Raw genomic sequence first — 72089 nt, forward strand, 5'->3', positions numbered from 1 at the left:
AAACAAAGGGGAAAACGCCTCTCACGAGGCAAAAAGGAAAAATAAAAAATAAATAAAAAGCCAAAAATCAATTATAAGACCAGCAGGCAACAACCGTGATAACACGTTGCAATTATTCACTCAAAATAACAAAAATAAAAATAATATTTTTATTTTTATAGAAGCCGACACTTAAAAAAGTATGGCTTAGAACTCTTCTTTAAAATAAATAGCTATTTTTCCAACTAGAAAAAACATTTAATATTTTTATAATAAAAATAAGATGTTTTTTTAGATGTTTATAATAATAATAATAATTTTTAGGAATCGGTTTACTAGTCACTGGAACATTTAATGATTTGGTAGGTTGCCGTTGCTCCAATCGGACCTCGACCAGAGGTCAATCGGGAAGGAAGATACCTCGACAGGAAAGGGAAGACTGTAGGAACCCCTCCCTCCGAGATACGTGGCACGCATCTTACAGTGACACATGACACGCATTGTCATCCGGGTCACCCTCATCTGGATCTTCCTATAAAGCACACATGACGCGCTTTTTCCATTCGGACTGCCTCAAGGAAGAGCAAACGACGCTTACAAAGCATAGACATCCGGACGGCTTCCATAAATGCGTCCGCTCCACAATACATCTGGATAACCAACATGAGCTATCCGGATATGATTGTCTGTATCATTGACTAAAGTAAAGCGAGTCTTACACGCTATCACAACAACCAGCCCACGTCCCATCACCTGCAGAGTGAAATGACGAATTGAGGTGACAACAAGTCACTTCCCACGATCATTCTACATGATCACTTCCCACGATCTCTGACAGCCGCATCACCTACCACGGTTTCTGACAGCCGCCCGTAGGATGGTGATGACCCTGGTGCCATCTAATGTCATCATGACAAACATAAAATATCTCCCCACCATTAATGAGAGGAACAGTACTCCTGACACTATATATAAACCTTCACACGAAGAGGAAGATAATCTCCTGATACCTAGTAAAAGGTCAACTGATTTATATCTCCCTCTCTAACCATGGCTAACAAAACCATCGGAGGGTGCGTCCGGACACCCTGTCCGGATGCCTTTTGCAGGTATAACGACTGAATCAAGAACCTTTGTGGGTTGAGATCGCTTGTCCATCCATTCGGCAACTGCGTGGATCGTCAGGGACTCGAGATATCAACAAAGACTACTGGAAGAGAGAGTGTTTTTTGCATTCCTCAATCGGAGAAAGGAAACCGGTCTACCGGTACCTTGGCCAGTTGAGCCGATTGGCCCAGTGCCTCAATCGATTCAACGTTTTGACTTCGAAAACCTATTTTTTTCTGTTATTTTATTTTCTAACACTTAGACAATACCTTTAGGTAAATTAATATGTCAATTTTGAAACATTTTGCCTAAGCTATATTTAATAAAACTTAGATTTTAATGAAATTATAACTTTAAAGAATAAATCGAGTTTTCCAAATGTACATGAACTGATATGTAAAACCTAAGCGTACCTATGTATTCATCTTATATTTGTTTTATATTATTAAAGGTCTTTCAAATGTCTTGATCTTGTATCTATTAGGTCATTTGATGAATTTCTAAATTAATACATGAAATTCTTTATAAATCAAATCAATTAATAACTTAATTATAGTTTGTTATCATCAAAGTTTGATTAAGAGAACCATTGGGCTAACAAATTTAAAATGTACTAAACAAAAATGGACTAAAGTGTTTCTCCAAAAAACACTATAAGTAATTTTTTAATATTATAAATGATTTTTTAGATTTTTAAAAGTATTTCTTAAATTTTATCAAAGGCTTATCTATTTTTCAAAAACACCTTTTACATTAAAATACTTTTTAAAATTACTGTAAAACGCACCCTAAATAACATTAATTAAATTTGAATAAAAATGTTCTTTACCCGTAAAACCCCTAAAAATTCCCAAACCATCTTATTTCCATTCCCTTTTACCAAACACTTGGATGGCAGCTTCCCTTGTTTTGGATTATTACAAGGGTGGTGCCGTGGTGGTGCATGGAGCATGTTTTTAATGGAGTTTAATTTGGTGAATTGCGTGCAAAGCACGTTACGTTAGAAGCAGGCAGGAGAGACATTATATAATGATTTGATCTGGTGGAATAATTAAAATAATGCTTACTTTGAACAAACTTTGTCTTTATTAAAGGACATTGATGTTTGATTTAACCTTTACACCATATGCTTAAGCTTTATTCCATTCATTTCTTTTCCAAGTGGGCATCTCCCAAAGTCAAAACCTTCTTTTAAGTCTGGTGAAGGCTTAATGTGCCAAATGTTGTGTTTGGTATTTTCTAGAATACATAGAGATTGATGGTGGAAACATTATATAGTTTTTTTAATTCCTTGAATAAAATATTTACTTGAGGTAGGGTATAACTAAAATCGAAAAATCAATTCAAATCGGTCCAAATTCATGGTACTAGTTTAGTTTTTGATAATCATAAAAGTCTATTCGTATGAGAATTTAAAAACCGACTTATTTTCTCAGTATGATGTTTTGCGTTTTTGTCTTGAGAAGATGAATAGTAGGAGTAAAGAAAGATGATGGGTGATAGGGCATGGAAAATCACATGGGGGGTGAGGTAGGTATGATGGGACGTTTCAACTAATTTTTTATTCCTCTAACTCTCAGGACCACCACGTGCTAGCTTTCTCTCCACGTGAGAATTGGTTTGCCCAATTTCAATGATTGAAGAATTCAACAATCTCAGGCAGAGACTCATGCAAAGGCTTCGTTCTCCTGTGGTCCTACTATCATTCGAAAGCTACTTTGATAATTTTATCATTAATCAAATGATATCACGTGTAAGTATTATATAGGTTATATGGTTTCATATCTAAATACTATTTTTTTATAATATTATATATTGATCTCATCTATTTGTGTTCTCGTCTAATGGTCAAATATTGCACTACACATAACTAATGGTCAATTTAGGATTTTTTTTAAATAGTTTTTTTATTCTTAAGACTACGAAATTGTTTTTCAAATTCCAAATTAGTGATTTTTTTTTTTTTTTTAGAAAATAGTTTTGTAAGAACTAGCTTCTATTCTCCTTTCTCTATCCCCTAAAAGGGATAAGCTTTGAATTAAATGACTATAGACTTGTCGACCCTTCTTGAAACAGGTTACGAGATTCTTCGATTTCTAACCCATGGTTGTAGATTTGCGGTCTTGCCTCTCCTTCCTTTCATTTTCTAACTTATGACCAACAAACACCACTCAAGGGGGCTCCATATGTAAACATCTTAAGAAAACATATTAAATTTTAGTTAAATTTTTGAAGAGAAATTCAAATGAGAAATTGAGTCTCATTTTTTAAGATGGATATAAATATAGTAAATGCTCAAACAAGTGTTTGGCTAATAAGATATTTTAATTGTTTAGAGTTATTTTAGCTCTTTTTTTTTACTATTTAAAAAAAATAATTGTACAAATATAGAGAATGATTAAAAATAAAATATTACAAATAAAAATTAATTTAAAAAAAAATTGAAATACATAAAACATGTGGTTCATATTTTAAGTTTTCAAATGGACTTTTATTTTAAAAAACATTAGAAATATATTTTGAAAACTAATTTTCAAAAGTTTTTAAACAAGTTCATAAAGAGTGTTTGTTTTTTTAACATATTATTAAAAGTAATTTGCTTTCAGGTTTTAAGTTGTTTATTTATTTTTTTTTAAATTTTCATCACTTATTATAAATTTTGGATTGAATAAAAAAACCCAAAATATTTGACATTTTCTAAATAAAAAATAGCATGTTGATATATATATATATATATATATATATATATATATGTGTGTGTGTGTGTTACTTTTTAATGTTTTATAAAAATAAAATATTATAAAAACAAACAATTTAATATTATTAAACACTATTTAGTTTTAATTTTTATTTAAAATTAAGTAAAAAAACAAACACCACCTTAACATCCACACATATATAATGTCATTCTTCTCATCAACTATCAGACACAAAATGCTGAAAAATAATTCCTATATTTCTAAAATTGAAAAAAAAAATTCTAAATTCAAGCCTCAGTCAGGGATGAATGTATTTGTCATTGTTTAAGCTTATATGAAAGCATGGCGGATCCATAGTTATTAAGAGCAACATTAATAGCTTTAACTTTTTTTGTATCAAGGTATAAGTAATTAATGGATTTGAGCACTTTTAAATTTTAACATCATCTAGTTAAGAATCATTTTCAGAATTAATTCTTTAAATATTTATTTTTATAGCAAACACAGGGGGCACATTTTGGGTTGACCAAAACAAAAAGGAAAAGCATAGGAGGAATTATTAGTGGAGTTGTTCCTGCCAAAAGGTGGTGCATTTGTAGCATGCTGCACCATGACAACACAACTGTGGGGGGATTTTTTAATTTATTTTTTATTATTCCTTTTTTTCCCCACTTTTAAGAGAAGAGCAAACAATGAGAAAGAAAAAGGGAATGGGTAATAATCTATTTATAGACTTTGTTTGGTATACAAAAAGAGAAGAGAAAATAGGATAAAAATAAAAGTAAATCATAATATAATATAAAACAAATGAATCAAAATTATGGGAAGAGTGAGTTATGGTTTCTAATAGAATAAATCTTTTATTCTAGTTTAATTTCTAAGATACAACCTATTGATGGTGGGTTCACACCACTACTACAAAAATAATATATGATGTCACTATTTATGGTGTCGCATTTAAAATAATGACACCATTGAACTTAAAATTTATAAAGGTGACACATCATATAAAAAATCTTCAATTAGGATAGTTAGATGATGCTAATTTCAGATTTACGGTGTCATTTTTTGAAAGTGACACCATATGAAATAAAAAGTTTTAAATTTTATAACTTAATGGGCCCTTTTTAAAAATAGTGAGTAGGAACAATTTATGAAAAGTCCATTGTTTCCATATATACATTAACTAATATAAAAGATCTTATTGCTTAACCCTAACCATCGTTTTCTTCTCCTTCTTCTCACACCTATGGTCGGCACATCCATAATTGATATTCTTTGCTTCATAAAATCTCGGGTAAGTCAAAATCTCTTATCTACCATCTTCATTTTTTTTATTAATGCAAAAAACTTTGTTAGTATAATTGTTTTATATCTCTTGATTTAGTATATCTATGATGTGGGTTTTGTAAATGGTGTTTTTTATCGAGTTCCAGGGAAGTAAAAACTAGGTTTAACATTATAACATATTTTTTGTTTCATTGCTAATAAGCCCCAAAACAAATGAAAACAAGAAAAATGAATTATTTTTAAAAATTTTGTCTAATTGAGAATGAGAGATACACTAGTTTGTAGTAATTTTTCGCATGAAATAGTATTTTATTGAAGACTTGACTATATTTGATACTTTTTTCCACCGTGCTAGGAGCTTTTTGGTGAAGTCTAACAATAGAGATTGACATCTACTACAAGATGATACTCAATTAATCCAAAAGCACTTAAGTTATTTAGGGTTTTCTTCGGTTAACCTAAGAAAACATTCCCACTTTCTTTGTATTGAGTCACCTAAATAGAATAGAATATTGAGTATCAGAGTCGTAAAGGGTATTATAAATATGACTTTTTTTTTTTAGAGTCACCTACATGGAATGAATTATTGGTAGGTGAACAAAATATTGAGGTGATTGTAGTAGTTGAATTAGTAAATGGAAGATAAGTGTATGTTGCTTTGTTTGTTCTATAAAAACAATAATTTTAGTAGTTGAAATTTACATGCTTTGTTGTTTTATAAAAACAATAATTTTAGTATTTGAAATTTTAAAATGTGAATGAAATGCCTGAAAATATGTTTTGAAAAATAGGATAGTAATAAATGGAAAATAACTCATTTCCTAAAAATATTTTGATAAATTAAAATAATATGTGGTTAAAATATATTTTTGTGAAAGTATTTAAAAATGAATCAAAATATTAATAATTGTTATTTTGTTTGAAAATAATTTAGGAATATAAAATAATATTGGGGATAATTTTTGAGTTTAAATTGGGTTATAAATGGTTAATTTTTTTAGGACTGTCCTTTTTGAAAATAATCCAATGATAATTTTTTTAAATAAGAATGTTGAAAATAATTTTAAAAATAAAATTTTGTTGGCAATGATTTTTCTAAAAGTATTTTAGGCATAAATGGAAATTTCTTGAATGAAAATAAGAGAATTTATATATATATATATATATATATATAATAGACATAAAAATAGACTTCTTTGATATTTAATAAACAAGTGAATTTTTCTCTAAAAAAAGAATAAAATAAGAATTTCTCTATACAATAAAATAATTTATATATGAGATAGTTTTCAATAAGAAAGTTTTGAAAATAAATTTGGGATAAAATATTTTTTAGTAAGTTTTGTTTAGATAATTCAAGAATAAAGTGGTTTATTAACTTTTCTTAAAAAATAACATTCTTCTTTCTTTTTTGATTTGATCAATTTTTTTAGAAATAAAATTGTTAGATTCTATTTTTTGTAAATGTTTAAGAAATTCTAAAAAATTCTTTAAAAATGAAATGACCTTTCTACCACATTCCTTGTAATAAATAATTGTTTTTTTTTTATACATATTGTAAAGTAAAAAAAAAAGTCTTTGTTTAGTTAACCTAAGAAGACATTCCTACTTTTCTTTGTGTTGAGAGTCACCTAAATGGAATAAAATATTCAATATCATAGGAGAGTAAAAAGTATTGTAGAAATGATTTTGTTGAGAGAGTTATCTAAATGGAATGAGATATTGGTAGTGAATAAAATATTATGGTGATTATAATAGTTGACTTAGTGAGTGGAGGAGAAGTATATGCTTCTTTGTTTATTCTATAAAAATAATAATTTTAGTAGTTGAAAATGTGTATGAAATGATTGAAAATATTTTTTGAAAAATAAGAAAATAATAAATGGATAATAGCTCATTTCCTAAAAATCTTTTGATAAATTAAAATAACTTGTAGTTAAAATATATTCTTATGAAAGTATTTAAAAATGAACCAATATATTAATAATTGTTATTTTGTTTAAAAATAATTTAATAGTAAAAAAATAATACTGAGTTCAAATATGACTACTTTGTTATGAGATTCATTAAAGAAATAATTGTTGATTTTACAGTTATTGCATCAAAGGTTTTACTCGTTTAATGAATTGTACATAATTTCATACTTTCAATTATTGTGATATTAATGTTATTCTCATTTGATTTCAGTTTGATGACAAATAAAACATATTCTCAAGTAGAATTTGATGAAATTAGAGAAAAATAGATTACTTTTGTGTTATAACTAATCATGAATCATATTGATGTATCGTGATCATTCATGGTAAGTCCCTTAGTTGTTATATGATTGAATTTTCTATTGATATTGTATAACATTACTTATTCTTTACAAACTATTTTTATACCAAAATGAGAAAAAGGAAAAAGAAAAAGAAAACATTAGTACTTAGATTTGTTTATTGTTTATAACATCACATTTTTATTTTCAATAAGAACTCTAAAACTCATTAAACTATGAAATGCAGGTATACACTCTTGGGAGGACAATATGAAGAATAAAAAGAAAGGAGAAAGAGGCAACAAGATTTAGGTTTTTAGATATGACTCTTATGTCATACATTATAGGACATAAATGTTACTTTATTTGGAATTGAGAATTTTGGATTTTTGGATGCAACTCTTGTGCCATTTTATGGTTAGCCGGTTTTATGCATGTGAAATGCAAGTATACATGAATGTTGGGAAGCTTAACATTTCTAAATCATGTTTTAATGTGTATTCACTTTTCTTTTTTAGTTTTGGTGGGTTTGATGTGTTTGATATACTATCATTTTGTGAACATTTGATATACAAATATTATTGGATGATGTAATATGTTACAAATTAATTCATAAGCATTATGAAAATATAAGTTAAATGTAATATGATTATTATATTTATGGACAATTTACACAGGTTAGTCTTATTTATTAATAAGCATTACAAAAATCTACAAACTAATCAACAAAAAACAACCATATGTTCCATAATCATTTACAATGATGTGACACCATAAATTAAAGGTGATACATTTAACGTGACACCATAACTCAAAGATGATGCATTTAATATGACACTTTATATATCTCATACAACTCTATATCAAATTAAGCATCACTAAAAATATATGGTGTCTCTTCTGAATGTGTCACCATTTATCTGCTTTGGTGTCGCTTCCAAATACGTCACCAATTGATACCCTCTATGGTGTCAGTGGATAAGGTGACGCTATGTTGTAGTGACACCCTATGTTTATAGTGACTTATTATAAATGTCACCATATATCTTTTTCCTTGTAGTGCACTAGGATTGGAGGTGAGCCATTAGAATAGTGAAGTATCAAGATTTAAGGAGGAAGTGGAGTGGACTAAGAGGAGAGTAAGGAGGAGTCGGTGACATAGGTCTCTGATTGAGAATGGAGCATCAAGGAGGACTTCAGTGGGATCCTTGAAGATGTGCTCTTTGAGATCCTAAACCAAGAGTGGTCTAAGTTCTTCTCTTCTTGTCCTTACAAATGAGTCTTTGGATATTTTATATAGACGTCCAAGGTTGAACTTCTATTTATTCGTATCAATCAACTCTTATATTAATATTCTTATACTAGCAATGTCACATGACATTGGATGATGACAGATCTCTCAATAGCAACAAGTACCCCTCTTTTTAATATATTAAAAACAAGTTCAATGCATGTACAACCTATCTTGTCTTGATGAGTCTTTAACTCTATTCATCAATCCAAACTAAGGCCCCTAGCATGTTTTATGAACTCCATAGTGGGAATGTCAAGCCCACCATCAAGGTATGCTAGAACCATATAAAATCACTTGAGCCTTACTCCCGACTCTAGTAAACATAATAACATCAAGGTGCATATCCTAAGTATGATGTGTTTTAAGGAGAGTGAAGAACAAGTAGAGAGGCCCTTAAATACGGTGTTCAACACCCTTCTTGAGATGAAAGAGATATATGTTGATGCCATCCATATAAAGAATGAGATGATACCATCTTGTAGGGGAGTAAATCGAAGCTTTACCTTGTACGAGAGATCATATTTATGCTACCTTATAGAACTTTAGATTGACCAAACTTGTGAGACCACCTATTCTAGATTAAAGGGGTCAAAGTTTTCCCTTCTTATGTATGTAAAATAATGATGTCACACTTAGTATTTTTCCAATTGGAATGTGATGGTACACCCCTTTAGCATATGCTATAAACTAACATCCATTAATGTAGGGTTTATGTTATGGTGAATTCAGAATATTCCAACAAACACCAGAATTTATTTATTTATTTATTTTTACCATTTCTTTGTGCAAAACTAAATAGGCAATATCAACTAGCAGCAATAAATAAATAAACTCATGCGACATAAAAATAAATCAGACACCAGAATTTTTACATGGAAAACCCCCAATGCGAAGGGAAAAACCACGAGACCTAGTCCAGTTCAATCTTCCACTATCAACAATAATGAGTTACACCTGTCTTTTCTAGAATAATCTCTAAAGGTTGCCAAATACATCAAAACACACATATAGGCTTGGATTATACAATCTCTCTTGGTAAAAATAAAGAAAATTGGAGAAAGTATACCAAAAACGCCGTTTCTGTTCGTGGGCAGTAACATCAGTTCCCGAGCTCAAAATCTTATCCCACCGTTCAAATTGTAGCTACTTGAGTTTCAAACCTCTCCTCTAATTTTCAACTCGATCGGGTCATAGATGAAGTAGGATTGGCTCGTTAATGAAGTATGGGTAGTGAGATTCATATTTTTCTCTCTTCTTTTCTCTCTGTTTTTTTTCCCGATTCTTTTTTTTTTCAATGCAACCGATTTGGTCCCCAAGCATATAGGGGTCCACTCCCTCACATACAAGGGAACCCAACAAATCTCCCCCTCCTAACTATGTGAGGGGCTCTACCAAGCCCGTTTGCTTTCTACAAAATTGTAGCTTCTCTGTAGGTATTGGTTTTTGTTATCATATCTGATCCATTCTCATTAGTATGGATTTTCTTAAGGTAAAACAATTTCATCTCTAGTGCATCACAAATCCAATGATATCTCACATTAATATGCTTGAATCTAGAGTGAAAAGTTGGATTCTTATTAAGATGAATAGCACTCTAACTATCACAGTAGAGTAAACACCTTGTAAACCCAATTCTTGTAGGAATTTCTTCATCAACAGTAACTCTTTGCTAACTTCAGTGATAACAATATACTTAGTCTCTGTGGTCGACAAAACAACACATTTTTGCAACCTTGATTGCCATAACACTGCTCCCCTTGAAAAAGTGATCAAATAACAAGAAGTAGACTTTCTGGAATCAACATCCCTAGCCATATTTGCATCTGTGCATCCTACAAGCATAGGTTTGTTAGTCCCAAAACATAAACATGTCTTAGAAGTACCCCTCAGATACCTGAGAATCCATATCGTTGCAACCAAGTGTTCTTTGCCAGGATTAGAAAGGAACATGCTGACAACTCCAACAACATGAGCAATATTAGGTCTCGTGCACACCTTAGCATACATCAAGCTACCCATAGTTGATGCATAGGGCACCTTTCGCATTTCTTTTTTTTCTTTCTCACTTGAAAGAGTTTGTTTGGACCATAGCTTTAGATGACTTCCAAGGGAAGAACTCACTGGTTTTGCCTTGCCCATATTGAACTTGTCTAAAACCTTCTCAATATAGCTTTCTTGAGATAACCATAATTTTTCATTCGTTTTATCTCGAGAAATCTTTATACCAAGAATTTGACTTGCAGACCCCAAGTCATTCATTTCAAATGACTTGCTCAACTCTTTTTTCAATTTATCAATTTTACCAGTATCACGACCAACAATCAACATATCATCCACATATAGCAAGAGAATAATAAATTCTCCATCAGAGAATTTCTTCACAAACACATAATGGTTAGAAGCAGTTCTATCATACTCATGCTCAACCATGAAGGAATCAAACTTCTTGTATCACTGTCTCGGTGCCTACTTGAGACCATATAAGTTCTTCTTCAGTCGACACACTAAGTGTTCCTTGCCTTTGATTGTAAACCCTTTTGGATGCTCCATATATATTTCCTTCTCTAAGTCACCATGGAGGAAAGTAGTCTTCACATCAAGCTGTTCAATCTCCAGATTCATACTGGTAGCCAAGCCTAACACAACTCGGATCGAAGATATCTTAACCACAAGCGAGAAAATCTCTTCAAAGTCAATGTCTTTCTTCTGACTAAAACCCTTCACAACCAATCTTGCCTTGTACCTTGGTTGTGATCTATTTGGTTTAAACTTCCTTTTCAGTACCCATTTATTCTTCAATGCTCTCTTACCCTTAGGCAACTCCATCAATTCATAAGTGTTGTTCTTATGTAAGGATTTCATCTTTTCATCCATAGCTCTCAACCACTATTTTTTCTTGTCATGCAGCATAACCTCTTGATAAATAGAAAGCAACAAATACTCATCACTAGTATACCTTTGGAAGGTTGACACTCTCTAATAGATCTTCGTAACTGTGTTTTAGTAGGTAACTCTGAAGTAGCTTGTTCTTGTTGCTGTTTTAGGCCATCATTCTCAATTGTAAGATTTTCTTCTACATCATCAATTGCAGACTCATCATTTCCGTCAAATGTATCAACCTGTTCTTCTTGCACAACTTCCTTGTGTTCATTATGTCCCATAGAGTTAAGAGAGATTGGACCCAAATCAACCTGTTCTTCACTGAAAGACTTTGGCTTCTTAACCCGATCCAAATCTTCAATGATTTCATCTTCAAAAAAGACAACATCTTTGTTTCTAATAAATTTTTTGGTAGCTGAATCCCATAACCTATACCTAAACTCTTCATTTGAATAACCCAAGAAGATAATTTGTTTAGCCTTGTTGTCAAGCTTGGACCGCTCGTCTTTAGGAACATGAACAAATGCCCTGCAACCAAACATTCTCAAGTGCTTAAAGGAAACAAATTTTCTTGTCCAAACCCTTTTTGGAATATCACCCTCTAAGAGATATGATGGAGATAGATTAATCAAATCAACGATTGTCCTCATGGCCTCATCCTAAAAAAACTTAGGCAATTTTGCATGAGAGAGCATGCACCCGATTCTATTACAGATGGTTTTATTCATTCTCTTAACTACACCATTTTCCTGAGGGGTCTTAGGAATTGTCTTCTCAAGCCTGATGCCATGACTTTGATAGTATTGCTCAAATGGCCCCCTATATTCACCACCATTGTATGCTCTGACAGATTTTAACTGCTTGCCAGTTTGTCTCTTAACCTTCATATGAAAATCTTTTAATACATCAAGTACCTGGTCTTTGGATTTCAAAGCATATGCCTACACATTTCTTGAATGATCATCAATAAAAGTCACATAATAAAGTGCACCACCAAGAGTATTACTTTGCATAGTACAAACATCAGTGTGAACTAAATCAAGAATATCTAGTTTTCTATGTGAAGGAAATCTACGAAATACAACTTTACTTTGCTTTCCAAACAAACAATGTGTACAGGGTAATAGTGTTGTACCTTTAACTAGTAGAAGCTTCTTTCTAGCAAGAACCTAAAGTCCATTTTCACTTATGTGACCAAACCGCTTATGCTATAGCTCAATAGAGGCATTATTCTCAACAATGTTCATCTCTCCTTTGACTAGTTTTGTTTCTGTCTTGTAGAGAGTATTGTTTTTCTTCCTCCTAGCTAAAACAAGAGAACCCTTAGTAAACTTACACTTACCCTCTCCAAGATATGGTAGCCCTCATCATCAAGCTTCCTAACAAAGATCAAACTAAAGTGCATTTCAGGAACATGTCTAACATCTTTCAAAACCAATTTGCACCTGTGAAACCAAAGTTTGGTTAATCTTGATTTTGATGATAACAAAACAAGGTTTAGAACTAGTGATTATATTTCAAGTGTGATTAGGCAAGACGATTTCCAAAGTGGCAATCACAAAAACAAATCAAGCCAAGGAGAAATCATGAAGAAGAAGATCACCTCAAAGAGAAGTGTTTTTCAAGACCCAAGCTTCATAAGATCTCTTTATAAGGTTGTTGGTGCACTAGGATTTTCTCACATTACATTCTTTACTTATGCACCAAAATCATCCAAGAGTTATTTTGTATTAAATATTTTAAAAATTGGATGATTTCATGTTTTCAACTAAAACTTTGTGTCAAATGTTTTTCAAACTTATTTTAAAAGGTTTTTAAGTTGAAAAAATTGGTTGTTGAGCCAAAAACGGCTCAACCGGTTGAATCGATTGAGGAACTGGTTGATCGGTTGTGCTCGTTCGGTCGAGGACCGGTCAAGGGATGCCAAAAACTTTCTCTCTCTCCCAGTGGCCTTCTTTTCCCGATCGAGGTGATTCTCTTCCTGGTCGAGGACCGGTTGAGGTCCGATTGAGGTTCAACGGTCACCTGCCAAGCATTAAATGCTAATGGCTAGTCAACCAGTCGACCCCTAGCTCTACCGGTCGAACCCCCAAACGGCTAGTTTGACTTTTCTCTTCTATAAAAAGGTTCCAATCTTCATTGTTTAATAAGCTTAACCTTCCCAAACCTTTCTTGAATATATTTGAGCCTTGGAAGAGTGTTTTTTAGTGCACCATTGTTCTAAAATTTGCATATATTTAGTGCACCATTCAATCCTAATTTTCTTGTATCATTTGAGCTTAAAGTTTTTGTACTAGGATTTTGTGAGATCATTTATTTGTAAATCTTTGAGAGGAAGTTTCTCAAGTGTGGGGTATGACTTGAGGGATTGTTCAAGAGTGGGATATCTCTTGAGAAGTGTAAAGGGTGCTTGGAGCCAAAAGTCCAAAAGGGTGAATTGGAACCATAATCCAATTGTATTGCTTGAAGGCTTGGTTTAGAAGCCTTGAATTAGTAGAACCTCAAACTTGGGATTAAAGCTAGAGGAGAGTGGATGTAGGGGAGTTGCGCTGAACCACTATAAAATCTTGTGTTTGCATTCTCTCTTCCCTACTCTTTTAATTTATATGCAATTGTCTTTATATTGCTTATTATATACTTGCATATAATTGTCTCTTATATTCACATAGTTTAAATTTGCAAAAAGAGACCACCACCCTATTCATCCCCCCCTCCTCTAGGGTGATTACCATAGGTTGGATTAACCTAATTTTTCTAATAGCACCCAATGCTAGTTTCTAACTCTACATCTCCCAGGCCAACAATTTTACATTTTTCTTCATTTCCCATCCTAACCCAACCAAAACTGCCACTGGTGTAAAAAGAGAAGAAATCTCTACATGTAGTGATATGAAACGACGCTGCTATATCAACCACCCAAGTGGAACCTGGCATGCAAGGTTTACACATGCATCATCACAAACAATGATTGTATCACCATTAGATGCAACTACTGCAATGTCTTTATCATCTTTTTGTTCTTCACCTTTTCCTTTAAATTGTTATCTTCTGAATTTTCTACACTCTCTCTTAATGTGCCCTGGTTTGCCATTCTTGCCTCTTCATTAAACATGCTATCTTTTACCATGTTGACAGTTATCACACCATTTAGGGTTGAATTACTCAAGGATACCACCAAAGTTTTCCAACTGTCTGGTAAGGAACTCAACAAAAGTAAAGTTTATACCTTATCATCTTGCTCAAGCTTCATGGTAGACAATTCATTCAACAGTTCTTGAAAATTATTGAGATGCTCTGCAACACTATTACCATCCTTATACTTTAAATTCACAAGCCTTCTTATCATAAAGATTTTGTTCTGTGCAATCTTTCTCTCATAAAGACTCTCTAATTTCTGTCAAAGGTTATATGCATCAACTTCTTTAGCTACATGATGGAAGACACTCTGATCAACCCACTACCTAATCTGTCCAATGGTTTTCCCATTTAATTTATTCCACTCATCCTCAGTTGTAGTAACTGGCTTACCTCTATGTTCAATGGGGTCAAACAACTTTTTGCAATATAAAATATCCTCCATCCTAGTGTTCCAAATTGAATGATATTTTTGTTACTTGAGAGACAACTATAAAGATGTATTTAGGTCATGTTTGGATAACTGCTATAAGATAAAATAAGTTATCTCATTACTTATCTTATCCTTTGTTCAATAGAGATGTAGTATATACATATTTCATATATTATAAATATGTTTTTCATTAATTTTTTTGAATTACTTATTTTATAAAATAATGTTTTTTTTGTTAAAAAAATTAAATTTGTAGTTAAGAAAGAACGTAAAAAGATATTTATAAAATATATCATAAAATAATACTAATATATATAAAAAAATTCATATATTGAATAATATGATATAAAATCTTTTATTTATAAATTTTAAATATTTAATCATAAATATGATTAATAATAAAAAATTATTTACTAAATTTTAAATTATTGAATAATTTCTAAATATCAATAGATTTAAGAGAAATTTCATATTTTATAGCAAATATTAGAATGCAATATAGTTCTTATTTTAAACAAATATCAAACATTGAAAAATATATATTTTTTTTCATTTTCATTTGATAGAAAATTGAGCTAAAAAATGGAAAAAATTTAAAAAATATCAATACCATGTTTTTAAAATTTTCTTAAGAAAATTGAAAACTGATTTTGAAATCACCTAATCAAGTCAAGTGGGTAGGATACTAAAAACTTTAAAATTGGGGTTGAATAAAAGTCTTTTTTTTTTTTTTAATGGGTATGGGATGTATACTAAACCTTTTGGTATTTCTTTACAAAAAAGTGGTGCACATTGAATCTAGAATGCATTTAAAATTACTCAAAGAAGTCATTTCAATCTTAGTTGGGATTATAAGAAAGGTAATTTGATTAATAGAATAGTGAGTAATAAATGAATAAGCAAAAGAGTTGCCTTTAAGAAAGCCTGATTGTGGCTTCAAACCAAGCCCAATCCATACTCCTTTTGGTTTTTTCTGGTCAGGCTTGGGCCGGATGTTTGGGCCAAATGGGCCAGAAATCACTCAATTTTGAATCTGTAATTAATGGGTTGCAAACATATGCAAGTGAAGTGAGAAGACAACATTTCCCATCACCTGCTTAGAAAATACCTTTAAAATTTGCATCTCCTTTTCCAAATCAAACAAACTAAAATTAATATTGCAACAAACATCTTATATCTTAATCATATAAGGAACTATTAAGTGCAGAAACAATTCTAACCAATTTCCATATTTGTTAAACCTTGTCTCATTCATAATTGATTTGATCATCCCTGAATACTTGCTCTAATCAACCTTCTTACTCTCTAAGGTCTTTTGTGTGTGCAAAAAATCTTGACAGGGTCTTTTATATAGTGGATTGCAAAACTATAAAAAATGAGGCACTATCTTTGGTAATTGTTTTTTAAAACAGTTCTGAAAAATAATTTTTAAAATCTGTTTTTTAATATTTTATAAAATAAAAGTATGTTTGAAATTTTGAAATGTTTTTAATGTATTTTTTAAAATAATTTTTATATTAAATGTTTTATTTTTAATATAATTATTTTCTAAAATAAACTTTATAATTATAGTAAAAATAATATAAAATAATTAAAAATTTTCATATAAAAATGTCATATTTTCTGTTTTTAAAAATAAAAAATAAGAAACAGTTTTTTGGTTGCTAAAAGTATTTTTTTTAAGAAAAAAACAAAAAATTATTTTTGAAAACAATTGCCAAATACATCCTATTTTTCTATTTTCTTAACAAAAAGTAAATTGAATGTAATAGAAAAATGATCATGGAATTTAAATTGAATATTTTTTTTGCCTAAATATATTTTTTTAAATCAATTTATTTCATATTCTTTGGAGGTAATAGAAAAATGATTATGGAATTTATTTATCACAACATTACATGCTTCTTTTTTCTTAATAATATTTTATTCCAATAAAAAAGGTTATTTTTTTTAAAGAAAAAAATCAGAAGACTATTTTAATGCATTGACTTTCCATTTGCAATTTCAAATTATTTAATATAAATTATATATATATATATATATATATATTTTCTTCTGAAAATTATAAACCCACTCATCTAAACTCTTTCTACACTTCTCTCTAATTTTTAAATTTTTCTAAAAATTAAAATTTGATGCAAAAAGATAAATTACCAATATCTCCTTCAAACCAATCCAAGTTACAAATTCTAGTAATTTTTTTTTCTATTTTAGTGCAAGGTCGGTGAGTGCATTTTAATTTTAATATTTATTTTTAAATTTCAAATAACTATTGAAATTTGATTTCATAAATAGAAAGATACAGACACACCATACATGTTATACAAATAATTTAATAGTTATTTGATTAAAAGGGTCAATAAAAACTTAATTTTTGAAATTTAGTATTTTATTTTTTATTTTTGATCTCATTTTGATAAAAATATTTTTATTATTTTTTTGTAAAAAAATATTTTTTTAAAAATCTATTTAAAATGATAAAAGATATTTATGTTAAAAAATGGATTATTTTTTAAATAAAAACATGAGAAAAGTTACATCCACGGATAATGCTAACCCTTTTAACACCAAATATTTTTAATAAAAAAATTGCCACCAGAAGAAAAGTATTTCTGAAAAAAGAAAAAAAAAAAGAGCCTATCAGAGAGGGAGATTCCAAGAATGATGTTAGAAAGGGCAGACCAAACCAAGCAGTCAGTTTCTTGTTGCATATTCAGCACATCCAACAGGGTATGAGATGGATTCTTCAGCAGCCATAGGTCTATAACAAAACCACCTTTATCCATAATCTCCAACACCCTTTTCCTCATCATCCTCCTCCTCCATCTCCAATACCCCTCCAGAAATGCTGAGTCTGAAATGGGTCTTTGTTCTTCAAATCTTGTTCACTCTGATCTATCTCAATACACCCGCTTCTTCTTCTGATCCACTTGTTCAGCAACGGTTGGACAAGGTCCAGCACCTACCTGGACAGGCCTTTAATATCTCGTTTGCTCACTATTCTGGGTATGTCACGGTCAATGAGAACTCTGGGAGGGCTCTCTTCTACTGGTTCATTGAGGCTGCTGAAGACCCTTCTTCTAAGCCTCTGGTTCTTTGGCTTAATGGAGGTCAATCTTTTGCCCCCACCCTTTTCAATCATTTTGTCTGAGTTTGTGTTGACTTCTAGTAATTGGATTGTTGTACGGATGGATTTCGATTGTTCTTTGCTAATCTTGTATTTGACTAGCAATGATTTTTTACCAACTTATGTAAAGGGTGGAATGATGCTATTAGTCTTTTGCCTGTATTTACTGGAAAAGGGATTTGCTTGGTTACCAAGAAAAGAGAGGAAAAGGAAAGTACTACTAATTAAGTCATTGCCCGTTAGGTGTAGAATACTATCTATACCCTTTTCATTAGTTTTTCTATTGATGTTTTGCTTGTATTCATGCAATTATAAATATGGAATTATGGATGGTTTGGCATGGTGTTTCAAATCTTTTTGTGTGATTGAATAGTTATCATGATTGGTGATACTTATTAGAGTTTCATTTTGTAATCATCTTTCTGGGTTACTAGTTTGTACCAGAGGATATCAGTGATTAGAATGTAATGTTTGCTCTCTGTCTTGCATTGTTTGAATAATAATTTTGAGTTATTTGTTTTCATAGTGTTTAGCTGCAGAGAAAACTGAAGAAAATAAATCTAAAATCTTACATTTTTCTGCTGTTTAAACAAAAGTTCAAAAAATTAAACCAATTGTCATGTCTTAATGAAGTTAATTTTTTGTTTTTTCAATTTCATAGGGAAAAGGAACAAGGAAATTTCCTTTTCTTTTCCTTCAATTGCTCAGGATGCAAACCAAGCATCATAGAAAAAAATGTTTTACCTCCCTTTATCTTTGTTTATTTCTTAGTTATGATGTCAAGGGTTTTATCACTTATTCCCACATGCATCCATTGGATTGACTCAGTGGCTGAAAATTTCCTAACGTCCATGTTACTTTTTCTTTTCTCAAATTTGGTCATTGATAATTGACAGTTTGATTTGTTTCTTGCTTCACTCAAATACAAATTTATGAAATGGGCTTCTGAATCTGGTTTTTTCTATAGGGCCTGGATGTTCATCCATTGCTTATGGGCAGTCAGAGGAAATAGGCCCTTTTCACATTAAAGAAGATGGCAAGACCCTTTATTTGAATCCATACTCTTGGAATCAAGGTAAGAATTTTCTTAAGTTTTGTCAGCAAAACCCTATTATTTTTAAGGGTTGAGTCAATCAAAACAATAGCATCAAGACTGAGCCTATTTAATAAATGGATTTAGAGGAGGTGGGTATAGGTTTGAGTTCCCGAATCCAAATCTATTTTTTTTTTGGAAGATTTTACAATTGAGGATTTGGATTTTTGTGAAATTCATGGTGGAGTTTAAATCCCCACACCTGTGGTTTTGAATTAACAGCTGAGAGGTGTAAATAAGAACTCCATACCACCTGGTACTTGAAATCCAAATCCAAGTGAATGAGGGGTAATATAAAAATTAAATCTTTATATGTCTGCTTCTGTGAGTCGGTTAAATAGTCCTATACCTTTGATGAACAATAACTTGATCCTGTGCATCATATGGCTCTCTCTGAAATGGAATGGAAATATTTGGCATTTGACATAATTGGGTCCTCCTTAAAATGTCATGTCGTTTGGTTACATTAAGGTCAAGTCCAATAGATTATCATCTTCAAGGGTCATGTCACCAAAGCTCAAGTTTAGTGGTGCCAACTGCATCTCATGTTCATCTTTAGTCAACTATTTAGAAAATAGTATTCTGGCTTTATTTATGAAAAAATATATTGTATAGTTAGACATAGATCTTCAAGTGAAAGTTTACATGTTCCGTAGGAACGATGATGTGAGATTCAGCATTGCTGAAAGAATATCTATAACAAGTATGTTGTTTAGACAGCTGTTCCAGGAGTATAAACTAGGACATTTTGCTCTCTCTCTATTTATCTATGTATATATATAACAAAAGATTAAAGTTTCAATGTGATTCTTACAAGTTATATGAAAACAATTGTCCAAATTCTTTTACTATTTTACAGTTGCCAATATTCTATTCCTTGACTCCCCTGTTGGAGTTGGCTTTTCATATTCAAATACTTCTTCAGACGTGTCAACAAATGGAGATATAAGGACTGGTATTTCTTTAACCCTTTTGTATATGATTATCCTGGTCCAAAGTATATGCTGTGATTGCTATGCTAATGCTTGTGCATCTAATTGTCATTTGTTCTTCAGCTAAGGACTCATTAGCATTTTTGTTAAAGTGGTTTGAGCGTTTTCCGCAGTATAAAGGAAGAGACTTCTACATCACAGGAGAGAGTTATGCAGGTTTGTGATGATGCATTTAATTTTTTTTATAGTTTCTTTCGTTCTGTTTTCTTTTGTTTGGCTGATACTACCATGGAGCTAAACATGGAACCTTCCCTTGATGTAGAACAGAAGGAGAAAATAAGGGAAAGAAGGGAATTAGATGAAAATAGAAAAGGGAAATTAGGTGAGAAAATTATAGAGATTAGATGAGAAATATGGGAAAGGAGGGAGAGAAAGAAAAGCAGCAGATTCTTTGAATAATTTTAAATAACAATAGTAGTTTCAAAGTACATCCCCATTTATAAGCAATTCAAGAAGCCTAAAGGAAATGAAATATTAACTGATAGAATACTTGCTGAAACAGGAAAGCTTAACTTGTAAGAATAAAACTCCTATGTTTGACAAAGATTGGAAACCTAAGATGATGTGAATAGGAGTCTCTCTTATCCCTTATAACTAAGCCTAGAATAAACTTGAAATGGGTGGTCTTAATCCTTGCCAATTATCCTTGGTAGAAAAGGACTTGATTTTCATGAGCTGTGGGTGTGGTATTGCTCAAGAAGGTTAGGTTCAGGCCGCTGAAACTCATCATTTCTAATCAATATTGTAAAACTAATTGGAGGATCCATCCAGTTTGACAGGATAACCTTGATACCCACCTTGAGTGGATCTAATAACCTTATCATCAAGCACATCCGTTTTATGCTCCATGTGTGTACATTGAAAAGGTGGAGGTTTGGGACCCTTTAAATTTGTAGCTATACTTGTAGAAGCAATATCTAATAAAACAAGAGGCTCAAGATGCCTCGGTAAGTTCATGTATCCTTCACATTGAAAATTGGACTGATATTCATATCATGTGATAAGTCATGTAAGTATGCATTAAGTTCAAATTTGCAAATGATATGGAAAACCCCATTGGCTTTAGTAAACAGCTTCTTGGAGGAATGTTTGAGATATCTCCTAGGACAAATGTGGATCATGACATAATTTTCCAATTCTTAATTTCTACAATACACATCAACAATAGGATTATAATTTCATTACTTAATGAAATTTGATGTTGTAGATCAACATGAAGACCATTCACCTATCAAAAAAAAAAAAAAAAGCTCAACATGAAGATCATGGATATGCTGAGCAAAGGATTTTATATGTTAGGATTCTTAAGGTGTGATTTAGAAGGTAACATGATGAGGTTAATATGTTGGTGAGGAGAAAGATCACAAACAATCTCAAGTGGTAATATATCTATAGAGCAGTGACAGAATTCTCATAGACAAACTATGTCATTAGCAATATTAAATTCCAATTAGCTTGTTTGTCTTACACAAGACTCGTAAGCATGTTTGTCCTACACATGACTCTTAAGCGAGTCTCCTAAAACTTATGGTTAAAATCCTTATTTTGACCATCAATATATGGATGAAAGGTTAAAGAAAATCTCAAATCGGCCAAAATTCAATAAGCCTAAGGGAATATAATACTAATTGATACAATACTAGCTAAAGCATGAAAACTAAAGTGAAAAATATAAAACTTGTAATTTTGATAAGAATTGGAATCCTTAGTGTCCATTTGGATATACTTTGTGTTTCTTGTTTTTAAAATCAGAAAATAGTAGTAGCTTTTATTTAAGATATAAGAATACTTTGAAGCTTACATTGAAAAAGTCATAGTTTTAAAAACTGTTTTAAAAAATTAATGTGTTAAAAGATTTTATTACCTCAAATTTTAAAATTTCTGGAAGTGATTTTTAAAGACATGAGGTAAAACTATACTTTTTATAGAAGATGTTCTACTTTTATATTGAAATTTTTTATTTTAAAAACAAAAAATAGAAAGTGTATCCAAATAGGCTCTCACTTGGCACCTACATCTATGCCTATTATAAACTTGAAATGGGTGGTCTTGAACCCCATCATCCCTATTTCCCCCCGATCTCTTGCCACTTAAGCCAGGTCTCAAGGGCCTTTGGGATGATGCATTTATTTGTTAATCACTTAATATAGTGTATCAGAGAAACTATTTCTTCTAGACTGATCCATATACATGTGCAATAGTGAAATAGATGTAGTTATGGAGTTTTTTAGCTTGATCATATCTACTCATCCAGATAATTCTAGCCCCAATATATATCATCCTGCTTTATGAAGTAAAAATTATCATTAAGGCAGATAAATTCATTTTTTTTTGTTTTTCTTTTGAATCATTTTTCAGCAGGACCAAATTAGATACTTTGTTTAATAATTAATGTTAAATTGATGATAATTTTTATGCTCTTATAGTGAATCATATTAATGTCATGCATAAATCTGTGATAATTGTCTTACAAAAGAAAAAGAAAAAAAGAAAAGGTCTAGTTATTATCTCCAATTTGACTGAATATTCTAGAAGTTGTTTCTCCCCACTCCCCTGAAGACATGACCCTCATTAAAAAAGTAGAGAAAAAGAGAAGTCATTGCAAGAGTTGCCTTCAAATCACAAGTTATCAACATGCATTTGTGAAGGTCATTGTCTTCTCGGAAGAGCTAAGGGTCTTCATCTATCGAGTCTTAACCACCAATCTGGAAAGGCCTATTAGGATACTATTAATCTTCTTGCAAAAGGTGGTGCATACAGAATATATGAAGAGAATCTTCTTAATTAGTTTCTTTTGAGTTAGTATTTTATCTTGTTACGACCGAGATGAGTAGAGAAGAAAAACCATATGATAGGAGAGAAAAGCAAAGTGAGGAGAAGCAAACTTTTTATATTTTCTTTTGGTTGGCTGCAAATGAGGGTTGAAGAAGAGTATGAACACAGAAGAAAACCCAAATGCAGTTTTTATTCCTTTACTGTCCATTCTTTCTGAATCATCCTACTAAAAAGGTTTTTAAGTTGAAACAAGAATTCTGTTATTATATCTTTTCCCTCCTCTCCACATATAAACAACTGAGAGATATTGAAAAGCTAATTGAATAACCTTTTCTTGTCCTTGCTTCTCAAATGTAATTCTGTGCTAGTCCTTACAAAAGATATTTGTTTTTCCCGAGAAGGGAAGGGTTGTGTTGTATCATTTTAGTGTTTTTTTTTTTTAAATTTTTTTTTTTTGGGATTTTCTATATTTCCCCTTGCATTTGTAACTATCTCTTTATGTATCCATTGCTCTTAAATGCACTAAATTATGTCTACTGAAGAACTAGATGACCATAGCGACCTTTGTGGTTCCCTATTTGCATGAAAAGCATTCTGCTTTTTTTAAGTTATATGATGTAAATCTGGAACTACCCCACTTGGTTTCAATATGAATACTTAAAAAAATTGAATTTCAAGCAAATCAAAATCTCATTTCTAAGCCTAGTTCACAAACAACTTATTCATGGTTGGTCAAATCAACTTTCAAATTGCATATTTTTTTTAATTCTGTAATTACCATATGATATACAAGCACCAAATCAAGGTTCAATGAAAGAAAATTTCAAGTTCAAAGACTTCTGGTCTAAATTCAAATCTTTCAGAAAAGAGCCTAGCGGCCCTAGCCCTTTTAATGTCAATGAAATGAATAGGATGATATTCATAGCGAAACTCTAACATCAATGACAAAAATATTGTCCCCACAACCTTTTCATTCAATCTTTCCCTCAAAAAGAGAAAAACAGAACCACTTACATCTGAAAGGATAGTTCAGATTTATGGTAACTAATTTTGGTTTTGCCTGCACAAAAGGTATGGGCTGAATAAAAATAGGAGGCATGGTAAAAATTAAGGGGAATGGTTAATTAAGCATGGACTAACCTTCAAGGCTAATGAAAATTGTATTCCTTTCTTTTCTTATATTGAGTTTGGGGGTTAAATATGTCCTTTCTTATGATTTTTGATTGAATTCCGTGTCTCAGGGCATTATGTTCCTCAGCTAAGCCAAGCTATTGTAAGGCACAACTCAGCAACTAAGGCAGAATCAATTAATCTAAAGGGTTACATGGTATGGTCCTTTTTCTTGCAATAATAAGGTTAGATAGTCATTTTCATTATTGGAAAGAGTTAACAAACTAATATATATGTGGTGTAGGTGGGAAATGCTCTGACTGACGATTTCCATGACCACTTGGGGGTTTTCCAGTTTATGTGGTCAGCTGGTATGATTTCTGATCAAACATACAAGCTACTGAATGTGTTCTGTGACTTTCAGCCATTTATACACTCCTCAGCATCATGTGATAAGATTATGGACATTGCAAGTGAAGAAATGGGGAACGTTGACCCATACAGCATTTTTACTCCTCCTTGCAGTGTCAAAGTTGGCTTTTCAAATCAGCTAATGAAAAGATTGATTGTGAGTTGCAAATTTTGAATTATCTACTTTGCAGTATGTTTAAGCTCTTATTTTATTTTAGGAGTAAATTAATTTTCATGTTCAGGCAGGTTTTGCATATAACACAGGGACATTTAGAAAAACCCCTAAATTTGGCCAGTTGATGCACCATATTTTGCTAATCTTTGGGGCTGGTTTATCTTGATTATTTACTTCATATATAAATTCATGGATTAATCTGAGCTCCAGTCATAATAACCTGGGATGGAAGTTTAGAACTTGCTTTAGAAGAAACTTCTAAAAATATAGCTGTGACTTTTGAAATATTTTTGTCAGATCATTAATTATATGTAATTTCATCTGATAGAGGGTTGGTCGCATCAGCGAGAGGTATGATCCATGCACAGAGCAGCACTCAGTTGTATACTACAACCTACCTGAGGTTCAACAGGCACTTCATGTTTATACTGATAATGCACCATCTAAATGGGCAACCTGCAGGTAAAGCTTTTTTTTGGAGAAATACTCAGAAACCGTTAAGAATATTGCCCCCCTAGATTGCAAGATAACTTGAAATGAAAAAAACCTAGTAGCTCAAAGGGTCTTTTTGGCTGGATGGAAATCCATTCTGATCAAGGATAACATGTGGACATGCCAGAATACATTAGTAAAGTGACAGGTTTGACCCCATTAATGTGAACTTTGACAGTGAAAGACACAGTGATTTAGAAGGTGTAGAATACAGTGAGAGGGGAGGAAGATAATCCAGCCATCTAGGTTGGGACTTAGTAAAATATGTACAAGCAAGAATTTTGTGTTAAAACTACCTTTGATAAGTGTTCGTGTTAAACTTTTTCAACCTGCAAGTGAATTAGATTAGGTTATTGTTTAAAATTGTGTGGGGAGGATATCCTTATCTGGTTTTTTACTTGCCCTGGAAACAAAAAAAAAAAAAAAGAAAAACACTCTTTACATCTTCAATTAACATATGATGTTAGTATCAATCTAATCTATGTAAAAACTTCTACTAGGGAGAATTGCTTAGAAGCTTTTGTTGTTTGATGAGTCAATTCCAGAATGATAATTTTCATGGGCAGCCCATGATTAGCTCAACTAGTCGATGCTCTCTTTCTCACATGAGAGGTCTCAGGTTTGAATCCCAGGCTTTCTTGATACACAGTTCTAGGGGGAGGGTCATGTATTTGTGGGTTTCCCCACCCCTTTGTAAGCAGGCTAGTGGGGTTTGGCACCAAAAAATGTGACAAGAACTACATCTTGTACTTATTGTATTGAACTTGTGATATCTTTTCCAGCCGTTCTCTAGATTATATGATATTTTTAAGATTTTATATTCTCGCTAAGCAGTTTAGGATATGGTTTTTAATATTCTATAAATTTTATTGCTAGTGTACCAGATGTGACAAGTACTGGATCTTGTACTTCATTGAACTTACCATATATTTTTCAGTCTTCTTACTAATAAAAAAAAAAAGAAAATTTTTCAGTCTTCTGAATAACATAATATTTGCTTGATTTATAGCTTTGGGTAAGTGACTTAGTAATATGTTTGTTAACATCTTGTTGCTGTTGCTATTATCAGTGATGAGGTTTCTGCTACTTGGAAAGATTCTCCCAAGACAGTACTTGACGTTTATCGTGAACTTATACATGCAGGACTCCGTATTTGGATATTCAGGTTTCTCTAAACATTTGACATCATTTCCCTTAAAATCTGCTGCATACTTGCTAGCTTTGCATGTGATGTGCAGCTACACTTCACTTATTCTAATATTGGTTGCATGCATGTGCTTGCTTGCATTATAAATTGAAATGAGGAAGTAGTTGACCATATTGTTAGGATTATGTTTTGTGTTGATTTGATTTAGTGGTTTGCTCTTATGGATTTCCCTGAATTTTTTTCTGTGTTTTGGAATATTATATCATAGAGTTGGGTGTTTCCTAAGCTCACATGTGAGACTTGGACAACTCAAGCCACTTAACGTTGCCAAGTCAACCTTTCCCCAAACTTAGCTTTCTATGCTAAGCAACCCGACTTGGCTTGGAAGTTTTGAACGAACAAAGGAAGCACACTTGAAGAACCCTTGAAGAATGAAAGCTTTTATTGCTCAAAGACACTTTACAATGCTTTAGGAAGCTCAAGTGCTTGGTGTCTTTGCCAAATGAGGCCACCACCTATTTATAGACACCAAAAAAACTCTTTGGAACCCTCAAGGGTTCCCTACTATAAAATTTTCTAGAAAGTCCTACACAAATGCTATGTACAAGAGCTTTCAAGAATTCTCTAGAAGAGTCTACACTGCTCTATCTTTTCCCATCCATGTGTGAATGTCTCCAGAGTCTTTTAAAAGCTTCTTGCTCCCTTATATAAGCTCATGTTAGGGATCATTTTGAGCAGGTTGTGACAATTAGCTACATAAAAAGGGGCAGCTGCATGAATTAATTACATCGGACAGTTAAAAAGAGAGTAGTTTCAATTATTATGTTGATATGAAGATATTAAGATGTATACATAGCGAAAGAATAAAGTCATAAACATAGTTGTGAAAGGCGCGCCTAGGCTTGGGGCGGCGTGACGCCACCCTCCGACGCCTCGCCTGAAGGCAGGCGATGCCCCTTCACGAAGGCGCCGCGTAGGCGCGCAAGGCGTGACACGGTCGCCTGACTCGCCTCCGGCCAGGTACGTGCTCCTTCTTCTCCTTCTCCTTCTTCTTCTTCTCCTTCTCTACTTCAGTCGCCGTCAAGTTGCAGAGGGCTGGGGCTGAGAAGCCCTAATTTTTTTTTGATTTTTTGGGTCCAAAACGACGTTGTTTTGGAGCCTGTTCCTTTAAAAAAAAACAGGCCAAAACGACGCCGTTTTGGCCTTGTTTTCCCTTCCAACCCCCCTTTTCTTGTATTTTTGAATCCGACACCACTCCCAATCATGCGCCGTGTAGTGGAGAAGTGAAGAAGAAGAAGAAGATGAGGAAAAATAGAGGAAAAATAGTCACGTACCTTCCAAGACCCCATCATGTTGATTAAATTGAAGTTTTGGATGATATTTGATGATTTATGTGTTTAAGACAAATAAATGATTGTTAAATTTGATTATATTATATAAAAATATATATGTAAATTAGGGTGCACTTCACTTCACTAAAGCTTGCGCCTTAGGTGCACCTTGCGCTTCAGGCTCCAGTGCTACTTTGCGCCTTGGTGCTCCTTGAGCCTTTTAAAACTATGGTCATAAAATTGTCTAGAGTAGCCCTGTAGTAAGCACAAACACTTTTAAAGATTCGCCTTGTTCCTGTTGGACAACACTTCTAGATGCTTCTTAGACATGTCTTGAGACACTTGGATATATTGTTATGATTTTCTTTCTTAAACTTGCAAACAATGAGCTGAAACTCAGCTAATACATGCTGGATTATGTAAAGGAAAAATTGTTGTGGTCAATATGCAAATTATGAAAAAGTTTGACCATTTTGAGAAAATCAAACAGAACAATGGTTGCAATCTCTAGGAGCAGTTGCAATTGTAAATAATATATTCTTGTGTCCTCCCCATGTTCACAGCCTTTGGGTTTGCTCCTTTGTTCTTGTTTACAATTATAGAGTGCTTTGAAATATGAAGGCTCTAAAGTGGGTGAGCTGGTGGAGACATGAATGAGAGCAATCCTACAGGCTGCAACGCATGATATGCAAATGGATTGATGTGCAAAATTGGGCATGATTCAATATGGGAAAACATTATAGAATTTGAAAGCAAATGACTAATAGTTTCAGTATGGTTAAGATTGTGTTATCATAGTAGAGTTTATGCTTATACATGTTGCCTAAACAATATAGCTTCGTATAGAGTCTCATAGAAACATTGCAGATGTAAAGCCCACAGGTCTAGTTGAGTGTAGGGCAAATCCACTTATTATGAAAAACAAGTTTACAGATGTACTTCGACCCTAATGCTATCTTCTCTGAAGGGACTTTTTTGGCCAGCCCCTACACGTTGCTTCATATTCATGACAGTTTCTTAGTGGACACCTCAACTCTTTGCTGAAGGTGGATGCAATATTCTCTACCCTAGTAGATTAGGTCACACCAATATACATGAAAAGACATTGAGTGTCATGATTTTTAAAGTAAATGAAAAAAGCAAAATCCTTACAGAGCGCTTGAGGGCTCTCAAGGGGCACTTGAGCGCTGCATGTATTTTTTTGTTTTCTTACAGATGTTTCAAAAACTGAAATTTGTATGCCCATGTGAACATTTTGCATTATAATTACACTTACCTAAATGTCATACCACATACTTGCAAATGAACCTTTGAAGCTGAAAAGTCCTATGGAAGTATGTAGATCTAGAACAGTGGTATTAGGAACAAAATTGTCAACCTATATCTAGCTAATCTAGCTCACTGACATTATTTGCACAAGTATGCCGTAGGGAAAGTGGGCACTCTCCATATCCATTTTATCTTGACCTTTATCATTAAAAGTTTTGTATATTTTTCTAAATTAAAATTAAATACACTTTGAATAGGTTGTCATATAACTCATTGTTTTCTTTTATGTGAGAACATTGGTGGATATGATATTGCATGTCTTTTTATAAGAATATTGCATGTTGTTATTTGTTATGGTTAATTTCTTGGAGTTTGTTTTAAATGTCTTAGGAAGGACCGATAAATTTATGAGACATTTGCAGAAGGATTAATTTGAAATTGTGTTAAGGGTATATCATTATCATCATCATCTTCTTCTTCTTGTTTTTGTTCCTCAATTGATGAGTTTGAAACCATCTGGTCATCCAACCACTTTAGATAGTATCCACCTAACATGCGTAGGTCAGTCACATTGTCTTAGTGACATGAATGGAGCTGGAAAATGCTTCAAGCCTTCATGTTCCAGTGTTTTCAAACAGATTCATAAGCGAATGTCTTACATTTCATTTTGCCTTTATGACAGTGGTGATACAGATGCCATAATCCCAGTTACATCCACCCGGTACAGTGTAGATGCTCTCAAGCTTCCAACAGTGGGCCCATGGCGTGCTTGGTATGACGATGGACAGGTAATTTCTTAATTGAATGAACTGTTTCCCCCAGTTTTCATATTATATATTGCAGGCCAGGAATTAATACAATGGTGTTAAACATGCAGGTGGGAGGATGGAGCCAAGAGTATGCGGGGCTTACTTTTGTTACAGTGAGGGGAGCAGGGCATGAAGTTCCTCTGCATAAACCCAAACAAGCTCTCACACTTATCAATGCCTTCTTAAAAGGAACCTCAATGCCCTCCTTGGAGCAACTGGCTGATTCTTGAATTTTTGAAGCAAAGCTTTGTATTGGAAGAAAGAAAAGCTGCCATGGACATGAAGAAGTGGATTTAAATCAGGAGATTCAAAGCCTGCAACAGTCTTAAAAACATCTTATGTGGCTCCTGCTTTCTATTTTTAACTCACTTTTTTAGGGATTTGTAAAAAACAAACTTGTCACAAACGTTGTGGGTTTTTACAGGGATGTTCAAAATTCCAAAAACAGCTTCTTAGTTTCCGCCATCCACCATCTGCTTGGAAAATTATCTTTAGACCTCAAGCATGTTTTCCTTGAAAATATTCACCTAATATAAACAACTTGTGATTGAAAATAAATATTACTCTGTTGTAATAAGCTCGCTTCTATATTTCTAATGTTGGATATCATCCCTTTATAAACCAATATATATATATATATATATATATATATATATATATATATATATATATGTAGTCATGAATTTTTTCTAATGTGGGATATCATCCCACTATAAACCAACTAAATTGACTATAGATTGACTTGTTCTCAATTGTATGTATATTGTCTGATTTAAACTAACTAAATTAATTATAGATTGATTTGTTCCCAAGTGTACGGATACTGTTTGTTTTACGTCCAATGGATTTTCGTGGCTTTAAAACATGTTTATATTGTTAAGGAAAGTATATATATATATATAGTGTCATGAACTTTTTGTTGCGGGATATCATTCGTCTCTAAACCAACTAGAGTGACTTTAGGCTAAAACTCATAGGAATTCATAAATTAATCATCTAGTATTTATGCTCCGTTTGGAACTGTTGAAGACTCCTTTAATCTTATTGACCCCAAAACAATCAGTATTTTAGGTTTTAAGAACTCCATCCAAATATAATCAGAGAGGTAATATTATGATTGATACCTCATTAAAAAAGGAGAAGAAAACACCGAATAGGTAACCATAAATATTTAGCATTAGAAATATTGTTAAACAGACCAAATGGATGGACAAGTGGTATGCCCATGCCCAGGCCCAGGCCCAGGTTTAGGCTCTAAGCCATCCATGAATAACGCCTCAAACCCCATGTCTTAATTTTCTGAACGAGAGAGAGAGTCCCACGTAAAATCCAGAGCAAAGTCAGTGAAATCAACGGTTATAGGCGGCAGTGGTGAGTGTGAGCAGTTAGTTGATTGTAGAGAATCTGAGAAAGAAGGGCAACAATGGTGGTGGTCTCTGCTACTACTTTTAACAAGGAGATTGCTATCAGAAGAAGAATCTCCAGCATGTACTCTCCCCCTCTCCCTCCCTAAAAACTTCCTTAAGATTTATTTGTCTTTTGTTTTGATTTTTCCATCTTATCAAATGAATTTCGAATTCAATCTGGAGATCTTTTTTTTTGTTTTTCTTTAATGCATTCAATATTTGTTTTTGGCATGCGGCTGCCACATAGTCATTAGGGCTGAATGTGATTTTGGCATTGGGTTAACATGTAATTCAGCTGAAAATCAAGGGTCAAGATTCATAAAATTTATCAATCCAATCAAATTGCATAGGGCATTGGTTACAGTTTCTTTAAGTGGTAACTCTGTTTGGTTGCTGCGAAAATACTATCAGGAGCAAAGAAACCAATATTTGTTTTGTTTTTTCTTTCTTCTCTTTTTAAGTTTTGGGTTTTAGGATGTTTATTTTTTGTAACAAAATTTCAGGGCTCTTTTTTACTTTGCTTTTCATGCATTTTCTCAACAATCCAAAGGGGGAAACAGGAAAAAGAGTGATTTTATTGTTGCCTATTGCAAGTTTGTCATGGATGTTTGAATCTTGTGTTTATAAGAAATGTTGTATGAAAAGGAAAATTAGAGGATTTGGAATCTCCTGTAGGGTTCATATTGCCCATATATCGTAATGTCTTAATTTAAAGCACTTATTTATCTTGTTTGGTTTCAAATTCTTGAAGAAGAAACATTTGGCATTATTTTGCATTCAGCATTATGTGCAATAGCAATGGAAAGATGCAAATCTCAGATATGATTATTTTTGATATATTATTTTACAATGTTTTGCTTGTGCTTGTGGATGTGAATAGTATGGAGATATGCTCATCCACTTTAACCCATTTTTTTCCCTTTCTTATAATCCTTTCTTTTTTTCCTTCCCATTTGTCTTGCGCCTTACTTTGTTGGTCATGTATATGGATAGGGGATTGTTGAAACAAGCGGAACTGTTTGAAAATTAACATATTATCTGCATCTTTTGAGTGTGCTGGATAACTTGTGGTATTCAAATGTGCCATATATGTGTAAAATATGCATATATGAATGTGTATATGTACATGCAGTGGCGAAGCCACCTTGAGCCCTGGTGATATTCGGTACTTGGTGAGGATTTGAACCTATTCACACCTTCTTTTAAAGGTTTGAGTGCTTACCATTGGGCTAGACTAAGGAAATGTGTATTTTTTTTTGCCTCCTCTGAAATAAATATTAAAATCTTAGCCCCCTAAACCCGATTTTCTGGCTCCATCACTGTGTATATGTGTAGTGTATGTGAATATAGACACCTCGACACATTATTAGGAAAGTCAATATGTGTGTGGCTTGTGTGTATGTTCATGTATATATGGAGGTGTGTTTGTAAGTATGTATACATATATCTACATGTTTATTTTGACATTTATTTTGTTAACTAATAGTTTCATCATTTCACAATTATGAAGATTCAATAAAAGGGAAGATGATTTTCCTTCCTTGAGAGAATACAATGATTACTTGGAGGAAGTAGAGGACATGAGTAAGTATCTCAAATTTGTATATTTCTGAGAATTTTGTCAACTTTATTTTATCATTCCAATTGTAAGGGTGCAATATTGACAGAAGTGCTTTTGTTAAAGCTACAAATTTGATTGAAGGAATAGATGTCCCTGCTATCGAAGTGAAAATTGCAAAGTATCAGGAAGAAAATGCTGAACAGATAATGATTAATCGAGCTCGAAAGGTACTTCAGAAAAAAAAAAAATCTATGTTTCCCTCTGAAAAATCTACCAATTGTTTTCCTGAAAAGTGAGAACAGTATTTGTTTGCTTCTCAAGGTCACACAATAAAATTTTACAATATGAGTACCTCATGCTAGCATTAGTAAATTTCACAGAATTCACCAAGGTTTTTTCTCTCTTCCTTTTTGCTTGCCTGTTGGTGCTATTTGTATGTACTTTGTGTACTTTCTTGTGCCTTTTTCAGGTGCATTTAATATATTCTCTTAATTTGCCTATTAAGGAAAAAAGCAATAGTGAATTTTGTTATGTGTCATACAGAAGTGACTGAGAGGTTTTAAATCTTGGCAATGTTCAAATAGGCTGAAGAATTAGCAGCAGCTATGGCAGCAAGCAAGGGACAACCTGTACAGACAGATACTGATGGGGTGAGATGATCTTATGGATTATCATTCCTTGAGTTACTGAATGTCTTCTTAATACCTTTTTTGGTGGCATTGCAAATACTTTCTTTTCTTGGATTCATTTATAATTTCAAATCAAGATTTGAGGTTGTTTAGAGTTAATCGATCAACTTCCAGGGCTGGGACATGGCTGTCCAAATGTTAGAAAATTTTTGATTTTCAGCCTGCAAGCACCAAATTGGTAGTGGAATTTGATGATCTTGACAAATTTCACGATTTCATGAGTGGAGACTTGTGACTATTTTCCTTGACTCTAAAGGTGGTGCACCATCTAATCCACCAGCCAACTGTGCTAAAATGGTCAATAAAAGTTTATATGTAATTTTAAAATTTGTATTCCTTCAAGAAAGCTCACAAAGTATACAAGGTTCTGGTATTTGGTACTAATCTTGGGCTCTGTCCAGCTGGAAATCAATATATGTTGATTTTATGGCTGGATTTTGTCTACAAATTGAATTTCCAAAGAGAAAAAAAAAAAGGTACTTCAATTTGCACCAAACTTCTCTGAAAATTTTGAGTGTTTTTTTTTTCTTATCAATTTTCTGCCTAATTAAAGATTGTGTAAACAGGGTATCGCCCCAAAGTTTCCTGTTTTGTTACCAAAGTTCCGAAAAAGGGATAATTTTTTTTTTCCATTTAAATTCAACATCAATGTGATCCAGGTGCCAGATCTAGATCTAAACCTCACTGACCACTTGTGTGAGATATTAAAATTTTAAAACTGTGGGTGCCGACAATGCTGAACAAAAAAGGGGGCCAGGACTCAGGACAACAGAAAATAGGTGAGTGTACCTTAAGAATTGTGGAATCAAGACTTAGATTACATTATGTTAAGTTTCTTTGATATTTACAGAGTAAGTGCCTATACCTAGAGGTCCTAATTCTTTTATATTTTGGAACTATTTAAATACCTTTTTGATGGGCAAAGCTTAGCTGTTAGCATCTCTTTTCTAGTGTGTTCTCAGTTGTATAGCCAAATTACAGATTACAATTTCATACTGGGTGATGGTTTATTGCTTGTTTATGTATCTGACAACTTCTTTTGGGAAGTTTATCACCTTAACTTAGTTTTAGAGCATTAAGACGTTATTTTAGAAGTTCTTGGAGCTGTAACTTTCATTATTTAATTGCTATTCTTGGCCAGCCCACATAGTGGCTTTCATTATAATGAGTTTTTGTACTGTGCATATCAAAAGAACCTCTTTGAAAGTCTATGTACTTTCTAGAAACTCTGTCAAAGTTATCTGGGTTTTAAGTGAGACCATTGTGACTCCTCCAGATTTAACTGAGAGATTTCTTCAAAGTTCTAATTGATTTTCAGATAAAAGTGTTCTTCCTTCTATTCATTTTCTGCTCATCCTCGATCCTGTGTTTATTGGTATCAGAGCCATTTACTAAGTTTATTTTCAAATTGAATTTGCCATTTATTTAGAATATTTTTTTAAGTTGCAACTGCTTAGCGTTGGTCAGCCCTTGTATGCGTTGGTAAGCCGTTTGTAGCCATGGTGGCGTTTAGGTGTTCCCACTGGTGGTCCCACTAAGTTGCCAAGATTTAAACAAAGAAAACATAAATCAAAATGTCAAATTTGTTTGGAAATCTTTGTAGAAGTAGCTCAAATAGTAGTTTAAACAGGATGGAAAATGATCTCAAAATGTTAGAAGAAAATACTTCAAAATTTGAGAATCAATTGAATGTATCAATTGATACTCTTGAACAATATATAAAAAATATGGGAAATGCCCAAACAAGAAATTAAAGATATCTATCAAATAGGAACTTTTAGATTCAAATCAACTTATAAAATCAAAGTGTCTGAAAACACCAATGTTTTAAAAACCGGACCGGTGATCGAACTGGAAAAGTTCCCGGTTCACGGTTCACTAGTCGGACCGGTGGTCGAACCGCTATTGAACCGGTGATGTAATAAATAATTAAATATATAATTTATATATTATATAAAATTAAAAATAATTATAAAAATTAAAAATATATAAAATTACAAATTTTAATAATGTTTGATTTTTATATTTGGTATATTAAATTAAATTAAATGATAAATTTTAATATTTTAAATTTGATTAAATAGAAATATGTAATATTTAAGAAAGAATATATATTTAAGATGAAAAAATTTATAATATTTAATTTTATCTTTTTGTCTTTGTATTTTGTTGTTTTAAAATTATTATATTAATTAATTTATATTATTTTTTATAATTATTATTATAAAAATAAACATGAATTTAAATATTTACATTTTTTTAAAAGATTTTATATGATAAAAATTTGTAATAAAATCAAATTCCGTGCTTCCAACCCTCAAGAGGCAATGTTATCCTCTAATGAGTCTCATTCCCAATCCCACATCGGAAGCACATGAATTTTATGTGCTCCATGTGCTCTATAAATAGCTTCCCACTTGCCTTCAATTCAAACAAGCCAGCAAGATGGGCCTGGAAGCTTGGCCCGGAAACATGGCCCGATTTGAAGTGTTATTTTAAAATAGAAAATGGCAGCAAATTGGGCTTTTGTGGGCATGGCCCATATAAAGTGTTAATTTTATCTTCGGACTAGGTCTAGGGACTTGGAAAAAGGAAAACCATAGGTTGGGCCTGGAATGGGCCTTTTACATGGTAAACAAAAAATTGTTTCTAAGGTGTAACCGGTTTGCAAAAAACTGGACGGTTTGTCCGGTTCGACGGTTCAACCGTCGGTTTGAACGGTTCAATGCCGGTTCGACCACAAACAGTTCATTGAAACGGACCGAACCGGAAAGTTCACCGGTCGACGGTTCAACCGGTCGGACCGGCCGGTCCGGTCCGGTTTTTAAAACCATGGAAAACACACACTCTATGGATTTAGACATTAAGGGAATGAAATTGAGCTGTCTTGTATGAGTTTTTTTCACCTTTTAGGTTACATGTTCCAGTGGTTCATCATACTGTGTTGGTCCCACGTGGAATGGTGCTTTGGAAGCATTCTGTTGTTTTTCCTCTATTTTTTGGTGCTTTGATTCCATTGATTGTTTATTACTTAAGTTCTGCTAGGAATTTGGACTAACATTTTTGTTCTAAACCCTTAAAATCCTAGCATCTAAAGAAATTTATGATAGTTTTTGGTTGCCTCATCATCCTTCATCAGTATGGTAGTACAGAAACTCTGGATAAGTTATGTGACATTGATGCTTTAAAATGTGTGAAGTATGTCCTGAGTGCTTCAAAATATAGGGATGAGTAAGGTATGTGTGTTGAACATGCCTACTTTGGACACCTCCATATAGGAATTTCCAATCAGTTGAAAGTGCAGTGAGTTTCTTCCTCTTATATTTTTTGGACAAGAACATTTTTATCACACAATTTCTTATATAGGATACGTTGTTTAGATTGGTATTTACATATGGTATTTTTATAATGTTGTTCTGTTAAATAAATATTAGGAGGGAGATAAGTGCACATGGTGGACAAACTATTTGTTCACTTCATCCTAGGGCGTAGAAGTTTTGAGAACATGAAAATATATGAATCCAACGCAGACATTGATCCCTGCCATGAGTACCTGAGTTCACTTGATCTATAAGTTAAATCACAATAAAAACTATGCTACAAGGATGAAAGGTAGCCAAAAAGTTCATGGTGATAGAAATGTGATGGATTATGGTTTAACTGAATAAGTGGCTCTAGGAAGAAATGGAATTGATGCAGGCTTGGTCATATAATTGGGATAAGGTTTTTGTTGGCATGTGCAGTGAATATGGAGTCTAGAACAAAGTATGTTAAAAATTTTCTCAGTCCTGACTTATGAAGCTTTCCCTAGAGGTTGGTATGAATTTGGGAAATTTGGAATCAGAATATGATAAAATTTGGGAATTGACTAGATATTTGCATATGATGTTTACTGTGGTTTTCATAATGGGCAAGTTGGATAGTTGCTGGATGGATCAGGTTCTTGATCTAACTATTTTTCATTCACTCGTTGAATCAAAAAATTTGGAGACCAAATTGAATTTGATTAGGTTGACTAGATGACTGAAGATCTGAAGTGTTTTGAGTTTCAAGATTAGTCAAGCCTTGGTTTCATCATGAATGGAGACATCTGTAGACTACAGCTAAAGGATTGGGGGCACTGGAAAAACACAAAGAAGACAGGAAAATTTTGTGAAATAATGAATGCCTTAGGCTAGATATTATTGTTATTGCTTCCTTTTGCATTTTCAGCACTCCAGGTTGATTTTTATGCAAAATCTTGAGAGCTTTTTCCCAAAAGCACTCATTGCATAATTACCAAGGAACTGGCCGCATAAAGACATTAACACAAAGATAATAGGAAAGTTTTGTGAATGCCTTGGGCTAGAAGAAACTCTGACCTGCTTAAGGAGTCATTTTAGAAGTTACCATGTTGAGAACCTAGATTGGAAAAAAAAAAAAAAAAGAGAGATTCATATAGGCGTAACTTGTAATGGATGGGATGAAATTGTTTACTGAAACTTTAATGAATAAAATGGTCTTCATACTCTTGACAAAGTGAACTTACATAGGGAATGAAAGTAGTCCTTACCATTGGTTCATGGTAAGAATTTTCATTGATTGAGATGGGAAATTGGCTGGATTTTTTTTTAACCATTTGAGCGGATGCAACATTCTCCCCTTGAAATACCTCTTTGGGAGCCCTAGCTGATTGGATATAGACTAAATCATGCATGTTAAAGCCTGGGGGAGCTCCTACTATAAATCCAAGTTTTAGATCAAAGTGTGACTTAGCTATATATTACCATTATTTTTTCCTAAGCATAATTCATATTTCTTTGTTGTATATTTTTTTGTTTGTATTTCTTTGTTCCTGGAGATGGATTCATATTTATTTGTTCATCTTTCTTTGTTTTTGGTTATGGAAAAAGCTAATCATCCATTTGTCATTAAAAAGCATTTTTCATGTTTTTTTTGTTCGTATTTCTTTGTTCATGGAGATGGATTCATATATATTTGTTCATGTTTCTTTGTTTCTGGTTATGGAAAAAGCTAATCATCCAATTGTCATTTTGGGCATGATAATTATTAATAATAATATTATTATTATTTCATATTTCTTTATTATTATTATTATTATTGTTATTATTCTTTCATATATATATATATGTATATATATATATATATTTTTTTGGTGATGCAAAAAGCAAATCATGCTGCCAAATTACACATCTGATCTGGATGATAAGCGTCCACAGAGGGAGGAAATGCTATAGATGCCGAGTTGCCAAGGGTCAAGCTCAGAATACTGGTCTTTACATTCTTTTACCAATTCCAAATTCTATTTGGGAGGATTTCTCAAATGGATTTTGTCCAAGGACTTCCTTGCACTGAATGAGGAGTATACTAGGTTTTTGTTGTTGACATGTTTTAAAAAATGAGAGCATTCTTCTTTCTTTCATTGCTGGAAGTTGGAGTGTGGATTAACCTACTACTGGCTTGATGTTTGTTTTTCTGTTTCCATTTTTGGCATCCTTTTTTTCTGGCTTGCATGATTAAGTTTCCATTGATTTCTGGGGAAAGTGCTCATGAGAGGGGGAAAGTGTTGGCTTGCGATAGAGTCGGAGATGTTTGAAGTTTCATTAGAGGAAGTAAGAGGGAAGCTAAGAGGTACCATTGTGGAGAGGAGTAGAGGGTTCTCCTCCTGGATCAGATTCGGGGTGGCAAGTTTGAGAAAATTTCTTGAAGGTCTTGAAGAATGCTGCAGGGAGGAAAAGAATGGAAGATTAGTTAAAGTATGGGAGGAAGAGGGTAGAAAGTTCAGATTGGAAAGACGTGAAAATGGGGTGGGGAGATACATCCTTTGTTTTGTTGTTGACGTAGAGACTAAGAGATTTTGCTTAGTTGTCCCCGAAGGTAAGGGTTTGCTAGGAGGTTGGGCCTTTTTCGCTGAGAAACTTCGGGCTCTAGGGGTAGTTACTCAAGAGGAAGCAAAGATTGAAGAAGCACTACGAGTTGATTCAAAGCCGAAAGTGGTGACAGTAGAAGGTAAGGATGAAAGATGCCTTGGAAAGAAGGTGGAGGGTGAGAAAAAGACCTTTGTGGATGTTGCTAAGGAGTCGGCTGGAAGGCAAGGAGATGCATTATGGCTTCAGGTTGGAGGGAGAGGGTTGAGAAATAGGGAGGAAGGGCTGGGCCGGTGCCTTGTTGGAAGATGGTATGACGGGCCAGTGGTGGAGACGGAGCTGTTTTCAATTAGAAAATGGGGGGAGCGCAACTGGAATCTAAAAAAAGGTATGAAAGTGTTGAGCATGGGAGGACCTTTCATGTTGCTGGAGTTCGAAGATGAAGAGGAGGCAGAGAGAGTGCTAAAGAGGGGGACGCGACGCTTTAAAGACAAAGTGCTGCATTTAGAGAGATGGAGCGAGAAGGCAGGATGCTTGAAGGTAGGAAGCCAAGCAAAAGAAGTATGGGTAAGAGTGGTGGGACTCCCACTTCATTGTTGGAGTGAAGAGATGTTTAAGAGAATTGGAGACTGTTGTGGAGGCTTTGTTGAGGTGGATGTAAAAACAAAGAATTGTTCTCAGTTCCAATGGGCCAGAATTTTGGTGAAGAACAGGGGGAATTTTTTTCCGGGAACTTTGCATTTAGTGGTTGATGCTTATTGCTATGCATTACAGCTGTGGTGGGAGAGGCTGCCATGGATCTCTGAAGTGGTGCCGATGAAGAAGTTGAAAGGGGGAGAAGGGGAAAAGGCTAGGGAAGAATGGGATGTGGGCTCACGAGCGGGGAGTTGCAGTAGCAAAGGGAAGGAGAGATTGCGTGTAGTAGAGGCTGATGGGGCAGATTCAATCAGTAAGGCTGGAGGGGAAGAAAAACGTGATGGAGACTGGACGAATGGTACAGCTGAAGATTTTTCAACTTTTGGGAAGACGGCTTGAGGTAAAGGGAGTGGAGGGGTGGGCTTAAGTGAGGGGGATGCTACACAAGCCCATCTGGATTGGGCCTTAAAAGAAAGGGTAACTTTCTGTGGTGTTTTAGGATGAAAAGGTGTTGCAAATGGTGGAGATGGAGGTGGGTAAATTTACAGTTTCTTGCTGATTTAAGAACTGCGGGGATTGTTTTTGTTGGAGTTTTTCAGGAGTGTATGGGCCCACAGTGAAAGTGGCGAGAAAAGATTTTTTGAGTGAGCTGGGGGCAATTAGAGGTTTATGGAATGAGCCATGGTGTGTAGTAGGAGACTTCAACATGATAAGATTCCCTTCTGAGCGGAGTCGAGAAGGCCATATGTCCCCGACGATGAGGAGATTCTCAGAGGTGGTTGAGGAGTTAGAACTAAGGGATTTGCTTCTTCAAGGGGGGCTGTTCACGTGGTGTGGAGGTCTCAATAATCGGTTAAAGTCAAGAATTGATCGTTTCTTTATTTCTGAGGATTGGGAAGCTCATTTTCAAGGGGCCATTCAAGTTGTACTGGCTAGGCCGGTTTTTGATCACTCTCCGATTCTTCTAGATGGGGGAGGAATGAGGAGAGGGCCCACGCCCTTAAGATTTGAGAATATGTGGTTGAAGGAGGAGGGCTTTAAAGAGGTGCTGAGACAGTGGTGGTAGGGGATTCAAGTTAGTGGATCAGCCAGCTTCATTTTGACTGAAAAATTGAAGGCTTTAAAACCGATTTTGAGAAGTTGGAATAAAGAGGTTTTTGGGCAGATTGATTCCAAGAAGCAGAATGCGTGGAATTTAATGGATTACTAGGATAAGGAAGAGGGGGTTTGATCTTTGTCATTGGAAAAAGAAGAGGCTAGGAAGGAGGCAAGGGAGTCATATAAGAAGTGGGCCTTTTTAGAAGAAGTGTCTTGGAGGCAGAAGTCTAGGGAAATTTGGTTGAAGGAGGGGGATAGAAACACTAGGTTTTTTCATCAGATGGCTAATGCTCACAAAAGAAAGAATCAACCGACTAGAGTAAAGGTGAATGGGAGGTGTTTAACTGAGGAAAGTGAAATCAAAGAGGAGGTGAGCAGAACTTTCCAAGGCCTGTTGGCAGATCCTGGTGACTAGAAGCCTGGTATAGATGGTTTAAATTTTGAGAGGTTGGAAGAGGTGGATGTGGAGGGGCTGAAGAAGCCTTTCTTAGAGGAAGAGGTTTTTGTAGTGCTGTTAGGCTGTTGCGGAGAGAAAACACCAGGACCTGACGGTTTCTCAATGGCTTTTTGGCAGTTTTCTTAGGATTTTGTGAAGGAGGAGGTTATGAATTTTTTCAGACAGTTCCATGAGACTGGAAGATTTGTTAGAAGTTTGAATGCAACCTTTTTAGTGTTGATTCCTAAGAAAGGGGGGGTTGAGGACTTGAAAGATTTTAGGCTAATAAGATTGATGGGAGGACTATACAAATGGTTAGCTAAGGTGTTGGCTAACAGATTGAAAGGAGTGTTAGCCAAGGTGATCTCAATGTCTCAAAATGCTTTTGTGGAGGGGTGACAAATTATGGATGCAGTGCTGATCGCTAATGAGGCAATAGATTCCATTTTGAAAAGTAATAGAGGGGCAATTCTTTGCAAATTAGACATTGAGAAAACCTATGATCACGTGGACTGGTCGTTTCTATTAGCGGTGTTGGAGAAAATGGGGTTTGGGGGAAGGTGGTGTAGTTGGATAAAGTGGTGTTTATCCATTGTTAGATTTTTAGTCTTGGTGAATGGAAGCCCAATAGGTTTTTTCCAAAGCTCAAGGGGTTTAAGGCAAGGAGACCCTCTCTCGCCTTATTTATTCGTAATCGTGATGGAGGCTTTTAGTTGCTTGCTGAAAAGAGCAGTTGCTGAAGGTTTTTTGACGCCTTGTATGGTTCGGGGAAGAAGGGGTGAAGGGGTCCAGATCTCACATTTATTGTTTGCTGATAACACGTTGATTTTCTGTGAGGCTAAAGAGGATCAGTTGACATATTTGTGCTGGCTGTTAATGTAGTTTGAGGCTTTGTCAGGGTTAAAAGTGAATCTGGAAAAAAGTGAACTGATTTTAGTTGGTAGAGTTGAGAATGTGGAAGAGTTGGCTGATGAGTTCGGTTATAAAGTGGGAAATTTGCCCTCCACCTATCTAGGAATGCCTTTGGGTGCTCCTTTTAAATCTGTTGGTGCATGGGATGGAATAGAGGAAAGATTCCGAAAGAGATTGGCTATGTGGAAGCGGGAGTACATCTCAAAAAGGGGGAGAATTACCTTAATTTGAAGTACATTGTCCAATCTACCGATCTATTTATGTCCATTTTCCAGTTACCTAGGGCGGTTAAGATGAGACTGGAATAGATACAAAGGGATTTTCTGTGTGGTGGTGGGGCTCTTGAGCAAAAACTGCACTTGGTAAGGTGGTCGATTGTGTGTGAAGACAAAAGTAAAGGACGTTTGGGGGTTAAGAGCCTTGGTTCTTTCAATAAGGCTCTCTTTGGAAAGTGGGCTTGACGCTTTGCAAACAAAAAAAAGGCCCTTTGGAATCAAGTGATTAGAAGGAAATATGGGGAGGAAAGAGGAGGGTGGAGATCTTGTGAGGCTAGGGAGGCCTATGGAGTTGGGTTGTGGAAAGCTATAAATAAGGTGGGATAGCTAGTAACCCTTTTTTTTGGCTTTGAGGTGGGGGATGGTAAGAATATGAGGTTTTGGAAAGATAAGTGGCGTGGAACCACCCCTTTATGCAAGGCTTTCCCTTCATTATTTGCTATAGCAACGTTTAAAGAGGCTTGTGTAAATGAAGTTTGGACAGCCGAGGGGGAGAGGAGGGGAAGTTGGACTCCTAGTTTCAATAGGCCTTTTAATGATTGGGAGATGGAAGAAGTGGGAAGATTACTTTGTTGCTTGGATGAGAAGATGGTTAGGATGGATGAGGAGGATAGGGTGAGATGGGTGGAATCAAAGGATGGGGTTTTTTTCGGTAAAATCCTTGTATAGGGCCTTGCAGCGGGTGTCTCTTGCTTCATTCCCTTTGAAGATTATTTGGATTTCTCATGCACAACCCAAGATAAGCTTCTTTGCGTGGGAGGCTTTATGGGGAAGAGTTTTAACCTTGGACTGCTTGCAAAAGAGGGGTTGGGCTTTGGCAAATAGGTGTTTTTTGTGCCAAAAGAGTGGGGAGTCGATTGACCACCTCCTCCTTCATTGTGAAAGAACAAGGGAGGTGTGGACGTTGCTCCTATTTTTTTGGAGTTTCTTGGGTCTTTCCGCTTTTGGTAAAGGAAACCCTTTTAGGTTGGAAAGGCTCTTTTGTGGGCAAGAAGAGGAAGGTGGCGTGGCAACTGGGACCGTTATGCTTGTTTTGGGTTATTTGGAAGGCTAGGAATTCAATTGCTTTTGAGGACGGTGTGCTGTCCATTCAAAAGCTGAAAATTTCTTTTGTGTATTTGCTTTGGTTGGAAACCAAATTGTGGATATAAGATGGTCTTTCGACCTTAATAGATTTTATAGAATGAGTGTGTATGCGTTAAGGGAGAGGGTTTTTTGTGCTTTCCTTGAGTTTTGGGTCCTTTTGTAAGGGGGTGAGTTGATATATACTGTAACTCTGTGAGTCGCTTCTTTAGCACCTCCTTTTTTTTTTTTTTTTTTTTTTTTTTTTAAAAAGCAAATCATCCTGTCCAAGGGACTTGGGTGATATTATTATTATTTCCTAAGATATTTCATATTTCTTTTTTTTTTTTTTTTGGTGATGCAAAATGCAAATCATCCCGTCCATGGGACTTGTATATATACGTGACCTAAGAACTTTTAGGCACAGTTTAAATGCTTGATCTCTGTTTTCTGTTGTATTTATGATTTTCCTTCACCAATTAAAGCTCAATTTATATCATAGAAAGTATTAGGGACACAGAAAAATACATAGGAGGGGATCTCAAATTTTCTTATATGGCCTATTATGGGAAATGCAAAGAAAAATAAAATATTAATGATAAAAAGCTTCTATATTTCTAAATTCTCCATTCTTTCTTTCTAATAGAGGAACACAATTGGACAGGCATTGTATAAAGAAATTATTGAACTTAAACCAATTTGTATTTTCCTCTTTGCTTTTTCTCCTTATTTTCCCTTTCTTCATAATTTCCCTTTCTTCATACTTTCCCTCAAACTTTTCATGATCCAAACAGGACAAAAGGAAATTTATGTCCCATTTAGTGTTAGACAGCTGTGAGGGGGAATATAGACAGGCATAGTTTCAGGGTATTGGTCTTTCAGGCTTTAGTTGCCTTCAGAGATCACATACTTTCAGGGGATTTTCTTTTGGTTTAGCAATGCTTGTTGAGCTGTATGCTGCCAAGCTATTGAGTGTATCAGGTCATATAGACTGCTTTGTTTTGGTTTGCCTCTTTCTCTTCAAGTAGATCTCATCCTTTGTTTCTCTTATTTCTTGATGAATTCATTTCAACGTATATCTCTCCTTTGAACTTCATTTATTCCTTTGACTACCAATGCGTACCTAGTAAAAATATAACCCTTACCACTGTGGTCCTTTGCCACATGTAGAATGATATTTGGAAATTTTAGACAACGATCTTTGCCATTATCACGAATTATCAATTAGCATGCTTTTTTAAATTGTGAAGATGGCATTCATGAGCCCGTTAATTCTTTGTTCATCATTATGGATAGTGCAGTTATAACGATTTGTGTTTGATTATTGAGATAGGCCACAAGCCAGAGCTCTCAAGCTGGGATTGGTGCTGGTGCACCAGGACACTATGCACCTACAGTTCCTGGAGGGCAGCCACGGCCAACCGGCATGGCCCCACAGCCGATTCCAGTTGGAGTTGGTCCTGAAGGGTATGCTGCTGATGATGAAGAAATGATGAAGCTACGAGCAGAGAGAGGTGGGAAGGCAGGAGGGTGGAGTATAGAACTAAGCAAGAGAAGGGCAATTGAGGAAGCCTTTGGAAGCATTTGGATTTGATTTTGTAGACGAGTAACTTCCTACTTCTGCCTCTGTTGCTCAAAACTTGAGCATTTTCCATCTGAAGATGCTTTGGTCATGAGTGGAATGTGAAATATAGGTCATATTTGTATCAAAAGATAGGGTATTATGCACATTGATGCAGCATTTAGGTGACTTAATATGGATTTGTGAGGTTTTTTGGTTGTAGAGAAAAATGAATTTAAGGCTTCATCTGTTCAATGAAAGGTGTAACGTGAGAAGGAAATAAGTTGATTGATAGATCAGCTTTGCCATTTGAGAATGTAATATTTTTCAGCTGTATGGTAGGAGAACAGAACTTGGGTTATTACTGGCAAAATTCTTAAAAATTTCCTTAAGAAAGGGGGAAAACTATTTTCATTATCATCAAGGCTCATCTCCTTGGAGCCCATCTATAGCCTAGTTCAATTTGTGATTTGTCTCCGTATATTAATATTTGATTTTTTTAATGTATATATATATTCTCTTTATCTTAGTAGAGAAAGTTGAGTTCTCCCTATTCTTTCCTCTAATCTCTGTTCATGAATATAAAAAGGAATTATGAGATGAAAACAATCAACATTATTTTTCTTTTATATTCCCTTTCCCTTCCCTTTTTCTTCAGTGATGAAGAAATCTAAATCCTCACTTTACAATTGTGTAGGCCCAAAAATAATCTCTCCACTGTAAACTATAAAAAAATGAGTTATGAGAGTTAAATAATTAGTCTAAAAAGAGTTGAAAAGTTTTATCCATGTAGCAAGGTCAAAAGATGGTAAGCAACGAATTCCATTTATGAAAGATTATAACGGTTTAAGTATTATTAGTAAGTTAATTCTTAAACAGAATATTCATATAAACTTGAACATGATTGAGTTTCATTTAAAAAAACTTAATTTAGTTCTCAACCAGAATGTTCACTTGGACTTAACTATGATTTGGTGGTGTTTGTTTTTTTACTTAATTCTAAATAGAACTTTAATACTTAATAGTATTAAATATTAGGTTGTTTGTTTTTGTAGTATTTTATTTCTATTAAGTATTAAAAAGTAAAAAAAACCATTGTGTTATTTTTTCTATTTAAAAAAAGCCACATATTCTGGCTTTTTCTATTTAGTAAAAATTTTATAATAAGTCATGAAAAAGTAAAAAAACAAACAATCTAAATTTTAAAACTAAATGGTTTTCAGCAAAAAGCCAAAAAAACAAACACCACCAGTTTTATTTATGAAAAACTTAATTGTGGTTAAATCATAATATTCACTTGAAATTGACCACAATTGAGTTTCATTTATAAAGAACTAAACCAAAGTTGAGTTCTCAAAAAGAATATGCATCTAGACTTAATTATGGTTAAGTATCGTTTATGAAGAATTTAATTGAGATTAAGTTCTCAATTATAATATTCACCTAAACTTAACTATGATTAAGTTTTATTTACAAAGAACCTAACTAAGGTTAAGTTCTCAATCAAAATGTTTATTTGGATTTAACTAAATGTTAAGTTATAATTTGCAAAGAACTTAACTAAGGTTGAGTTCTCAATCAAAATATTCATTTGAACTTAAATTATAATTGATTAAATTTTGTTCAATGATTTAAAAACCGGACTGAACCGAATGGTCCAACCAATTGGACCATCGATCGGCAACCAAACCGGTTCGATCCATCCAAAAAACCGGTTGGGCATCGAACCGTTAGTGAACCGGACGAATCAATGATTAAACTAGTGAACTAGGCCGAATAGTTAATAAAAGTTTTGATGTTCTAAAAGAAGTGGATCACTCCATGAGGAGCCCTTCCAATCCATTTGTCATCAAGCCCAATAAGCTTTTAGTTTTGCAAGTTAATGATTCTTGCATGTCTTTTATACCCCATAATCCCCACATATTTTTGATCCATTTCGGATGTGGGATTAGTTAGTGAGAAGAAAGAAAAAAATTTTGGAAGCTGGAGAGCTTGAGCTTAGGACCTTTAGGTGTAAAGATTGAAACTTAACCATTAAGTTATGAAGCTTCTTCATTACATTATATTTGCAAATCAAAATATATAACAAAAATAATATATTTTTTTTTCAAATTTTTATTGTATGAAACTCTTTCACATTCATTTTTATAATAATTATATAATGTAATTATAAAAATAATATAAATGAAGTAATATAATAATTTCAAAATATTAAAATCCAAAAGACATGCAAATAAAATTAAATATTATAATTTTTTTTTCATTTTAAATATATATTTATATTTAAATATTATATATGTTCTATTTAATAAAATTTAAAATATTAATATATTTATATTTCTCTTCATCATTTAATTTGATATGTCAAATATAAAAAATGAAATATTTTTAAAAATTTTAATTATGTATAATTTTAATTTTTTATAATTAATTAAAATTTTATATAATATATAAATTATTATTTATGACGTTAGACCGCGATTTGATTAGTGAATTGTGAACCGATAACTTTTCCAGTTCAATTACTAGCCCGATTATGAAAACATTGGTTTCGTTTGTAAAAAATTATTAAGTTTTCTCTAAAATTAAAATGTTTACTTATATAGTTAAATTCTCAATGAGAATTTTTTACTTGGATTTAATTATGCTTGTCATTTACAAAGGGTTATAGAGTTATATTCCCAAAAGAAAAATGTTCACCTAAACTTAATTAGAGTTAAGTTTTGAATATAAAAATTTCAAATGAACTTAACTATAGTTATGATTCATTTGCAAAGAATTATTGATTAAGTTCTGCAAATCAAACCATTCATGTGAATTTTGATTATGCATTTATCAACAATATATAAGATGTTAATAAAAAATATGTAATTTTCTAATCAAAATGATCACTTGAACATGCTTTTAACATATCAAACTAAATTAAAATATCAAAACTTCTAACACTAAGTAAAATTCCTCCAAACTAAGAGTCAACACTCAATAACATATGAATTCATTACATAGGCAAATTTTAGAAATAGAACAACTTTGTCGCCATTTTCACTTGAAACCAATCCATAGGAGTGTTCGTCAGAGACTGAATGGATGGTCATGCATAAAATATTCTATGTATTTGATTAAGAACATTCCAACATCATCATTGCATGAAACACTTACAATCAAAATTAAGATTGCTATAAAAAAAAAATGATTATATTAAAACTTGATGGTAAAATGATGAAATGAATGAATATTTGTTTACTCATATATGACATATTCCTATTGAAAGATATCATGCAACCATTCCATGTCCTATTCCTATTGTTAGTTATCCTTAGGGTCATCATTTTCCTCATAATATGCTATGATATGCAATATATATGGTAACAACTTAGCTAAAAGTATGGTGACACCCTATTGATATCTATCAATGAGTCATAATACTATAGGTTCAGAGAGAATTCTATTTATTTTGGATAACAAATAATATGGGTTACAAGCAAGAATGAAAATATCAATAATCTAATCATGGATCTATCGGTGATATATAGGAGATATAAAGACGGATATTTTGACATAAAATATAGGTAGACATAAAATTGATCAAAACTTATAAAAATATAAAATAAAACTCTTAGAAATAAAATTAGAAGTATAATAGACATTTTAAAATTGTTTTATTGAAGAAATTGAAATATACATATATATATATATATATTGTACATTTCAATAAAAAATATAAATTTGATAAGTGTACATTGATTATTAAATTATATCAAATATTATTTGATGATAATATTGTGATATTTGATTATAATATGTTTAATTTTAAAATATATTTAATATTAAAATTATGATACAATATAAAATAAATGATGATAAATATATAATTTTTTAATATTTAATTAATATATTAATAATATTAAAAACACTAGGAAGAAAATTATCAAGATCATTTTTTATATTTTTGCTAAACAATTAAATGAAAAATTTTCACTTAATTATAAAACAATTAAAATTAATTTGTTCTTTAAAGTATTTTTTTAATATTTTATTTATATCCTTACTTTTGATATATATATGTCTAGTGCATGTTATTTAATAAGGGGCAAACTTGCCCTAGTGGTGCCTGTGATGCTGTCTGAATTTTTTGTTGGGGGTTTGAAGAGCTTTGACTTTGTTGATCGTTCACGTTGACCACCGATATATCCATTGGATACATGATATTTTAGGTCTCGTTTCTTTTGAATATTCTATATAATACACTATTTTTTTTTATTTAAAATCTAAACCTTAAGTGCTTTCATATGTAGAAAATAACAAAGTCAAAGCATATTTTTTTTTAATTAGGTTAACCAAATTTGTTTTTCAATAAAAATTTCTTCAAAAGTGTAGTTTAATCTTAACATTATTATTATTATTATTTTGAGCTTTCTATCTTTGAACTGACCATATGAGTATACATTTAAAAGGCATTTAAAAAAAAAAAAAAAAAAAACTAAAATTAGTATTCATCTTAATATTAATTATTATTTGTAACCTCTATACAATATAAGAGAAAATCTAGTACCACTATTCACCTATAAAAAACATTTATTTAGAAATAAAAGCAAATACCAAAATAAAAGACTTTTCTACCTACACTATATTATAAAATGATATTCTCTATTTTTATAAATAATTTAATCTCAAACAAAAAAATATATTCTTAATCAATACATATCCACACAAGTAAGGGAATAAATTCCTAAAGTCTCTAAAATTTGATGAATTCTCTACTCTAAAGTTGGAAACCTAACCTCTAATCAAATGCCACCATATATTTGAAATGTTATCTAATTCCCAAATTCATGACCAGAAAATTTAAAAATTGAAAATATGCAATTTACTATCTTGAACACACTTCAACATGTAAATTTCCAAAATTTTAAAAATATCAAGTAGCAAACCTAACCCTAATCAAATACCATTGTATAAAATTATCCTAAAAATTTAAAAAATAAAAACTACACTTACAGACTTAATAGATTATTTTACTCTTTCATTGAAAATTGAGAAGAAATTAAACATACATAATACATAAATCCCTAAAAATTTCAAACATTTAGAAACAAAGACTAAACTTATGGATTTAATAGATTCATTTTCCTCTTCGGCTAGCAACTAAGATGTGTGCTTTCTTCTTATCATTTTGAACCTCTCCGGCTTATGACTAGTTAAGGAACTTTTTTTTTTCATTCATGAAAAGGTATGCGATAAGTTCAAAAGTGGAAATAAAAATTTGAATAAAGAGAGAGAATGAGAAGTGAAGAAGGCTTCCCATGGTTTTCTAGGGTTTTTGTTCTTTATGTTTGGAAAAAAAAAAGAGGAAAAAAGTTAATGATCTGAATTAAGATAGGTAATAAAAAATAAAAGGGTTTTCTATGATTTTCTAGGACATATCAAGACATGTTTTTTTTTGATGAAAAAAATTCCCATTTGCTAATAAATCTTGTTTGGATTCTTTCATAGAGGAAAAGAGTCCATTAACAACATTCCTTGATCATGATGAATGGTTTAACCTAAAGCAACCTAAGGAGAGTGACATAAACAAAAATATAAATGCTAATTTGCAAAGTCTCCATTCATCAAATACCACCTACTGCACTGAAAATGATGAAGCTCAAACTAGTCAAGCTCAAATTGATGAAACAAACCAGGTTACTAATACCAATCATATTTCTAATAATTTGTTTATTAATCTACATGTCTTTCCTCCTGAACAAAACGTATCCAGTACTTCCCCAAAGTAAGTGACAATCCTATAATCACCATGCATAAACTTAAGCATAATCCTACTCTTGATCTCTCTCCAAACTGCTCATACTCTGCCATCTATTGAACTAAAGACCCTTTGAACAACCTTGAAAGTTCCACAATGGGTCATTGCCATGGAAGAAGAGTTGAAGGCTTTGCAACAAAATCATACTTAGGAGCTTATCCCTAGGCCACAAAATGAGAACATAGTTGGATCAAAATGGGTATACAAAATAAAATACTAGGAGGTTGGAAGCATCGATAGGTTCAAGGCCCAATTAGTTACTAAGGGTTTCACATAAGTTCTAGGTGTAGACTTTGAAGAAACATTCAGTGTCACACCACGAATTTTGAAAACCATGACTCAACCTAAACTCCAAAATACTCGGGATCTCAAAAATTCAAAATGAGTATGAAGATGGTTAGTAATAGTTTATGACAATTTCTCTCTATCTATTCCATTAATTCACATTGACAACCAAAATATCATGTGTTATCATTTACACTAACAAGAGTGAGTCACAAGCCATTTGGTTGATGAAATTTCTACAGCCTAAATTTAACTAGCTTGTGATTGAGGATTTTTCAAAAATTCATTTGATCACGAAATTGATCACAAAATACCAATATAGAAACTAGACTTCAAAGGCTTCAAATATAAAAATACTAAACATTTATCTTATAAAAAACAGAGGCCTTAAAATCGATCCAAAAATAATGTATCCAAAATCGAAATATCTTCGACATGGTTGCTATGTCCTGCACCTGTGTAGATTTAGAAATTCATAACAATTTGATCCCATAATGGATCAAGATGGAACCTGTCTCGTTTGAAAGATGATAAAATGTACTAAAACTTTTCTGTTTTACACAAGATTCAAAAATGAACCTAACCTATTGAAACTTTTAGGTAAAGTTTCCCTTGCCATAAGCAATCCAACCTGGCAGCAACATTGCTAGAAGAAAAATTAAGGTACTAAAATAGTAAATATGCTTATCTTAACAAGGCCTTGTAACTAGGTGTTCCTTGACATCTCTAATTTCATATTCTCAATTTACAAGTTTATTTATATAAGCACATAGACACTAGATTTTGGTTACAACAATGAGTGATAACATGCAATACAAGAAAGCTACAACTCCTTTAGTTTATGTACATTATCACATGCTAATTGTTGCATCCAAAATACATCAAAATAACCTTCAAACTCTTTCATATATGCATTCAAAAAGAAGCTTTCTCAAGCACTCAATCAAGCATCTTGAAGCCTCAGCAGCCGAATCTGAAAAGTGATTAATATAGGATGAGCTAACAAAGCTCAATAGAGAATGGTTCTGTTTTGGATTTTAAGCATAAAGATATTTTACAATATGACATTTGGGCAATAATATTCAGCAATAAAATGTATTATTATATCATAATATCAAATAAAACAATAAACATTATAAAATAAAGTACTCAACATTTATTAATTTTACCATATATAGTGTTGCAAACCACTAGAAATCATAAATAAGTACCAAGAGTATTATTTAAGAACTCTCACCCAAGGGCATAGCAAGGACATACATCTACATCCCAACTGGATCTTTTCAAGGTAAGTTTGGGGTCTTTCACCACTAGGGACACCATGCCCTTCTTTTTTTAGGGCTCTCCCCGAGGGACCATGCCCCCCATTTCCACCAAGTCACCCTTTCCATAATAACCGTATTATTTATCTTTATTTATTTCATGAAATCATATCTTTATTATTAGCCCAACATTCAATTATTTAATGTTTTAGAGTAAATCCTTAATGGAGTTCATAAAACAATCAATTGATAACCACAACTATAATCCATTTGTGAATTATTCAATAACTATCTAGAACAAGAATTCTTTCATGTTTTCATCATGTGAGTCACCTTAGGTATTCTAAGTTAACAAGATATTTTAAGACAATCCATAAATAGGAATTTCTAACATAAATCATAACTCAATAAACATCCAAATCATGTATTTGTAATTTCAACAAATATCCATCACAAACTTGAAATTTCAACACATTAATTTCAACTAGCATATTGTCTATCATTAGTATAATTGGATAACATAAAAAAATTAATGGAAGGAATGCCATTTATTCCATAAATTTACAACTTCATCTCACTCCGTGAAACCTGGCTTCTTTTTTAAAAAAATTATAAAGCTTGAGTCCAAGATAGAACCTTCCCTAACTGGCATTAAAAAAGGAAACCAAACCGTGGTAGCAATGGGCGGAATTTTGCAACTCTTTCTTCCTTGTTCTCTCTAGATACCGAGCTGTTGCTGGGGTTTTCAAACTTAGTGATGAAAGCTACTTAAAGGCTAAGAAAGTGGGTTTTTTTAAGCCTCAAATTGATTTATTAGTAGCTGATGATGCAGCTGCATGCTTGGTGGCATTCAGTGGACTATTTTCAGCCACATATACAAGATGATGCAGCTGCTTGCTTACATAAAACACCTCTCTTGGTGGCAGCAGCTTACACAACTATTAACTAATTAATTGGATCAACAAATAATTCATTTTCTTAGTGGACAATGGAACCAATAGTTCACACGGCCCTTTGAATATATATATACACACATACATAATGCAACTAATTTTTCCTTTGTAGCTTGAGTAACTATTCTAAAATGAAAATGGCCATGTTCAGCCACGTGAAGGTGCACGAAAATTAAGTGGAAAGGTGCAACTAACAATTAAAACAATAAATAAAATACTCCTTACTAATACCTAATATAATACTATTGACATTTTTTTTGAGGGGGAAATTGAGTAAGTTTATAGTTGATTTCCTTATGAAATAGTGTAGGTTATAACATTTAGTCTTGTTATAAAATCTACCACAATTAGATTAGTCATTTCTTTAGCTGTTAGTACCAAGTGGCGCACATGGAAACCTTAAAGAAATAATATATATGGAGCAACCACTTGGATTTGAGGACCCTAAATTTTCTTTGCATATTTATTTACTCAAATAATATTCTTATGGCCCCAAAGAAGCTCCTCGGGCATGGTTTGAATGTCTAACTTAAGTATTGCTTCAACTTGGTTTTTATTGTAGCAAGGCGAATGCTTCTTTATTTATTTACAATAATGCTACTAACATTTTTATGGTTGTAGTCTATGTTGATGATGTTATAATAATAAGAAATAATGATGATTTTCTCTAAAATGTCATTCACCAGCTAAGTTCTAACTTTGTTCTAAAAGAAGTTAAAAAATTACAATACTTTCTTGGTATTGAAGTTCGTCCATTCAAAGGAGTCTTTCTTTCACAAATGAAGTACATCATATGCTCGACTGCTCTCCGATTGCCACTCTAATGTCACTCGAAGATGTTCAATTACTAAATGACAATGATCTCACTGATGCAACTGAATATCGGGGTTTTGTTGGAAGTTTATAATATCCTACTGGACCTAATATTACATATTCGGTGAACCGTGTTTGTCAACACTTTCAAAGCACTACAAAGTCCATTTGAGGGTCCTATGTTAATTAATGGAAACATAGACTTTGGTCTCAAATTTTTAGCTCAAAGTCCCACAAACCTTTATGGTTTTTCAGATTAGGATTAGGCTGGTTGTCCTACTAGATGAAGAAAAACAACAGGTTACTGCATCTTGCTCGGAGTAAATAGTATATCATGGAGTTCAAAGAAATAAATGACCATTGCTCGTTCTAGTGCTAAAGCAGCTGAATATAGATCTCTAGCTCTTGTAGCTGCTGAACTCATACGGATTATCTTTTGTTGAAAAAAATAGGCTTTCCCACAAGTGTAAATCAATGGAAGCAATATAAATAGAATAACAAAAAATAAATGAGCACACAAGATTTACGTGGTTCCCTCAAATAACTTGAGGTACGTCCACGACGACCGGTAGGTCAGTTTCTTCCACTATCACCAAAAGAGTTTACAAAGTGGCCAAAAAGCATAAGCCTTACAAACACACCAAGTTGTAAATCACAAGAGGAAAATACCTCACAAAAGTAAACCAAATCTCCAAGAACAAACCGCAAGAAACCCCAAATATCAAGTGAAGAAACATTACCCACTTGAAGAACAAACTTGCCGATTGTGTAGCACCAAAATATGGAGAAGAAGAAGGCTGATTTTTGTTTTGAACCAAAAATGTATCCCAAAAGTCTTCTTGCCGACCAAGATGATGAACCAAAGGAAAAGACAAAAGACTTGTAGTTTTTTTTCTTTCCTTGAAGACTTCAAACCAATCTTGAATATGCCAAGAGTCATGTGCTAACCAAGGTGTTGGCCAAAAATGGCAAAACCATATTTAGTAAATTTAAGAGTCCCACAAAGGAGGGAAACCCAACAATTCTCCCCCTCCCGACTTATGTGGAGGATTCGACCATTCCCGCCAATAGTCGACACTTCTCATGCTTGTCCTTAGTCAATGCCTTAGTCAACATATCCGAAGTGTTATCATCAGTGTGAACTTTTTCAAGTTGCAACAACTTATCATTCAAGACATCACGAATCCAATGATATCTAACATCAATGTGTTTCGACCTCGAATGAAATGAAGAATTCTTACTCAAGTGGATTGCACTTTGACTATCACAACGAAGGACATACCTTTCTTGTTTCAAACCCAACTCTTGTAAGAATTTCTTCAACCACAATAATTCTTTGCAGGCTTCTGTAATGGTGATGAACTCAGCTTCTGTGGTGGAGAGAGCAACACATTTCTGTAATCTTGATTGCCATGTCACTGCTCCCCCTACAAAAGTAATCAAATAACCAGAAGTAGATTTTCGACTATCAACATCACCAGCCATATCAGAATCTGTGAACCCATCAAGAATAGGCTCGCCTTTACCAAAACACAAACTCATCTTTGAAGTGCCCTGAAGATACCTCAGAATCCATTTCACTGCTGCCCAGTGTTCTTTCCCCGGATTAGACAGAAATCGACTAACAACCCCAACCGCGTGAGCAATATCCGGTCGAGTACAAACCATGACATACATCAAAGAACCAATTGCTGAAGCATAGGGAATTTTCTGCATCTCATTTTTCTCTTCATTACTTGTAGGACATTGACTTGAGCTAAGTTTGAAGTGGCCTGCAAGTGGACAATTAACAGGCTTTGCTTTGTCCATATTGAACCTTTTTAACATAATTCTCTTGAGATAACCAAATCAGCCCATGTGATCTATCGCGAACAATTCTTATCTCAAGAATTTGCTTTGTTGGACCCAAATCCTTCATGGCAAAGGACTTGCTCAACTCTGACTTCAACTTGCTAATCTTGCTAGTGTCTTGGCCCACAATAAGCATATCATCAACGCAAATCAAGAGAATAATAAAATTACCATCTGGATATTTCTTCACAAACACACAATGGTCTGAAGTGGTTCTTGAATACCCATGCTCAGTCATGAAAGAATCGAATTTTCTGTACCACTGCCTCGGTGCTTGCTTCAATCCATACAAACTCTTCTTCAATTTGCAAACTAACTGATCATTACCCTTATCTATGAAGCCCTCAGGTTGCTCCATATAAATTTCCTCTTCTAAGTCACCCTGCAAAAATGCGGTCTTCACATCAAGCTGCTCAACTTCTAAATTCATACTCGCAGCTATACCAAGCACAGTTCGAATGGAGGACATCTTCACAACTGGTGAGAAGATCTCATCAAAATCAACTCCCTTCCTCTGATCAAAACCTTTCACAACAAGTCGTGCCTTGAATCTCGGTTAAGAACTGTTCCCATCATTCTTTCGTCTGAAGACCCATTTATTTTTCAAAATTTTCTTCCCTTTAGGCGGCTTCACCAAATCATAGGTGTGATTCTCATGCAAAGACTTCATTTCCTCTTTCATTGCCTTGAGCCATTCGGTTTTGTTCTCATGCTTCAAGACTTCTTGATAAGTCTCTGGCTCCTCTTGATCTGATATCATCACATACTCATTTGAAGAATATTTTCTGGATGGCTGTTTTTCTCTGGTAGATCTCCTCAATGGTGTTTGTGGTAGTGGCTCTTGGGATGACTGTTCCCCCTCAATCTCTGGCTCAACATCATCTTCCGTTGCATCATCATGAGGTGTCTGCACTTCCTCATTAATATCATGAACAACAGGTGGATTAAGAGGATCTAAATCAACAAGATCATTAGTACTAGACTCAACTGACTCAAGCTTGTCAATGTCTTCAATAGTCTGATCTTCCAAGAAAACAACATCTCGGCTTCTGACAACTTTCTTATCAACTGGATCATACAACCTGTAGCCAAATTCTTCATGCCCATAGCCAATAAATATGCACTACTTTGCTTTTGGATCAAGCTTGGACCTCTTATCTTTTGGAATATGAACAAAAGCTCTGCAGCCGAATACCCTCAAGTGATCATAGGAGACTTCCTTCCCTGTCCAAACTTTCTCTGGCACATCACCATTCAATGGAACTGAAGGAGACAAATTGATAAGATCAACTGCTGTCCTCATTGCCTCACCCTAAAAAGATCTTGGCAATTTAGAATGTGAGAGCAAACATCTGACTCTCTCAAGAATGGTGCGATTCATTCTCTCTGCAACCCCGTTTTGTTGAGGTGTCTTTTTGACTGTCTTTTCGTGCCTGATGCCATGATTAGTGCAATACTGATCAAATGGTCCAATATATTCACCACCATTATCCGAGTGGACACATTTCAACTGTCTACCAGTTTCTCTTTCAACCTTGGCCTGAAAATGCTTAAACACATCTAGAACTTGATCTTTAGTTTTCAGTGTATAAGCCCAAACTTTTCTAGAGTGATCATCAATAAAAGTGACAAAGTATAGAGCACCACCAAGTGTCCTAACTTTCAAAGGACCATATACATCAGAATGTATCAAATCTAGAACATGAGATTTTTTAGATGCAATGTTTCTATGGAATGATATTCTATTTTGTTTACCATGGAAACAATGAACACATGTTTTCAAAGGCGTACCTTTTATCCCTGCTAGAAGCTCTTTCTTGGATAAAACTTGCAATCCTTTCTCACTCATATGTCCAAGCCTTCTATGCCATAAATCGGTGGATGAGTCATTCTCTAAGGTATTCACAACACCCTTGTAGATTTTTGCTTGCACAATGTAAAGAGAACAAGTCTTCTTTCCTTTTGCTACCACTAGAGAACCTTTGGAGAGCTTCCATTTTCCATCACTGAAATTGTTGTTGTAGCCCTCATCATCTAACTTTCCAGTAGAGATTAAATTGAGCCGAATATCCGGTACATGCCTCACATCTCTAAGCAACAATTTGCATCCAGTATTTGTTTCCAAGCAAATGTCACCCATGCCGACAATTTTTGACACATCTTCATTTCCCATACGGACATTCCCAAAATCACCTTGCGAGTAAGAAGTAAAGAAATCAGCCCGCGAAGTAACATGAAATGAAGCTCTAGAATCAATTACCCAATCCGTCTCTTGGCCAATCAAATTAATGCTAACATCATCATGAATAATCATGAGTTCACCATCAGTAACTACAGCTATATCATTTTGCTTTTTCTCTGAATTTTTCTCTTTGTTCTGCTCCTTGAACTTGAGTTTTTTGCACTCCCGCTTCATGTGCCCTTTCTTGTGACAATAATAACACTCAACATCTTTCTTTGAAATCGAGCTTGAACGACCTCTAGATTTATCACGGTTGTGCGAAGCCTTACTCTTACTCCTGCCTCTCCCCCGGTTTTCTATCACAAGTGCCTCGGGGTGAGAAGAACCTGATGATTTTCTTCTTGTCTCTTCATTCAACAGACTGCTAGTAACTTGACTCATTGTTACCACTCCATCAGGTGTGGAGTTACTAACTGTGACCACCAAAGTTTCCCAGCTTTCAGGAAGTGAACTAAGAAGTAACAAAGCTTGCAACTCATCATCAAAAGTAATTTTCATGGCGGCCAACTGATTCACAATGCTCTTAATCTCATTCAAATGCTTTGCAATAGGAGTACCCTCCTTATATTTAGAATTCACAAGCCTTCGAAATAAAAAAGCTTTATTCACGATCGTCTTTCTATCATAAAGACTCTAATTTGGTCCAAAGACCATGTGCTGAATTTTCTATAGAGACATGATGAAAGACACTATCATCAATCCATTGCCGAATAAAACGACAGCTTTTTGGTCTAGCTTTTTCCACTCGTCATCTTTCATCTCTTCCGGTTTGCCACTATCACCCTCTATGGGTCCATTCAAATCTTTACAAAACAAAAGGTCTTCCATTTTAGTTTTCCAAGTCACCCAATTTGTGCCATTGAAACTAACCATACGCCCAACGTTGCCGTCCATAATTCACACACATAATATAACGAATCGGAACCGAATTAACCAACAGCTCTGATACCAGATGTTTAAAAAAATAGGCTTTCCCACAAGTGTAAATCAATGGAAGCAATATAAATAGAATAACAGAAAATAAATGAGCACACAAGATTTACGTGGTTCCCTCAAATAACTTGAGGTACGTCCACGACGATCGGTAGGTCAGTTTCTTCCACTATCACCAAAAGAGTTTACAAAGTGGCCAAAAAGCATAAGCCTTACAAACACACCAAGGTGTAAATCACAAGAGGAAAATACCTCACAAAAGTAAACCAAATCTCCAAGAAAAAACCGCAAGAAACCCCAAATATCAAGTGAAGAAACGTTACCCACTTGAAGAACAAACTTGCCGATTGTGTAGCACCAAAATATGGAGAAGAAGAAGGTTGATTTTTGTTTTGAACCAAAAAGGTATCCCAAAAGTCTTCTTGCCGACCAAGATGATGAACCAAAGGAAAAGACAAAAGACTTGTAGTTTTTTTTCTTTCCTTGAAGACTTCAAACCAATCTTGAATATGCCAAGAGTCATGTGCTAACCAAGGTGTTGGCCAAAAATAGAAAAACCATATTTAGTAAATTTAAGAGTCCCACAAAGGAGGGAAACCCAACAATTTTCTTCTTTCAGATATTGACATTCAACAAACCAACTAAGCTATTCACAAATAAAATGAGTGCCTATATAAGTCTAAAAATCATGTGTTTCATGCAAAAACAAAAGATATGGAGCTTGATTATCACTTCACACGAGAAAAATGTGACAAATGGAGCACTCCTTACTAGACATATGGTCCTTTCACATTTCACATTGTTGACATACTCACCAAGTCTCATTCACGCCGCTCAACCTATGTTTTTCGGTTCAATTTAGGAGTTCATTGCATTCCCTCTCCAACTTGAGGGTGCATGTTAAGATACCAAAATAGAAAGTTGAATATTATCATCACTACTAAGAAGATTACTTCCATCACTACCAGAATTATTCACAAAATTATTCCCTTTGATTATTTCCAGCAAGCCATAATTATTCTCTTTGACTACGTTGTGGAAGATAAATGCTGAATTGCTTGAATTTCTTTCCTTTTAATCATTGCCATAATTGCCAAAATTCTTTTCCTTTTGATTGACCAACCTTCACATTGTTGGTTTAAGGGTATAGAAACAAATGACTAGCCCAAAAGACACAAACAAAGAACAGAATAAATAGTAAGAAAAACTTATCGGCTGAGGCGTGACAAACACTGTCCTTGAAATTGATCCACCCTCCTCGAAGACGAACTCGGTGCACTAGGATACCAGTGGTCTACTTCAAGGATTCAACAACCAGATCTTGTGCACTCTGTAAGTGAGATGTGTACAACTCGGGTTCTGAAATATTCATTCAGATAGATGTATGAAAAACTCTCCGAAAAAACTATTTGAAAAATTGGTATTCTTATTTAGAGAGTGAGAGGTGACCTGCTATTATAAGCCACTAACATAGTCTCAATAGGACTCTACTAGTAAGCGGAATAGGACTCAAAGAGAATGGGATTCTACTTATAAGTGGAACGGGACTCCACTAGCATAATCCCAATAGGACTCTTCCCAAAAATATAAGACTAATAGAATAAAATAAAAATAAAAATTATTTTGAATTTTTGTAAAAATTAGCTGAGAAAACGCTAAAACACTTTTTTCAGATTTACACTCTTCCTACAATCCCCCACAGAGTGTAGATGTGAAAAGAAAAGAAAAAAATGGAGGAAAAATAATCCAATGCATCAGTACCGGTGTTTAAAGCCTGCGAACTAGTCTTAGGACAAATAAGTATTGAATCATAAAACACGGTGAAAATAAATTTCTATGAACCAACGTTTCTTGATGTAACTCAAGGGACTTTTATCCACATTGGTTTTCTTAACTACACTGCGAGCTGTACAAAACATGTTGGCACAAATAGGCCATGCGCCCTGCTTGGATATTCATGAGAGTTCCAGAGAATCTGCCTAAGTTCTCATAGGAAGCGGCCCCACCTCCACTCTCATATAGGTGAATCCATCAAGTATGTTCTGAATTTAAATATACCATCCATAAGGAATATGGTATTCATTAAGAGTAAACACTTAACCTTAGTCAATGCAGAATACACTCTATCTAAATCATAGGGATAGACTCTCATATAATTAGAGTTGATAAAGCACCTCAAGTTAACAAGTGATTTGTTATTACCCATATGAATCTACTTCATGGAATTTCCATTCTAATAGGTTGGGTTACCACCACTCTTGACTTCTTTAATAGGCATAAACCCCATCCCCCTCGATGTTTCTTCCACTAGTTTCTTATTTAGTGGTTTGGTCAAAGGATCGACCAAATTCAACTATGACCTCACAAATTCTAGGGATATTATCCCCATTTCAAGCAGCTGATGCACAGTATTGTACCTTAGGCGTATATGCCTGTTTTTCCCATTAAATCTTTTACTCTTAGCCTTAATAATTGTAGTTTGGCTATCACAACGCATAGACACAGACGGGGCTGGTCTCGCCCATAAAGAGATATTTGCTAAGAGGTTTATATGACACTCAACCTCAGAACTTGCCTTTTCTAAGGCAATAAACTTAGCCTCCATAGTAGACTGAGTAATGCAAGTTTGCTTGGCGGACTTCCAAGAAACTGCACTTCCACCAAGGATGAAAACATATCCGTTAGTGGATTTTATCTCATCTGAGATCCAATTTGCATCACTAAATCCTTCAAGGACACTTGGAAATTGACTAAAGCACAAACCATAGTTAATGGTGCCTCTCAAATACTTAAGGACTCTACGAATAGCAGTCCAATGGTCCTGATTAGGACTTTGGGTGTACCGACTCAATCTACCTACTGCATAAGCAATGTCAGGTTTGGTATAGTTCATTAAGTACATTAGACTCCCTATGATTTGAGCATATTCTATTTGGGCAATACTATGTTCTCTATTTTTCTTCAGTTGTGAGCTAGGATCATAAAGAGTTGACACTGGTTTATAATCAAAGTGTTCAAACTTCTTTAGGATCTTTTCAACATAGTGCTCTTAGAAAGTTTAAGCCTATTAGGTGTTCTAGTTATTTTAATTCCTAGAATCACCTCTGCCTCTCCTAGGTCTTTCATATCAAACTTAGAACCTAGGAATTTCTTGGTCTCACACACAACCTCTAGTCTAGTTCCAAAGATCACCATGTCATCAACATAAAGGCAGATGACTACACATGTGTTATCCTCATACTTTCTGTAGGTACACTTATCAACATCATTAATGAAATATCCATTAGTTACTAACACATGATCAAACTTGTTGTGCCATTATTTGGGAGCTTGTTTTAACCCATATAGTGATTTAACCAACTTACACACCTTTTTTTCCTTCACTGGAACTACACAACCTTTAGGTTGTTCCATATATATTTCCTCTTCCAAATCCCCATTCAAGAATGCAGTCTTGACATCCATTTAGTGTATCACCAAATTATGAATGGAAGCTAGAGCGATCAATACTCTAATTGATGTAATTCTAGTCACAGGGGCAAAGGTGTCAAAGTAATCTACATTCTTCATTTGTTTAAAACATTTGGCAACTAAATGAGCTTTATACTTCTCTATGAACCCATCTTGTTTTAACTTTCTTTTAAAGATCCACTTAAAGCCAATAATCTTTGCACCAGGAGGTAAATCTACTAACTCCAATGTATGGTTATACATGATTGATTCGATTTCACTATTAATGGCTTTCTTCCAGAATGGTGCATCAGGAAAAGTTATAGCTTTTTTGTAGGATCTAGGGTCCTCATCTATTAGGAAGGTGTAGAAACCATTTCTAAGGTATGTTTCATTCCTATCTCTTTTACTCATTCTAGGCTCAAATTTAGAAGGTTCAATAGACTTGTCTTTACTTGTTTTCTGAACTTGTTGTTCACCATTTAGTTTCATAGGAAAGATGTTTTCAAAGAAATTTGCATTCTTTGTTTCTATTATAGTATTGATATCTACAAGATTGTTCTCTGACTTAGTAACAAGAAACCTATATACTGCACTATTCTCAGCATAGCAAATGAACATTGCATCAAAGGTTTTAGGACCTAATTTTCGTTTTTTAGGTTCAGGGAAAGGAACTTTAGCTAAATACCCCCACACTTTTAGGTATGCTACATTAGGTGCATAACCCTTCCACAACTCATAAGGAGTTTTATCAGTTTTCTTATAAGGTATTCTATTTTGAATATGACATACGGATAGGATAGCTTCCCCCCCACAAGTTCAAGGGTGCTCTTGAACTTACCAAGATTGCATTCATCATTTCTTTTAAGGTCTCATTTTTCCTTTTTGCTACTCCATTAGACTTAGGGGAATAAGGTGGACTAGTTTTGTTAATGATCCTATAATCTTCACAAAAATAATTAAAGGGGTTAGACTCATACTCTCCTCCCTTATTAGTTCTAAGCTTTTTAATTTTCTTACTTAGTTGATTTTCCACTTCATTTTTGTACTTGATGAAAGCATCTCTTGCTTCATCTTTGTTTCTCAAAAGATATACCCTTGTATACCTTGAATAGTCATTTATGAAAGTTATGTAGAATTGTTTACCACCTTTACTCATTGTATTTTTTAGGTCTCCTAAGTCACTGTGTATTAAACTTAGTAGATCTGATTCTCTTTCAACTGATTTTCAAGATTTCTTTGTGGTTTTAGATTCTACACAAGATTCACATTTTCCATGGTTTTCTAAGGACAGTTTAGGGATTAAACTCAATTCAACCATTTTCTTCATATATGAAAAGTTCACATGTCCTAGTCTACCATGCCAAATATCATAAGAATCAACTATGTAAGCAGAAGAAGAAGATGCATTATTATTGATAATATAAAAAACATTCAACATAAATAAACCATGATTACAATAGCCTTTTCCCACAAATGCTTCATTCTTGGTTAAAACTATTTTATTAGAGTCAAACAAGATCCTCACTTCTACTTTTCCAAGCAGAGATACTGACACCAAGTTTTAATGGATATCTATCACATGAAGAACATCACTGAGGGCAAGTACTTTTCCAGAGGTTAGCTTGAGAAGAACTTTCCCTTTGCCAATCATTGGAGTAGATCTAAAATCACCTATGACTACTTGTTCCTCTCCTTCCTTTAGAGTGGTATAGGAAGTAAATGCACTTCTATTTCCACAGATGTGTCTAGTAGCTCCAGAGTCTACCACCCAGTCCTTCATATTGGTGGCCATGCTCACCTCAGAGGAGACTATTGCTGCGATCACCTTTGTCTTTGCCAGATTTGCCTTTGAAATGGATTTCTCAGTTCTCTTCCTATGGCGACATTGAGCTGCATGGTGTCTATACTTGCCACAAACAAAGCAATTACCCTGTTATTTAATAGTTGGGTTCTGAACCTTGTTTCATTCATTGGGCTTGGTCCTAGAGTTTTGCTTTTTGGACTTATTGTTTTTGGGTTTGTGTTTTTCTTCTACTACATTAGCTTTAGAAGACAATTCCTTAGTTTTCTCAACATTGTCCCTATTTTGATTTTGTTCCTCAATCCTAATATGGATTATGACATTCTCTAGGGACATTTGTTTCCTTTTATGTTTCATGTTATTTTTGTTATCTTTCCAAGACTCTGGAAGAGTCTCTACTAAATAACTAGCCACAAAAGGTTTAGGTAATTTGATGTCTTCAATAGCTAAGTCATTAATCAACAAGTAGTAGTCATGGATTTGAGATGATACATCTTTATCTGTTCATTTTGAAATTTCTAAAATTCCCTATGGCCTATTTCTGAGTTCCTACATCTTCCAAAATATATTTTTTTATTCATTGCATCTCGAATTTCTTTTGCAACTTTAAATTGACAATAAATATAAAAAATTTCATTAGAAATGGTACTCAGAATAGCATGCCTAACTTGTTTATTTTTAGTTTCCCAGGTTGGTAACAAATGCGAACCATCTTCTGGTTTTGGTTCAATCAAAATGTGACCCAAGTTCACTACATCAATTGCAGAGAAAACCCTTTCTTGCGATCTCTTAAAGAATGTCCCATTGAAGGGATCAATTTTAGAGGTGTCAGGACGGGTGTGAACTAGGGAAGCTTCCATTTGGATACATTTCAAGATTGTTGGTTTAAGAGTATGGAAATAAATGACTAGCCCAAAAGACACAAACAAAGAATAGAATGAATAGTAAGAAAAACTCATTGGCTGAGGTGTAACAAGTACTGTCCTTGAAATAAATCCACATTCCTCGAAGACGAACTTGGTGCACTAGGGTACTAGTGGTCTACCTTCAGGATTCAACAGCTAGGTCTTGCCTTGGGAGCACTCTATAAGCGAGATGTGTACAAATCGGGTTCTGAAATATTCCTCCAAATAGAGGTATGAAAAGCTTTCTGAAAAAACTCTGAAAAATTGGTATTCATATTTAGAGAGTGAGGGGTGACCTATTATTATAGGCCACTAACACAGTCCTAACAGGACTCTACTTGTAAGCAGAATAGGACTCAAAGAGAACAAAATTCTACTTATAAGTGGAACGAGACTCTACTAGTATAATCCTAATAGGACTCTTCCTAAAAATATAAGACTAATATAATAAAATAAAAATAATTTTTTTTTGAATTTTTGTAAAAATTAGCCGAGAAAACGTTAAAATAGATTTACACTCTTCCTACACCCATAGTTGTTTAGTTAATGTAATCTGTAATATTCCTTTTTAACCAACCTTCCTTAGATATCAAATTTATGTTGACTACCTCCAAAGGCTATTTGATGCACTTGTACGTATTGCCATAGTAGAAAATAAACCATGCAAGGAATCCTTCTCAGTTTATTTTATTATTCTTAAATCATTCTTCCAATATTTTTTCTTGTTAGAAGGAAGAAGAAGAAAAAAAGAAAAAACAAAAAAACAAAAAAAGGCATTTTTGTCTTATAAGGGTCATCTTTAAATATTTTGAAAATAAGTGGGTTACATGAGAATTAATTACAAGTCTGATTCTGCATGAGCAATAATTACATGGCAAAAGGTTGGAAAATAAAAAAACTGTAGAGGGCTTCCGGATGATCACCCCTGAAGCAGTTCTCTCAACACTTATTTATACACTCTAACTCAAATATGCATCCAATTTTTCCATTAACTACTTAGTCATATCCTATAACAAGTTTTCAAATATATTAATCAACAACGATATTAGACGTAAAGCTGATTAATTTTGACACTCTACCTGTAATACTTCTATGTAAAATGGATTTACCATTATTCCCTTACCAATACTCCGTACAAATTAAAATGTATATACATTTATATGTCCACATAAACATTATCTTTCTAATTAATTACATGCCGTACTAATCAAGAGTACTTTTGTAGTCTCGAAAGGAGTACAAAATTAGCTCCATCGCTAATTCTTATCAGCAATTGTCATCGAGATATTCATATTAAAATGACCTTATCAATGACCTTATTTGATGTAGGTGGTCCAACTGTATATGGGCTCCATTTATTAAATTTTAGGACTAAATATCTTATAAAACAATAAAGAAAGTAGCAATTTAATTGAATGTATTGATGTCCTTGGTTTATTTAAGTTTGAAAATAACTTGTCTTTAGACTCATTTTCTTTTTCTTTTTAATTGATCACCTTTTCTAAACAAATTGTTTGAATGAAAGGTGATTTTTTTTTTTCTAGTTTTTTACCAATTAAAAATGTTACTTTTTCAAACTTAAAACTTTTTGAAATATTTCTATAAGCTTGGAGACCAAATTATAAATAAGATCTTTCACCTATTTAAGTAATTTTGTAATTTTTTTACCCTTTTACCATTATAACAAATTGATATTTTTAAATATTTAGAAACATGTAATAAAATAATTGTAACTTTCCTTTAATTTGGTTTAGGTTTTCTCAGTTTTCAAACATCTCATTTTAATTATATAGAATAACAAAAAATAAAATACTCCAAGGATAATAATGTTAATTACTACTTTCTAAAATTTATATTATTGTAACAAATATTGATATTTTCAAATATGTTAACTACTATTTTTCCTTGAACTATCATTCTTCAAATATTCTATCATAACTATATATAAAATAAAAATAAATATAGTAATTATATTTGGCTCCCAACATTTAAGAATAGTTGAAAACCACTAAAAACAAACAATATCATTCGGAGTTATGCATCTGACTATATTTAAATTAAGATGTACACAAATTTTATATCAAAAAACAAATGTCACCTAAGAGCAAATACCTATGACCCTATTGTGGAACCTAAAATTTTTCTTCTCGTAAGTGGAAGTTACTGCATTACAATTTTAAAGGAGTCTAAACTTAGTATTTACATAATCAATGGTAGACTTGATGTTGGTGATCTAATTAAAGTATATATGAGCTTCATTTATTAAGTTTTAGTTATAAATGAAAGTGATAGTTGCGTCCATTATACTAAAGATTTGAGGAGAAGGTATGAAAATCCTAGGAGTCTAGATTTTTTTCCCCTTCAAAAGCAGAATTTCTCTTGAAACATCTATTTTAAGCACAACAGAAATGAAGTTGTCTGCGTAACATGTTTTCATGCATAAATCAATTAAAAGATACATTAGAATAAAATTTCTTTGGTACTGTATATTACTATTGTAAATAATTCTTTTTACTTCTTCCTTCAGATAGTTGAGAACTCAAAGATATTTGCTTTGCAATAGATTTATACACTAAGGTGATTGCTTTGACAAGCGACGCGCTATAACCGTGTTCTCATGCACTAACCACACTCAATATCTTATTGCAATCTTAACGAGAAGGTCTTCTAATCTGATTTAGTATTAGATGATATAACCTTAAAGAACATAGCTCTAATACCATAGTTTGTTTTCGTTTTCAACAAACAATAAATAGTAAAAGTAATTAAACAATAAATAATAAATTTGGAAGAAAATTTTGAATAACGATAATTTTGAGAATAAGTTTAAATAGAAATGTAATAATAAACAGTAAATTTTGAATAAATATGATAATTATAGTTTCTAAGAAAATAGGAACTTTTAAAAACGCTATAAACTTGAAGGGGATATATCTATATCAACATTGTACTCCATGTTAATACTAGCATAAATTAATTTTAGAGGTAGTAGAGGAGAAACAAAATTTTGGATGCCTTCAACGCATGAAAAGAAACACCTTCATAATTGTTGCAGCCACTTTGAAACAAAGTGAAAAAGGAAGATTGTTTAAGTGGGAATACAAGAAAAGCATATAAATGAATGAATTTATCGGAAGAGAAAACAATACATGGAATGTGAAACCGCTTTCTTGACATTTTGAATTTATCAAAAAGATATAATGTCACGTCCCAAAACCTACTTTATAGGTATGACGGTCATTTCACATCTCAAGCCCCAAGATTCAAAGCGAAAACAACACAAACATTCATTTTGTAACTGAAAATTACTAATTACCAAATTCATATTCAAAGTAGTAAAATAAATAAATTCTATAATCTCCAATACTCAACTTTAAAAATTAAAGTATCAACCAAAGTGTTATTGTCCAAATAACTCCAAACTCAAATAATTCAAATAAGAATTAAATTTTAATGTCTAAACAATGTCTATAATAAAGTTTGAACCAAAATCCTAACAAATAAAAATTCCCCAACGTAGCCATCACTCCTCGCCAAGGAGGAAAATGTCGCGATATATCGTGTATCGGGAGTGGGCGACACGATATTTTGTGAAGAAAAATCGGAGGAGGGATATTTCACAAAAAATTGCCAAAAAATCGGTGATATATCGTCGATATATCAGTTCCAAGCGATAAATCGCCGATATAATGGAAAAAAGGGCAAAAAAGAAAATCGTTGGTCGGTCAACACGCTACAGTGCATTCGCTACAGTGCACCCTCAAATTTCTCCTTCGTTTGTGTTGTTGAAGGGATTCGAACCCCAAACAAAAGGTTTGGGACGCATCCAAACCACTAGGGCAAGCTTGCCCTTTATTAAATAGATTGCACTTAAAATATATATTCAAAGTCATCATGTAAAGAAAATTTTAAAAGAAAATTTTAGAAAGCAAATTAAATATAATTATTTTATAATTAAATAAAAAATTTCTTTTAATTGATTACCAAAAATATAAAAATTATCATAATAATTTTTTTTCATAGTGTTTTCAATATCATTAATGAATTAATTAAATATTAAAAAATTGTACATATATCATAATTTATTTTATATTATTTAATACAATTGAATTAAATGGATCATAATTTTAATATTAATATATATTTTTAAGTTAGACATATTATAATCAAATATCATAATATTATTATGAAATAATATTTGATATAATTTAATAATAAATGTATACTTATAAAATTCATATTTTTATCGATACATACGATATTATTATCAAATATGATAAATCATATTATATATATATATATATCAAATTATTTAATAAAACAATTTAAAAATATCTATTATACTTTTAATTACATTTTTATAAAGTTTTTCTTGTATTTTTATAAATTTTGATTAATTTTAGGCTTATCGATATTTTTTTCCAAAATATCTGCTGATATATCTCCGATATATCCGATATATCCATAAAATCGAAGTACCGATATATATGTGATTACTGATATTTTCATCCTTGCTCCTCGCTCGATCTAAGAGTACCTGGAAAATTATCAATGAAAGGGTATGAGCTCAAAACCTAACAAGGAACATTAATATAGTTTCATGAACAAAATAGTTTCAATCATGCTTACAAATAAAAGATTTAGTGTAAAATCATTTTCATAAAAACGTTTGAGTACAAATATGTTAATACATTTTAAAGTGTTTAACAAAACATTTTCATATATATCAAAATCATTTCACATCTATTTCAAATTAAATACATTTCAATTGTTTTTATTCTGATTATCAAATAACAAATGATATCCAATTAGGTGGGACTTCACAAATGACTGACTAGTTTAAAATTTGTTTTATTTATAGTGAACAAAACCAAATGTCAATAATTATAACCCGTTGACTAGGGCCATAAGGTTAACTATTATAACTTGTTGACTTAGGGCTATAGAAACTAGAATCAAATACTTCATTTCATTAATTCAAACTTACAAAATAAAATATTGTGTCTCCAAAATTTTTATTTTTCATTAACAAAGAAAATGTTCAAACATATTTTTCATACAAAACTTAGTTTTGATCAATGTATAGAAATAAATATAACATTTTTACACATTTTAAAATACAATATAAAAAGAAATTATTTCATTTGACAAAATATGCATTAATTTCTCTTACCTTGAAGAAACACTCAAAATCTTAAAGAATTTAGCTTGAAGAATTTATTCATCACCTAACATAATATCATGCATAACATTTATTATCGATTATTTATCTAGAGATATAAATTTGACAATCCTAACAATATTTTATATAGTTATTGGTAATTCTACTTAATTTCCTATGTTAACATTATTAGACATAATATTATTTTCAACTTCTTAATCAATAATACATTTATTTAATAACTTTACAAATTTTTATAAAATTCATATTCCTCCTTAATTTTATCCTAACTATTTATTTCTTTATTATTTTTTTTCACATAACAATCTCATATTTGTTCTTCTTTTCATTTTTTTTTTGTTGAAATTGTCGCCCCAACATACCATCTCAAATTCCAAAATCCAGAAACCCTACAATTATTATTATTATTTTTTTCCAATCTAAAACCTCAAACGATTTATTTATTTATTTTTTAAATTTAAAATTTCTCTTCTTTCACTATTTTTTCATTTATTTATTTTCTATTCAATTGAAAATTTCCTATTTTCATCAATAAATTAATTTGCATTCATAAATTTCCAATCTTTTGGTCTAAAAAAAAATTTAAATAAACAAACACTAAATTAGATTGGGATTTCTAAAGTATTCAAATCTAATTAATGAATATAAAATATTAATCTGATGATTAAAATTTCATCTGAAAAGTTGGTCTTCAAACCCTAAACCTCCAAATCTTCAACTCTATGCTCTCTGATCTTTATGAGCTTAGTGTAAAAGGGTTTTCTAAATTGAGAAGATGGAGAAAATCTAATTTATATCTAAAGTTTTTAAGAGCGAAAAAACTTTTCTACCCTTATTAGATTAATTAATTTAATTAGTTAAATTTTAAATTATGATTTTACCCCTAAATTGGGTTTGGGGTATTACATATAAGTTAATGCTTTTAAATTTTATAATTCTGTCAAAAGATTTGTTAAAGTGCTTTTGCATGGTGAAGCAAAATTAGTTAAAGGCAGTGGTGATATAAAAGGATGTGTTGAATTGCTTTAAAGCTAATAAAGCTAAAGTACTCTTGCCTGCAGCATCTTAAGTCCATGCTTTCTACTTTTAAAAACAATAAATAATAGTAAGTGTATTTGATAATGTTTTTAAATACTTTTAATTGAAACACTTTCTTTAAAATTGGTTTGTTGGATAGTCACATATTTTGCTTATCTAGGAAGAATTAGAAGTCATATTTCAATTTTTTTATAAGTGCTTTTTAAATTTTATTAAATGTTTAATTTTTTTTACAAATTATTTTTTTATGATAAAAGTGT

At 33.0% G+C, this 72089-nt stretch overlaps 2 protein-coding genes across 2 annotated transcripts; both read left to right on the forward strand.

The window, feature by feature from the left end:
• The first annotated feature begins 17688 nt into the window (after positions 1-17688).
• On the forward strand, positions 17689-30363 carry LOC100241649 (serine carboxypeptidase II-2). The gene is made up of 10 exons (XM_002275045.4): positions 17689-18184; positions 19169-19276; positions 20154-20249; positions 20350-20442; positions 24303-24388; positions 24476-24739; positions 25086-25219; positions 26319-26414; positions 29679-29784; positions 29874-30363. Exons 1-10 carry the CDS (start codon positions 17920-17922, stop codon positions 30033-30035), a joined length of 1410 nt encoding a protein of 469 aa, XP_002275081.1. The 5' UTR covers positions 17689-17919; the 3' UTR covers positions 30036-30363.
• A 683-nt stretch (positions 30364-31046) lies between these two features.
• LOC100246771 (uncharacterized) lies at positions 31047-45725 on the forward strand. Its single transcript, XM_002274951.4, has 5 exons — positions 31047-31293; positions 32722-32795; positions 32896-32999; positions 33357-33422; positions 45081-45725. The coding sequence occupies exons 1-5, from the start codon at positions 31229-31231 to the stop codon at positions 45339-45341; spliced, it is 570 nt and encodes a 189-aa protein (XP_002274987.1). The 5' UTR covers positions 31047-31228; the 3' UTR covers positions 45342-45725.
• The last annotated feature ends 26364 nt before the right edge of the window (positions 45726-72089 follow it).

The sequence above is a fragment of the Vitis vinifera genome, chromosome 11 (genome assembly GCF_030704535.1).
Source record: "Vitis vinifera cultivar Pinot Noir 40024 chromosome 11, ASM3070453v1".
In the NCBI taxonomy this organism is placed as follows: Eukaryota; Viridiplantae; Streptophyta; class Magnoliopsida; order Vitales; family Vitaceae; genus Vitis; species Vitis vinifera.

Excerpts from the sequence above, each read along its gene's own strand:
- LOC100241649 (XM_002275045.4), top strand. The coding sequence starts at position 17,920 with ATGCTGAGTCTGAAATGGGTCTTTGTTCTTCAAATCTTGTTCACTCTG. Across the intron at positions 20,443-24,302 it reads CACAGGAGAGAGTTATGCAG|GGCATTATGTTCCTCAGCTA; the intron begins GTTTGTGATGAT and ends TCCGTGTCTCAG. Across the intron at positions 25,220-26,318 it reads TCTAAATGGGCAACCTGCAG|TGATGAGGTTTCTGCTACTT; the intron begins GTAAAGCTTTTT and ends TGCTATTATCAG.
- LOC100246771 (XM_002274951.4), top strand. The coding sequence starts at position 31,229 with ATGGTGGTGGTCTCTGCTACTACTTTTAACAAGGAGATTGCTATCAGA. Across the intron at positions 32,796-32,895 it reads GGAGGAAGTAGAGGACATGA|CTACAAATTTGATTGAAGGA; the intron begins GTAAGTATCTCA and ends CTTTTGTTAAAG. Across the intron at positions 33,423-45,080 it reads TACAGACAGATACTGATGGG|GCCACAAGCCAGAGCTCTCA; the intron begins GTGAGATGATCT and ends TTATTGAGATAG.